At 30.3% G+C, this 72,089-nt stretch overlaps 1 protein-coding gene across 2 annotated transcripts; it reads left to right on the top strand.

Moving 5' to 3' along the window:
- The first annotated feature begins 28,646 nt into the window (after positions 1 to 28,646).
- On the top strand, positions 28,647 to 60,968 carry LOC129960364 (flavin-containing monooxygenase 5-like). Of its 2 annotated transcripts, none has more exons than XM_056073768.1 (3): positions 28,647 to 28,761; positions 53,942 to 54,583; positions 59,171 to 60,968. In XM_056073768.1, exons 2-3 carry the CDS (start codon positions 53,948 to 53,950, stop codon positions 60,332 to 60,334), a joined length of 1,800 nt encoding a protein of 599 aa, XP_055929743.1. In that variant the 5' UTR covers positions 28,647 to 28,761; positions 53,942 to 53,947; the 3' UTR covers positions 60,335 to 60,968. The 2 variants fall into 2 exon arrangements, with proteins under 2 accessions (XP_055929743.1, XP_055929744.1); XM_056073769.1 differs by lacking the exon at positions 28,647 to 28,761 and adding an exon at positions 49,414 to 49,514.
- The last annotated feature ends 11,121 nt before the right edge of the window (positions 60,969 to 72,089 follow it).

The raw sequence follows: 72,089 nt of genomic DNA, 5'->3' as shown, positions 1-72,089 counted from the left end.
CAAAAAATGTATGTGAATTTCAAATTATAATAAAATTAAGAAATTTCAACTTAAAATCGTGACATGGTTAAGCATAACATAACTTTAATGAGTTGGCGGCTGATCGAGTGTGAAAAATATGAAACGAAGAGCGTCTAGTAAAAAAAAATTAAAGAGTTGTAATAAACGTAATACAGAAGAAAAAAAAATGTGACTGTTATTACATATTTTAAGAATCTGAAAATTAGTGTGACAAATGTTTATTTGCTACATTGTTGGCGATTTAATAAAAGAATTATGGTGCATTAAATTCTTCAGAATTTTTGAGTTCACTCTGAGAACTTCAATGACAGATCTCAAATTTCGGTTACGCTTTTGAAAACAATCGTTGTAAAGTCATGCCAGATTATATTATAAACAAGAATTTAACTATTTGTAATCAACCAGAAAAGGACCCAACATTTATTTAAATTAATGATTCAGTATTTTATGACTTAACTTTAACTTTTAGCGACTTTTTTAAAAATTTCCTAATGGCTTGATTTGAATCAAATTCAGAATCTCTGAGCAATCATAGATATATATGTGTGGAAATGATTTTCAGGAATTTTTTTCTCTTTAAGATTAAATTTGACATGAAAAACTTTGTCTCGAAATTTCGTAAAGGCATTCAAAATTTGAAGAATTTATTTAGAAGAACTTATTGACATTTACAATGGAGCATATTGACATTTTCCATGAAAACTTGATTAATATGATTTGCAATTCAATCTTTGGGATTTTGAAGGGAAAAAAATCAGTTCATAATAAAAAAGATTTTAGATTCTGGGATAACCATTTGAGATTTAAAAGGAGCAGAGTGTTTGGTTGTATTATGTGGACTGTATTTTTGGATGAAAAACTAAATCTTCTGCAACGTTAAGCCGCCTTTTTATTCGTCGTTCCGTGCGCTCGCTTGTGTCGGGAACTGACTCTTTTTTACAAACATTTTACAGATGGAAATTCAGTGCGCTTTTGCTATTCATGACGTAACATTCCACTTGGCGTTGAAATATACAATATTTCAAAATATACTTAAATATATAATTGGCTAAATAAACATTTTTCAAATATACAAATATGAATTATTAACAAATGAAAACAATATTCTAAAGAAAAATAATATAAAACTATAGAACATTACATTGCACTTTAATTTGCATAGTTATCCATTATTGGTAAGATACTTATGTTTAAAACTGAACTTGTGAAAACCCTCGGGGCAGTTTTCAATTAAACTATTCTGACCTTAACATCATTCCTATATATTCATACTTCTACGACTCTTGCCATTGTTCATTTGCAGGGAGGAAAGTCATTCTCTTTCAATAACACTAAACATCCCACAGTAACCTTATCTTTTTGAAATTTCCACTTGTTTCTTTGTTGTAAATGATTAAGATAGTTATTTTTCCAACTTTTCCAATGGTTTGTATACAACTAGTTATATATTGCCACCGAATTAACCTATTATCTGAAATATCTAAAGTTTCGGGCTTAGGTGTTGTACTGATAGGGAGACCAATTATAAAATGTCCAGGAGTTAAAACTTCATATTCATTAATATTATCTGACAATGGACCTAGTGGGCGTGAATTAAGTATACCTTCAATCTGAATAACTATTGTTTCGAATTCTTCCAACGTTATTTTACTATAAGCTGAAGTTCTACGCAGATGTTGTTTATATGATTTCACCCCTATCTTCCACAAACCCCGGAAGTTAAGAGAGCATAGAAGGATAAATTTCCATTTATTGCTTCTGAGGCAAAACAATTCGCTAAAGTCGCATTTGTGTTACAAATTAATTTTCTGAAATGATTTAATTCTAAAACTGAGCCTTTAAAATTAGATGCATTTATCAGACATTAGTGTTTAAAATGCTTTCTCTGAGAGCACATATCCTCTTCAGAGCTGCAATAAAAGCTTCAGTTGTTAAACCTGCAACCGTTTCTAAATGAATAGCTTTAGAAGCTAAACAAATTTAAACCGCGACATAAACTTTTGAAAACATTCCCTTTCTTTGATTTTTAAATTTTATCTGAAAAGGTCCACAAAAATCGCCCTCAGAGTTAAAAAATGGTACGCTTGAAGTCATTCTCTCTGATGGCAGATTTCCTATTATTTGATTTATCCTTGTAGGTCTTTGTCTAAAGTATTCAATACAATCGTGTAATGTTTTCCGTTCAATACCTTTACCATTAATGGGTCAATGCTGCATTATAATTTGATGTACTAAGTCCTGAACACCAATATGCATAAATTTCTTATGCACATGTTCAAAAAAATAATTTATTAAATTTATGTTTACTCGGCAAAATTATTTGATGCTTCGCTTCAAATGGTAAATCAGCATTCTTTACCCTTCTACGAACTCTGAGTAATGAATTCTCATCTAAAAATGGATCTAAAGCCCTTAACTTACTTGTTTTTGAAACATCTTTACCCTTTTTCAAAGCACCGATTTCCGCTCTGAACTAGCTTAATTGTGCCACTTGAAATAAAAATTCAATAATTTTTTTTTAACTCCTTGGAAGTTAAATACAAACTCACCTTATTAAAAGGTTCCATAGTTTTGTTGTTATTAATAAACTTAAAAATAGAGCTAAAAATTCTTATTAGTTTTATGAAATTATTTGTAAGATGAAAGAGTTCATCATAAAAGGTCGAAATACAATCATTAACTCACTTTGCGTCACACCATATTTTAGTTCATCAGTATAAGCAGGATCATTTAGTAGTTGATTGCCCTTGGATTCATCAGTTTGCAAATCTGGACTAGATAACCACATGTCATTCTTTAAAAGTTCATCTATATTGCAACCTCTGGAAATTAAATCTGCAGGATTGTTCTTGGATTTCACATTTTTACAGCTACAGTCTTTTAAAAGTGTCTCAATCTCCACTACCGTGTTACTGACAAATGTTTTGAGCTTATGAGGTTCAGTCCTTATCCACGTTAAAGCGATCGTTGAGTCCGTTCACAACCAAATCTTAGAGTTTCTTAAAGAATTTGCACAATGTTTTAAACTAATCTCAATAATAATAAAGCTGCACAACAGTTTCAGTTGAGTATTGTAAGTGTTTCCAGAGGAGCTACTCTGAACTTACTCATAACAGCCAAGGCTGGAATTGTCCCGATTTGTTGAAACATTTTAAGTAGACAACAGCATCACAGGCACTTTCTGATGCATCGGGAAAATCCTTTTTCTCAATACGTACTGTTTTAGGAAGCAGAATACACCTTGAAAATTAGAAGTTATTTACTTCTGACAATTTTAGATAGAAGCTCTTCCGTTCTTTTATTGCATCTGATGGTAGCTGTTCAAACCAATCTAATTTTATTTTCCAGATTCCTTGAATAAATATCATAATCTTCGTAACAATGAGTCAAATGATACCTAAATGATCATAGAGTCTCTCAATTTCTGAAAGCACATCTCTTTTTGAGAAACTGATTTTGTCACTATTTTGTCACCAATAGTAGTTCTGGACTATTTGATATACATTTGTAGAGTTGAGAGATTTGAGCTTGGAGTTTTTTTAGCACTCTAATGTAATCTCTTCAGAAAGATCATCATCCATTAAGTATCACTGCTAATTGCATTTGCTGCTTCATTAAAGTCTGCTCTCTCTTCATCTGCTAAAGCCTTTAAGACACTGGTAGCTAAAAATGGCGGAAAAACCGTCGCATAGGTTACGACAGATTGTGTGTAAGTTTTGACTGGAGCATATGCACTCGTCTTCCAGACTATGTATTGTAAATTCCTTTGATTAGGATAAAAATGTATCTGCCTGTACATTGTTTTAATATCTGAACTAAATGAGTATTCATGTTTTCTAAATCTACTGACTAAGGAAAAAAGATCTTGTTGCATAATTTCCCCATTTAATAAGATGGAATTTAGAGAAAAACCGCTAGTTGTTTTTGTACTTCCATCGAAAACTACCCTTAATGATGTAGATGCCTTCTATGGTTTGCATATGGATGGTGAGGAATGTAATAGTTCATCTTGTCCATAGCTTCATTTTTAATCTCTTCCATATGATCTACAAAATTGCCTTAGTATTATTTTTGTATAATTTTTCCCAAATACTATTCAGTCATTTGACTGCATTCACTTTGTAATATCCAAACAATGACTCAGCATTTTCCTTTATGGGTTACTGAACTATAAATCTTCCTGATTGATATCTTTTTTTTTAAGTTCTAAGAAAATGTTCTTGACAGTAAATTTCCTTTTCACTTTTAGTAATTTCTTTAAAATCATTTGGAAGGGATTCTAATTCAAAAAATTTCTTTACTGTTGCATCTAAGATTTATTAACTTATAATACAACAATTGGTTTGTTGTTGTAACTGAGGCAGAGTGCCTGTAACTAAATAGCCAAATTTTATATTTTGCAATATCACATTTCTATCTCGTTGTTTTGGTTTTAAAATTTCTATAAATATTTCGTTTCCTACCAGTATACCGATTTGACTGGCACGTGGAAATTAGAATCTGCTAATTCAATTGAAGATGGAATATTTAAATCTGATATATTTAATAGCATCGGTTAATTTTGATAGAATTGAGAACTGCACATTGCGTGAAAAAGTATAAACTCGACTGGAAATTTCGATATTAGTTGCATACTTTGCCGATTGTGTAATTCCCTTTATGCCTGTAATTCCTTGGTTAACAGACTTCTATTTAATTCCTAAGTTCTTTGCTATATCTTCTAGCATGATGCATACTGTTGAGGCGTTTTCTAATAAACCTCTTAATTTAAGGCTGGTTACACAAACAGCGTTTTTTTTCCGCTGCTGTTATTTTACTGTTATCTCTCACAGAAATCGAAGGTTTACACACACGGTGGTAAGATTTCCTTCGCCGTAATTTCATCAACAAACAAATTTATTTTAACAGCGTTATTTAAACTATTTACTGCTTAAGTGTAATTCGAAATGAATAGAGTACAGATTCTATCTTTATTTTTATTTTGTCGTCGAATGAAGAGGAAAATTAAAAAATCGACTTATTTAGATTTATTGAATTAATAAAAAAAAGAAGAGTTAAGAGCGTTTTACCCGTTATTTGAAGGTATGAGGCAAAAGAAATTGGCATTGAAATTCTTCAATTACTTCAGAGTGGTTGAAAACTTTCCTTGGTGGATTACATGGGCGGCTAAATGATATCAGCACAAAAATACCAAATTGAGGAATTCCATTCAGCCTGTAGAAATTCTGATAATAACTTTTGAAATCTATTGGAGTATTAAATTGCATTGTGTAAAATAAATGTTTTACTTACATTTATTGTCAATTTTACATTTATTTATTGAAGGTAACTTTGTTAATTGATGCATTTCCATAAAAACATACAGATATATACAAAACCTAAGATATATTTTATACACATAAATATACAATTAAAAATTAATATACAATTAATATTAATATATATCATATAATTAATAATGCCATTCAGTTGAGCTAATGGGCATTGTCGGTAGTAAATACCGTTTTATTTTGTTCTTGCCAGGCACAGAAAGTCCAGAAGTCCCATACTTTTTTGTTGGTGATTCAGCCTGTGGGCTGCATAAAAATTTGCTAAGGCAATATGCTGGAACGCATTTGACAGTCAAAAAGTGAATCTTCAGCTATCGATTTGTCAAGCAAAAAGGTACATAGACTGCGCTTTTGGTATCCTCATCAATAAATGGAGAATATTCCATCGACCTTTTACCACAATTTAGGTATGGATTTATTAAAGCCTGTATTATTCTTCATAATTATGTTACGGATAGAAATGGATACATGATTGAGGATACAAATGTCAATCATAGGATTGGAAGTAATTCAAAGAGAAAATATTACAAAAGGAGGCTTCAAAGCAAACAACATGAGAAATATTCTATGTAGATATTTTGTTTCAAATGCAGACATAGTTTCATGTAGGGTTTGACGGTTTTCAAACCCGGTTTAAAAAAACCGGTTTTAAGAATTCATATTATTATGTAAAAATTAATTTTGAGCTTATTTGATTTGCTATTCATTCTATGCAACGGGCAGCAAACAACGTTTTTTCAACGTTGCAAGTTGCGTTGGTCAGTGCTTGTGCACTGCACAGTTGCGCCTCGAATTCGTCAATATTTATGTTTTTCATGAACATCCCTTTTCACTTTTTTTTCTAGGTGAAACAAAAGTTTGATAAAGTTCATCTCTTGCTTCTCGTCGGATGTTTTGTCTATCGGTATGAAGTCGGTGCTAATAGAAACGTCAGCAATTTGACTGGCTCGTTTCGAACGTGTGAAAGGAATAAATAATTACCCGTTTTCTGCTTCTTAATCACAGTATTTAATGATATCATATAAAATTTTCTTCGTACCACTCCTGAAAGCTTTTTTACACCACTTGAACTAGCCATATCAATACGAAATATTCAGTTAAAATAAAATGCTGTCAGAAATGACATAACACTCGCATACACGTGAAAAAAATAGAACTAAAAAAGTATCTAATGCGAGAAATCCAAGGTCAAATGTGCTCATCGTACCGCGTCTCACACCTTAATGAAATGGAATTGTCGAAATGTGGTCTCAGAATCCGATCCGTCTCGAGTCACGACAGGTTTGCTTAAGATTGTGAAAGTGAAAACAGGAAACAAAAATATAAAGTTGTTACATTTGGTAAAAATAACTTAAGTATTTAGTATGTTTAATTTTTATGTTTATATTTTCTATTTTACATTTTAAAATTTAAATTTTATTATATAAATTTCTTCTATCAAAAATTAGTGAAGAGAAGTGTTAGAGTTAGAGAATAAGAAGTGGGGTTTTTTTTCAAAATTCCTTGAAAATGTGCAGATTAGATTATTTTAAATTGCATTAATATTAATAGTTAAAATAATAAAATTGTAAAATAAACGTCAAAAATATTTATTCAATAACTTTAATTTCATTTTTAGATAAAAATGAGTAAGTCGGAAGTTCGGAATGGTTTCAAAAAGTTCGGGATAGACAAGGCAATCTGAAATCATTGTAATAAAATGTTGAGCTGCAAAGGATCATCTACGAGCAATCTACATAATCATTTGAAAGCAGTTCATAAAATAATTGTCGGAAATAATATAATTGTTTAGTTTCTTCAAGACCCTGAAGAAAAACTTACAAATCCAAAGACACTGACAGCTGAATTTTCATTATTTGAACAAACGAATAAAAGAACAAAAAACTTAGATTTGTAATTTGATGCCAAACTCAGTAACTAGTGAACGAGTATTTTCAATTTCAGGCAATATTATGTCCAAAATAAGAACGAGACTTAGCCATCGTTCAGTGGATATTTTATGTTTTTTAAAATCCTATTTTCTTAGGAGAAATTAAAATTAGTGAAAATAATATAAATATTATTTGAAATTTTTGTTTGAGTTTTCGTTATTTTGTGTAAGTAATATGTATATGTAATCTTTAATTTTGTTTTTTATATTTTGACTTTGATATTGATTACGTTTTTTGTTATTTTATATGAATTAAAAAAAAACAGAATAGGGAAAAATATTTTATTTTTTCCTAAAACCGGTTTTTTTTGGAAATATCGAATTCGAAAACCGGTTTTTCAAAAAGTCGTTTTTTATATAAACCCTAGTTTCCTGTCATACATCAACAATATAAAAATATTCTGGTCACCATGATATTAGTGACATATAGCTTGTAAAACATGCCGCATTCTTATTTGGAACAAGTATTGCAAGGAAAAAAAAATGTTTTTCTTCGTTTTCGTTTATTTTTATTTACCTGTAAATTATTTTTGATTTATTAGAAATAAGTAAAAAGGATCATAAAACTTTTTTGAAAAACATAATAGTGTTACTAATTTTCCAATAACATTTATATTTTTACAAAAAAAACAAAAAAAAACAGTTTGTTAATAGTAGCCAGCTCAGAGATAAAAAAGAATTGATAATTAAATCCAGAAACAATAGTGCAATGTAAATAGAATTCTCTGAAACTAGAGAGTGTTACTACTGTCATTTCTAGACTTAAAATTAGATTTTTTACGACTCCATCTTTTTTTCTAGTAAGTATCGTTTTTCTCTTTTTCTTCCAATAAATCAAAATCGTTACAAATTTCTCTATAAATTTCATAACAACCGCTGCGTTTCTATCTTTAAAAACTCATAAAACAGGCCTCTCTTGGATTAAACAATTAAAATTTCATTATCAATATTTAACCCATTTATGTTCATAATGGATGAAAACCTATTGATGTAAATAGAAAAATTATGTTTCACTCAGGAAGGTAAAACTCACTGTGAAAAGCAACTCTATTCGTTAAAAAAAAACGCCGTGTGTGTAAGCTTGCATTTTATTATATTCGCGAGTACTTGCAAGGCCACGTAAAAATACTGTTGCGCCAGTGGCAGCCGACGTTTGCACAGCTTCCGTTAACGGCAAATTGACCGCGCGTTTATTTTTCCGCCTAATGCGCAAGCTCTAATTTACTTCAATGCACTTCTGTTGTTATGGCGGCGACGGTAAATTTACCGCGTCGGAAAAACCCGCTGTGTGTGTAACCAGCCTAACTCTATATCCATCACCAGTCTTAACGTATACCACATATGTATTCAATAAAACACATTTATTCCCAAATGTCAAAACAGAAACTTTTGCCTGACCTTCAAACCCGCTTATATTCGAATTCTCCTTCTCCCCTAAACACGGTTCTTCACATTAAGATATTTAGCTAAAGTGTGAAGTTCATAAGCAGCGAAATATGTAAACCCTTGCAACTGGAAATTGTACATCTCTCTTTAGACATACAGGCATCAGAATGGAGTCTGCGACAAATTTTGCGTGGTTTGTTACTACTTACAAAATTCTTTCTATATTCTAAAGACACATTTTGAAACGCAATACATTTATAAAGGGAATAAGAATTTTTACAAAGAATACAAGGTTTATTATTTCCTTTTTTATTATTAACTTCGAGTGTTTTTGCTTTAGTTGACACGGCTGTATTTTTATGTACTATTTTAGCTTTAGGGATGCTATCAACATTGTCTAATACCGCACTTTTCTTTTCTAAAAAATTCATAACAGTATTGGATGTTTGTATTTCTGCTGTTTTTAGCGAAAGTTTGAACTGTTTTCTTGATTCTTTATCAATTTTTTGAAGAATAATATTTATTGAAATTATATCTGATAAATCACTTTGTTCATATTTCAGAACCTTAAATGCTCTAATAATTTTAGTAATACAACCCATTAAAACTCGCAGTTCTTTTACTGATTCGCTATGAATTTTGTCATAATTTATTATTTCAAGGGTATGAGAATCTATCAATTGACGTTAGTTTTCATAACGATCTTCTAATGCTTTAAAGAGAGAATCTAAACTATCAGTAGGCGATACTAAAAGCTTCGCTTCTCCTTTTAGAGATGCTCGAAGGTAGTACAATTTTTATGAATTATTCATTTGTTCTTTATTACTTATTAAACTAATAAATTAATTTTGAAATTCACAAATTCTTCTATTAAGCCTGAAAATTCTGGCAATGGAATTTGAGGCAAGTGGATGTTAGATTTACCACTGTCATTCAATTAATGCTTATATTTTCAGTATTTTTCAAAGAATACATTAAAAGTTTTAGACTTACCACGGTTTTTTCGATGCAGTCATTTATTTCTTCGATGTCTAGCTAGAAAATGCGATTTCACAATATTCCTCCGTTATTTTATCCAGTTTGACCTGAAGTTGCTCAATTTTTTTTTATTTTTTTTTTTTAGCTTTTCTTCTGTTTTGGTGACATTGGTATCCTTTGACACTCTAACTTATCCTTAACATTGTATCCTTAACAGGTAAATGCCTCGATCCTGGTTAAAATGTGCTCTAGTGATCTTTCAGTTTTCCCTCCTCTCAGTCTGCTTTCTGCTGTCTTCTTTATTTTCTTCGACGGCAAGCGAAAGAGCTCTCCATGAGAAGCTATCGCCGCTCTGTTTGCTTCTTGTTTTTTATGGGCAGCCAAAACCACCACATGTTTGCCATGCGTGTCGACCCATGAGAGACGGGTGGTACATTTCGGTCTTCGGTGTATCAATCAGCTGGTATCCCAGCCATTTGGCTGGTCTCAAGGGGATCAAGCGGAGGAGTCACCTCTGGGGCTCTGAGTTAAGGGTAGCAGACTTTCCTGATAGTGGCTGTTACCTTATAGGTCCTGGCTATCATCAAGGCAAGCGCTGAGGCTGGCGAAAATCGAGAGTAGGTGGCTGCCTTCTCTTGTTTGGCTCCGTGGTGGGCGGTGCCGTCGGAACCCGAATGTCCTTTCCTTTTTGTATGGCTCTTTCTAATTGCCCCGTAAACGCTATTGATACAAAGTTTATAATTTTCTCTACCATTGATACAATTCATGAAATTTCATCCTTTCTAGTTCACAAACTCATTTTGTCTCATATTGGAGAAGTAAAGAATGTAGAAGAAGTGAAAAATGGTGACTTACTTATAGAAATATCTAATCCTACCTAAGTAGTAACTTTAAGCAAATTAATTGCATTAGGAAGTATTAATGTCAACGTTTCTATACATAGAAATCTGAATTTTTCAGGCAGAGTAATATCCAAACGTGGTCTCAAAAAATACACAGAATTTAAATTTATAAATTAATTGTCTGGCACATCAAACATATTGGTAAATTAATCCTTATACAGCTTTTTGTATTAACTTTTTTCGCTACAGAATTACCAAAGTCCTTCGAAACTTCATTCCATTTAAATGTGTCAAGGACACCATACCGTTTATCCCATCACAATGCATAAAAGTACCACCTATCCCAGCGAAAATTCCTTCCGATGCTCCTTCTTCTTTAAAAGATATGTCATCACCTCCAACATAAAAACAATGAAATAAAGTAAAAAACAACAAAATACCTGAACGAGTAAAGGAAACCAAAGAAACTAAAAAAGCCTGTCTCGCTGCTTTAAAAAATATAGTAAACTTTTACCAAATCAGTTAAAAATCAAAGACGATTTTTTGAAAAAACTGAGAGAAACAACAGAGGATGCACAAAATGTTGATTCAATTATCAATATACATCCATCGTATGATGAAATTCTATCTTCACGTAGTGAAACAGACACTTCATTACGTTCTCCTAAAAACACTAAAGCTTTGTGTCTCCTTTTTTTTTTTTTTTTTTTTTTTGCATGGCCAATATTGTCTCTTGGAACTGCCGAGGAATTAAAAATAAGATTTCAGACCTTAAGGACATAATCAATGTACACAATCCTTCCATTATTGCTCTCCAGGAAACCTATTTAAAGCCTAATAACACCATTCCATTAAAGCATTAGGATCTCATACAAAAAATAGTACAGGCAATAGAGCTTCAGGAGGAGTAGCTTTGCTAATCTCAGGCACATTTCCTTCCTCCCCACTAGCGTTAATTACTCTTTTGCAAGCAGTAGCTGTTCAAATCCAAACTCATTCTTTATTTACAGTCTTCAGTCTATATCTTCCGTAAGTAGTCTTATTGATCAAAATAGCCTGAATAATCTTATTTCCTAGCTTTATGAACCATTAATCATTGTTGGTGATATGAATAGACACAGCCCACTTGGACTAATACTAATACAAATACACGGGGCAAACAAATTGAAAAAAATATTAAATTATTACAGTCTTTGTCTGCTTAACAATGATGGATACACATATTTTCATGAGCCGACTAGAACTTTTAACTCTGTAGACTTTGCAATATGTACTCTAACCCTTCTCCCTCATCTTACTCTCCATGATGCAAATAACCTTCACAATAGCAATCATTTTCTATTAATTATTTTTGATAATAAACAAATACTTTTAACTCATCGTATGCTGAAATATAATTTTAAAGCAACCAATTGGTCGGAATTTCATTTAAGGGCTAATATAACTAAAGAAATCATCACTAACAATAGCACAGATACTGCTATCAAAAATGTCACTGAAGTTTTAATTGCTGCAACCAATAACCCAATTCCTAAAAGCTCCAATACTTTTAAAAGACAAAGGAAAGTGTGGTGGAATGAAGATTGTGACGAGGCTCATAAGAGATCAAGAAAAGCCTGGGGGCAATTTCTAAGAAACCCTACAACTGCGAACTTAAGTAAGCGAAGGCCAACTCGAAAAGAATACGACGAAGTAAACAGGAATCAAGGGAAATACATATCAGCAATATTAGTTCCAACATATCTAGTGAAAAGTTATGAGAAAGAGTGAAAAAAAAATCTATAGTATAATACAAATCTAACAATATATGTATTCTATATAATAATGGTATTTCTGTTTCATCCCCAAATATATATTTACTAATATATCTATATATATTTACACAATAATATATATTTACACAATCTACTATTTCTCTACAACAGAATTTGGCGTGAGCACTCTTTCCCATCATCCTGGCAGCAGGCTATTATAATACCTATTCTTAAACCTGGAAAAGAACCATCAAACCAATGCAGCTACCATTCGATTGCATTCACTAACTGTCTGTACAAAATCCTTGAGAAGATGATTAACAAGCGTTTAATATATTATTTAGTAACTAACAAATGTTTTAGCCCTTTTAAAAGCGGGCGTTCTACAATTGATAATTTGCTCGCCTTGGAGGCAGAAATTCGAAATTCATTTATTCACAAACAATATACCGTATTTATTTTTTTCTATATAGAGAAAGCTTACGATCATGCTTGGAGATTCGGCATTCTTCGTGATCTCTATGATTGTAGTCTCCGTGTTAATCTACCCATTTTCATTCAGAATTATTTAAAACTCCCCCTCTATGTCAAAGGCTTCCTTTACGTTGATGACCTTTACATATCTTGTACAGAGGATGATACTGCTTTTATGGAACGGCAATTACAATTAGCAATAAATAAAATTCAACAATGGTCTACTCTTAACGGGTTCACCTTTTCCTCAACCAAAATCAAATGTGTGCACTTTTGTCATTAACGCAGTTTCTATCCAGATCCTGAGATTGTACTTGACGGTCAACTCATCAGTTTTGTCAATGAAATTAAATTTTTAGGACTAATTTTTGACAAAAAAAAAAAAAAAAAAAAAAACATTTACGGAAGAAACATTCTAAAAGTTCTTTCAAATATATCTTGGGGGGGGGGGCTTCCAGAACATCGTTACTTCGAGCTTACTGAGCAGCTGTGCCCTCCAAGATGGATTACGGATGCGTAATATATGGTTCTGCTCGGCAGAGTGTGTTAAAAAAAATGAGACCCTATTCATAACTCAGCTCTCAGCAGTGGTGCCTTTCGTACTTCTCCTTTCGAAAGCCTGCACGTTGAATGTTGTGAGCCTTCTCTCGATCAAAGATGCAAAATTCTAACTCTCCAATTCTGTTTTAAACTTTTATCCCTTTCATCACATCCGTTTTTTAATTACAAGCCAAGTCAATTCATACTTCGCCTAGATACCATATATCACTACATACTTTATGTATGTCATGTAACAAAATTTTATCTGTTCGACACATTATGAATATTCGAAAAAGAAAACCATGCAGGATTTTTAACAATTTGAAAATTAAATATTTTAACAATGTTCAACCTAACGTTTATTGGGAGCTGTTCTGAATAGGGGAATATTTTCTTTTATCGTCGCAACCAGTTATAAAATTTTGTTTGATTTAATTTCGCTGTTTTTAACGTCTTTATTGTAAATTTCCTAAATATTTATAGTGACTTTTCCATAATAATGTAAGAACTCCTGATTAATGACAAATTACCTGATTTGATTAAATTAAATGCCTCATTATTGTTACAGAATGGTCAAAGCTAGCTTTTGCACCATGAAAGTCCAATCAATAAATCTTATTTTGCTGGTAATAATGAACATATTTTTACTTCAAAAAGTTTTGATAAAACAAAAAAATTTACAAAATTACCATTTCCTTTTTATTTCCCCATGTGCAAAGTAAAAAAAAAAAAAAAGTATTATAACCGTCAAAAATTTGACTTCGTGATTTTAATGCATTTACATATTTTAGATATTCTTGAATAAAAACCCTTTTTGAAATTTTGTCTATGAATATGATAACTTAAAAATCACTATGAGATATTCTGCATAATAAATATGGATATAAAATTCTGTATACGTTCTTTACATCAACACTGTAGATTTTTGTCAAATTTTGAGCCGTATTTATTTGAATTTGTATATATGTTACATAATATTAAATATAAGATTTTCCGAATAAAATTTCTCTGAATAACTTATATTCGAGCACGACAAAATCTCTTAAAGTATAATATCTTCGCAAAAATCTCCAAAAGATTTCATGACTGATCTAGTATGTTTAAATATTATATTCCTTTATTTCTACACACATAATATTCTTTCTATAAGCCCAGAAGAAAAATTAGCAATTTTTCCAGCACTATATATAGACTGTATATATACACTTACTTATATACAGGAAGTAATGAAATTTTCAATACGAAACAACAATCACTACAAATTTTTTTTTTTAGTTAGCTATATAGTAATTATCCATGTTAGCATAAAATTGAAAACGATAACATCTTAATTTAGAATTGTTTGTGGTGCCATCTATAAGTAAATAACAACATTAGAAGATTTAGATTTCCCCTCCCCCTTCCTTTTTGCTTTCTATTACACTAAAAAGTTCATCCGGAGATGGATTCTAAGCCAATTTCGAAATAGGGAAAAGGGCATATCATTTTCATGAATGTAAATATGTCAGTTTCGAAAAGATTTAATAAATTTCGTCATTTCATTCATTAATCAAACAGTATAATATAATTTTAATCGGAGATGTATACTTATATTTATTTTCCCTTAACTTTCAATTAGAGATTTGTAAAATTATATGTGTGTTGTTGGGCAATCACTTTAAGTATTTTTATTAAAAATGAAATAAACAGTCCCATTTTGGAAGTTCTTAAAATATAAATGTATTTAAGGTATTTAATCAAAAACTGTTAATCGAAGGGGAAAAAAGATTGCCTTATCATACACCTATATACTATTTAGCTTTCAGGGCTGTTAAAAGAGTATTAAGTGAGGATAAGCATATATTGATGGAAAAGTATGTACATGAATAAATTGTGGATTCGAAAAGCTCATTTACATATTATTTATATATTAGCATAAAATGTTGAAGCTTTCAAATTTTTGAATGAATTTTTATTATGAATATTTCACAATATTATAAAGTATAATTCATTTTTGTTTCTTTTGAAAATTATAGAAATTCGTGCTCCCCATAAGCGGATTAGAATAGATATGTGCTTTTTAATAATATATATATTTGCCTCGTAGCTTATTAGACATTACTTCTCATTCACTATTTTTATAACAATCACATTCAATCTTTATTATCTTATACATTTTAATCTTAATCTTACAATTTTAGGGAAACAAGGTGATGGGTATTGATCTTATAACATCAAAGGTTTATTTTGAGTTTGAAAAATTATTTTACCCTCAATTTTTTTCTTTTTTTCTATTGCAATGTATCAAATTGTTCAGAAAACTTTACACTTTAAGATGACATATAAAATTTTTTGAAATAATTACTCATTTAAGGGTTAAAATTAATTTATGAATTGGTACCATGTTCCTCATCTTGTCGGGTAATTGAACACTTCTTCCCTAAATTAAGAATAGAGTTTTTCTTAAAAATCTACCAAGAATGTTTTTATGTAATTTAAAATTATTTAGGTTATTAAGCTATTTTCATAATCGGAAAAAACTAAAATTTTTGTTGAAGTTGTGAGTGACAAGGACATTTGGCAACAGTTCATGGAGAGTATCTCAAATATTTATTAGATAATTATTTAATATCATACGATTTTTTTGAAAATTATTATTATTATTTGCTTGCTATTAGGTATTTAGATAGGCGTACAAGATTACAGGGCATGAATAGGTTTTCACTGATGATATTTCTGTTTTTCTCCATTTTCTTTTTTGTTTCATTATCATAAATTCTTATTGATTTATAATTGACGACAATATTGTAGTTGAAACTGCATTAACGACTTCATTTACCTGTTCGAAAAAATCGTCTTTACAAATACTTTTCCTTGTAGTACTGCACTGCAACAAGAATTTTCTTTCAGACTTTTTTTTACCTCTAGCCATACCGACACTAAGTTATTTTGGGGTTAGTTTAATTATATTTACTCTACATTTTGAAGCAAAGCGAAGGTTATTTCGGAACGAATCCTAATCTTGAACTATCGCGTTCATTGTGGGTCTACGGTGAGGAATAACAGCAGAAGTTGTGTTTTGGATGGAGATTGCAAAGTTTGTTATCAGCCGCTGAGCAGTAGGTGGATTTGAGTTCTGCTAGGCAGAAAGGATATTTTTACACTGCTTCGGCAATAAGGAATGGTGGTGGAGGATTGTGGTTTTCTGTCAAATAAGTAGACCCGATTCATCTAAAGAAAAGGACAAAAAGACCCAGGAGGTTATGTAAAGTATAATTATACTACGTAAGTGGAAACTGAATTTAAAGGTTGTTTTCGACTTTTGGTGTGAGTTTCCTACTTAATGCAGGGTTGAAAGTTGTGGATGGTGAGGCAGGTAAATACTGAGTATGGACAGATACGAAGATTTTTATTAAATTTAGTTTGGTGGTTTGATTGAATTTGTCAGAGAATGTGTTGTCATAATTTGAAGTGTCGATTGTATTGAACAACAAAGAGGAAAAGTGTAACATCTGATTAAGTTATTAGTTAATTGTTGGGAACATTTTATATGAGGATAAAAATAAATATTGAATATTTGTGGGCCGGATCCTCCCACAGGGAAGGATTCAAAGTCACCTGTGGATGGGTAAAGTATATTTTTGCCACGTAAGTGGGAAGTGAATTAACAGACTGGCTTCAATTTTGGTGAGAGTTTCCTGCGTGAAGCAGTATTGAAAGTTTTGGGTGATGTTGGGTAGTAGCAGCCTCATGTTTTGACAGGAATGTAGAATTTGACAAAACTTAGTTTGGTTGGTAGAATGAAGTAGTTGGGGTTTAATTAGTGAATATTTAGTTTGGTGAGTTGATTGTGTTAAATAATGAAGGAGAAAATGTAGCATCAGGTTAAAATGAATTAATTATTGGGAACTTCCGGTGAGTGAACAAGTAAGTTAGGTATGCCTTGGATCTCGGTTTCCCTGGAGGCCAGGTATAGGAAAGGTATTGGTGGTCGGGCTTCGTCTGATATTTGTGGCTGTGGGTTAACATCCGCAAAAGAGAAAGCGGCTATAGAAAAGAATAATTTCGAGCACACAATTGTTTCGGCATAGTGTGCCTATGGAGAAGGGAGAGGAGTTCGACTGCTCTAAAGAGACTGTTATAGTTCGGGAAATTGACTGCCAGTGTAGATGACAGTGAATGAACATAACAGTAAATCACACAAAAAAAAGTTTGTACGGCTTTGTTCTATGGCAAGGGATAGCTGGCTGTAACCAAATATCTCCTATACTTAGTTTTCCTACATTACCTCATAAGACTATCTGGATAATTATTATGTATGTTTGTCTTCAAGATAGAGAAACCAAACTAATTCAAAGCAGATATGCGGGTAAGTTACAAATAGTCGGGTGAAAGCTGGCATAGATAGAAAATTATCAGAACAGATACAGAAGAGGCTTTCATACTCGTCATATTTTTAACCTAAAACAATTTAAATAATATAAAACACAATTTGCATATGATAAGTGAGAATTTTGAAATTAAGAAATCTGCAATTATAACAGAAATTTGAAAAGTACATGAAATAATAAACTAAAATGCAGAATAACAAATATAAGATATAATAACAATAAAAATATACGATAAACAAAAAAAAAGGAAAATATAAGTGGATATAAAATAGAAAATACAATAAGAGTACAGTATAAGATAATAGTATAAATAAAAGATAATATAAAATGCTATTAATAATAAGAAAAAGTAGCATATATGCAATTAATATATGACATTTTACAAAACATAACACTGCTCAAAATCTCAATATATAAGTATTGTATTCTCTAACTATTATTACGCAAAAGAGTTTCCAATATACTTTGTGCAATGTTCTTGATCCCAGTTTTTCCAGTGTTCTGCTAAATCAATTCTAAAATTTCCATAGTTCTATAATTATTTGGAAATTTTTTGTATTGTATTTTTATGTACCTAGGTCATCCATAAATATAAATATAATGTACCGTTGTCACAATTTGGTGATTTTGCAAAGAAACGACTTTGATACGTTGGGAAACAACCATGAGTAGTCATAATTTGATTTATATAAAAGTCTCTTTGGAATCTTTTCGAATTCATTGAAGGCAACAAGTTAAAAAGAAACCTTAAATTATTAGATAACTTTTATTTAGTTTGTCATTTTCGCACAACTGATTTTCTCATTTTAAGTTTAATACATGACTTAGGAATTTTTAAAAGAAAATCTATTGTTTCTCTTTCAGTTGCCTTTTAGGTTAGAGAAGCTGCATACTCGTTACCCATTATACCAATATGGGCCTTTACATAATGACGTTTTATTTTAACATTCATTTGATCTTAACAATAATTAGATAATCGTTTGTTGTTCAAGCGCCATGAGTACTGAGAGGGAGTCGGTATAAGGATGAATTTCCACAAAATAATCATCCATTTTCCCGATCCCTCTTAAAATATTGGCAATATCTGTTTTTTTAAGGCTGTTAGATGAATCCAGCTCACTCCCTAACAGCTTTGAAAAGTAGATTTTGAGTCGCTCTCGTTTATGATTATTGAATCATGATGCTCGATCATATTTCTTATTAAATTATCTCTATAATCAATGCCTCTCTGTACCTAAACACTTGATTTTGCTTTAAAATCACCTCAAATTATAATTTTGTCTAAAGAATACTTTAATAAGAGTGTTTTCAGATTATCCAAATCTTCCTGTAGATTTCCGGAGCAATATATAGAGATTACAAGACATAAATCGTCTTCAATTTGAAGAAGAGACATGATTTTTTTCACAATTTCAGTTAATAAAATTTTGATATTATATGAAATAGCAAATCTAGCAAACGATTCATATCCACTATCATTAAGAAGACTGGAAACCGATAGCTTTCGAATTGAAGAAGTATGGTTTGTTAATTGACTCTATATAATACGTAAATTTTTTAATGTCTTATGAAACAGTTTGAAAGACGAGTATGTTGAAGTTTTAAATGCGCAATTTTGGGAATGTATTTGTTTTTATTATTGACTATAATCAATCCAGTTTCTCTGAGGTCCAATCTCATTTTACAGATTTTTACCTCTCGATGAATGACTTGCAACGTATTTTGTCTTGAATTTGTTATGTCTTCCACAATGCATTTTGAATTGTTTTTGTATTGTGTTATTTCGTGGTTTCTGTTACCACCTTTTAGGAGTATACTTTCTTATTTTTCGCAATTCTTTGCAAAATAGCTAAATTTAGGTCATTCAAGCATTGCATATTTGTAATATATTCCTTAAAATTATAGCGACTCCAAAATATATCAATCTTATGCTTTTTTAAGATTCTTTTGAAAGCCACTGGCTGCATTGAAATTATTCAATTTTTTCCTGATTGACTTTTGAAAGAGGCTCTAACAACCAGAGAACTCTCCTCCAGTTCTTCATTAGTGACTTTAAGTCTTCCAAGCTTTCTTCTTGAATGAGATTCTTATCTACATTATATTTAATTATACTGAAATTTTTCAACTTTGATTTATCAGTATCATATTTTGTTTCTAATTTATCTTTTTTTTTTTTACGCTACAATTAGTTTGTCGATATCCTCTGTTGTTGACGAGCTAATTAAAATTCGGCCATTTGTTTCTACTCTATTACTATTAATTCTTATCTTGGCAGGGCAAATGTAATTTTATACAGTCTTCCTAATGATTTCCGAAGACTGTGGATCTTTGGGATGTATTAAAACGCTATATTCTTTGTTTAATTTTGCCTCTAATTTTTTTCTTATAATCATTTAGTCTCTAAACTTTTTTTTAACTGTGTAACTTCAGCATAAGATAGATGTTTATTTTCATTTACTCTCTCCGATTATTTACCCATTAGATGAGAAATAGGAACTTGTTATTATACTCTATACATATCTTTATTAGAGCAGACATGTGTGTCCCTATTTCTTTCTCTTTTGGTTCGAGATTCTAGATGAGACAATTGCAATTTGTATTAATTTTTCAGCTTTCAAAGCTTTATCTAAGAAATTGCCAACTCCCGGAGGAGACTCAACAGAGCCAACATCTGCAGACCCGTTTGGCGTATCAGGGATCAAATCATTATCCCGAATGCTGAACATTTCACAAGTCCGCTGCACACGCAGCCAAAATGGCCGTCAAACGTTTTCTGGAAAACTTAAAAGTTACGTAAAATCTTCAAAGTTACGTTTTAAAATTCTGCTCACTACTTAAAAAAAAATTTCTTTGGAGTTGATCGTCAGTCTCCTCAAGCATTTAAATTTTGAAAAACAAATTCATTGCACAAAAAATCGCTTCTAAATCAGGAGCTTGGTGTAAATATCAACGCATCGCCCAAAATCGTAAACGGTATTCCCATGCATGTTTCTGTACCGTATGTATCACTGGCCTATATTTTCTTCGTAACAAAATATCGAAAATTTATTAAACTTATTTGGTACATTAACAAGTTAAAAAATGTTAATTTATAGTATAATTATAGTATTATTAATTTTGTTACCTAGTTTTTTCTTCGTAAAAATATGAAAATTACGAGCTGATATTTTAGATGTAAAATGGGTTTTAAATATTGTTGAAGAGAAAAGCATTATACTTCGATTTCTTATTAGGTTAGGAGATTTGATTATGTGCTATGATTCCATTTTGACTATAGAGACTGGTTCCGTAGACTCCTCGTTTTTTTCCCTAAGAAAAATCAGGATATAAAACTTTTTCTGTGTATAAATAAATAAAAGGATCATAAACAGAAATTGTGCTGAAAACAAATTTGATCTTTATATGAATTTGCTTTTGTAAAATTAATTATAAAAGCAAAATGCTGAGCAATATATAGGTATTACTTTGATATACTATGATGACCAAACGGAATTAATATATTTCCTTAGATTGAGTAAGAAAAATTTGGCTTAATCTATTAAAACTCATTAGATATTAAAGAAAAATACAAATATTATTCAATTGCTTATCATAGATTTTTAAAAAAATATCCAGCAACTTGATAAATAATTACTATCCAGGATTTAAATCTAGACCTGCAATCTTGTAAATCCTTTCACAAACTTTTGTTTAATTCTTTTCGTTAACTCAAGAATTATGAAGCATTTTCTCATCGCTACCTCGAGTTGAGTCAAGCATCAGGGTGAATTGCGACATTGTAATTTAATTAATAAAACGACTGAATCTTTGTAGATGAGTGAATGACTGGATTTAACTGTCTAAAAACTTAATAGTTAAAAACTTAACTATTTAATAGTTAAAAACTTCAGATATCCTCTACTATTGGCGGAATTTTGCAGCATACTGTATGAGACAATCTTCAGAGATTCTGTCTGTTCATTTATTAGATGGGAAGCCAAATTGTTTACAGAAACATTTCTGTTTTTCATGTTTTGTCCCCCTATCAGAAATGGTAGAATGGCGAAACATTTGTTCTTCGTCTGAGGGTTATGCTTCTGAATGGAGGACAACAATCTGAATATCTGCAAGCCATTATTACACGCAAGCTGTTGCACCATTTAACGTATCCCTTCTCAAACTGAGAATCATTTGGTGATTTAAAATAAGATCATGCTGCCAATTTAATTTTAATTTCCTCACAGGGAAAAAAACTTCTCCTATTTCATTTCTATCCTTCCCGGTCAAATGGTATCTTTCCATATGTATGTGAATAACTAATTTTTATAGTTAGTCTGAACTTCTGAATCAGTTTATATATTTATTTGTTTATTTTTTCATGAACAAAATTTAATCATTTACAATTGCTGGACTAAATATATCTTATCAGTTTTTCACTGCATTTTTGAATTATCTGATTATATCTGACTTATATATTTACGTAAGGTCTCAAAACAGTATTTCTTGAAATCATGTTGCTTATTTGTAAAATATTTAACTTCGATATTCGAGGATTTTTGACCTCTCTCCTTCAGAATCATGTGTGAAGGTATAGTGCACAATTTATCTGCGGAAACTCGAGCTATTGAGAAACGTTGCTGCATATGGTCCTCAAGCGCCCATTTTATAGATGCAAAGCAAGACAAATTCAAAAAGTAGAATCAAACAGTAAAAATTTTCTGGGATTTCAAAACAAAACATTTTTTGTGTTACTTACAATCGCTTTACTTATTCCTCCCATTAATAATCCTTTCAGTGATACTCCAAACTGATAATATAAATAGGTAGAAGTATTTTTGCATTAGGAAAATCTCTTTAAAAGAATTTCTAAAAAAGTGCGCTATAATAATCTGTAACAGAACTTCATCTTGCAATCTTTCGTTAACCTTTTGTGCTAGAATTAGGGATGCTCAACTTTTATACTTATTAATTTTGTCCGTGAAAGAAAAGTGAGAAACTAATTTCACTACTTTATTTATTCTCAGACTGGACCAATTTGATTCCTTTAGCTTTCTTTTTTTTCACTAAAATATTTATCATAGCAAAACAACATAAACTTTGTACTTGGCCTTATTTTTATCAACTGGGAAAGAGCTACTGAAAATGATGCCTCGAGGGAAGGTCAAGAATATGGACATGAACATTCTTGTTTTGAATTAAAAAAATAATTGAAGGCATTAACGAATGTTCCAGAAGATATATCAACCTTCAACAAACAGGTTTTCTCTTCAAATTTTTTTTCAGCAATTCTCCTTTTTACTCAAAACGAAAATTACAGTAAGGATCAGTAATCCTTCCGAAAGCCTGGCATGAGCAGCAGAGTTAAAAACATGACCTTCAACTTTACTTCGTGAGAACCAATTTATGCTCCAGGTATTGAATCAATTAAACGTCTTCTAATAATGTTAGACTGAATCAAGACAATGGGAAACGTGACAATTCTATTTTTTTCAAAGGGCGGTGTTTCATTTAATTTCTGTATCTTTCAAATTATGATATCTCGTCTACTAAAATACTCATGTTACTTCATAGCATGCATATTTTTCGTATGAACAAGGATATATGTTGGGATCAACCATTCACGATGCATTTCCCTTTTTTGTGTGTGAGCAAGATGAAGGAAGAATTCAATGCTTTACATAATGTAATAAAACGTATTCTATGATGTAACTGTCAGTTTTCTAGTTTTTAAATATCCTTTTCAATTTAATTTATAGATGTTACATTAAACATATAAATTATTCATTTGCATGTTTTCACAAAGATCTTAAATTTTATATAATTAATATAGGTGCGAGTAATTTCTGTCATCATGTTTCCCTAGGTATTAAAATAGTTGATTATTCCTGTTTTTCTGGTGCTGAAACATCTTCGAATTGATGATAAGAATAATCTATTTTTCATATAGATTATTTTTTGCAACAATTCTCATTATAAAATGCTGTGAAAATTTTATTTATATTTTTGACAAATATTATATTATTCAAAAAAGTTTAAAGAAAAACGATCGCTTAATTATAAAATAGCTTGAAAATTTTATCTTCTCCAGCATGTCTCAAGGATGAGATAAATACAATATAGCATTATTCGATTAAAAATTCACTTGAATAAGTTTGTCACAGTTACATAAAAAAGAAACCCATCTATACCGTTGAGCTCAAAATTCTCATTTTGTGCATGAGTGAAAAATATGAAGCAAAACTTCCATAGATATATTGAATGTTTTGGAATTAAATAATGAAAATATATAGGAATGATAATTTTGCCTATTAATTACTGATTCTTTTTTATTTTTATTGGTTTTTACAAGCAATAATTTTTTATTCATAAAGTATAAATTTAAAAGAGACAAGAAAAGTTTGTTTAAAAGGAAAATGTGACCGAATTATTATTTAACACAGAATATTGGAAATTATGGTACCATTAAAGTCATATGTTGTTTTAAGAGAAAATAGCAAGAATAATTATATGAAATAAAAAATGGTATTAAAGAATCTAAGTTTCTGCTAATTTTTTTTTGAATCTGTAGATAATATCTGGAGTAAATAATAAAAAGAATTCTCGTAATTTCAGTTCACTCCTTGAAATTCCAGCTTCATTTTTTGAGAAATTTCATGTATTAAAATATAAATACTTTGCATCATAATAACTCTTTTAATTCTAAAGGACCGAAAATAAATATTTTTTGAGGATATTCCGTATTATTTAAGCATAATCTATACACATACCTTGGAAAAGTGATCTCTCTGTTTTCGAAAAATATACTGAGTTTCACTGTTTCTTATTATGTAGTGAATATAAATTCTTAAACTTACAAAGTATTTCCTCATTTGTTTCACTGAATATTAGATTTGCTTTTCATCTTAAACTTCTGCCATTTTTTTTTCTTAGCAGATAATTTAATGCAGTTCTACGCTGACGAATAGAATTCTTTTTTCACCATTTGTTGGAATTTCTTATATTACTATTTGAATGAATTATCATTACTGCATTATTTTGAATGATTTTTTTATTATCCTATTCATTATCATTACGTTAGTAATCGAAATTTATTTAAAGCGTTTGATTTATTCAGCAGTTATTACTTTTTTATGGTTATAATATTTATATTAAAAGGTAAGTTTTTTTTCTCAAAGGCATCTCTAAGTATATATATATAAAATAATAAAGGTTTTATGTTTAAATATGTATATGTAGAAAAGATGCCTTAATTGATATAAAGCGTTCAAGAATAAGCTTTAAAATAATAAATTTTAAATCAAAATAGTTCAAATTTTAAAATATTATCTAAAAAAACTGTACAAAAATTTCCCCATTTTAAGAATTTTTTACTAGACAGAACATATTAAATAAACGTGCATTTCAAAATTTTCATATCAGCTTTTACCTTTGTGCACGGCAATGTGATACATGAGTATGTGTATCACTGTGAGCAATGTGATACATATGCTCATGGATATATTGAGTTATATTTTTGACTTTTAAAGTTTAATTTGACTTAATTTAATAATAATAAAAATTACTTATTACTTTTTTAACTTATAGTAAGAAATTTTAAAAAATTAAATCAACAATTATATGTTAATAAAATACTTATTAATGCATTATGGATGTATGCATGTTATTTTCTAAAACTATGACTCTTATCATCAATTATTTAGAGCTAGTCAATTGAATTTCTTGCTATCATTATTCGCAGAAACTCAATGCAGAATCTAAGAAAAGAATGTCACTTATTAAAATTTTATGACTGGGATGATGCAAAGTTGGAATCCTTTGATATTATTTTTTTGCTTGTAACAAAACGAAATGTGAAATGCATTTAAACCTGAGTCATTTGATATTTAGATTTTTCTACAGTGAAACAAACCATTGATATGTGTAACAATTATGGAAGAACAATTCAAACAATAGATATTTTAAAATCTATTACAAGGCTTATAGAAGAGATATTAACAGCAGACAAAAGTGACAATCTAATGTATTAAATCTGATTATAAAAAAGTGAGGAACTCTATTTACTGAGATTTTAGGCTACAGATATAAATGTAACTGATTATTTCATCTTGAAAATGTTTGAATGTGAATCAATACATCTCTTTATATTCTGAGGATGTTTGAAAGCTTCTATTTTAAAACTATGTTCCTGACATGAAGTTCCATTGTCTCGCACTCAGTTCATCGGTCTACGCGTTGAAATAAAATATGATTCCAGATGCAATTGTAACTAGAGCCTTTTCAACATACTAACACGAGCAATAAAGGAAAAGTGCTGGAGAAATTCTAAAAGGTATCATTCACATAAACCCTTTGGGCAATTTTGAAAACATCAAAATATTTTAGTCTTTTTTCAAAAATTGTAAAAATATCTTTAAAATATGTAATTACTTAAGTGTTTAAAAATGAAGAAAAAATAAAACATACACTATGCATAAAGTGAGAAAAAAGTGGAAACATCTAAAAAGGAAAAAAAGTCAATAAAATAGCTAGAACATTTAAAAGAAACTCATTTACAAGGATACCGAAATTTTGTAATCGAAATTTTAATTATATAAAACTTTATATTTGATATTGTTGTTTTAAATTATCGTGTTTATTTATAGCAGCTTCAAAATATTCTTGCTAGGCATGTTTGATAATCGATTGGCTTTAAAAGAGTACTTCTTTCCAGTGTGCTTAACGAACGTAAAAAGGGCTTTAAAATCTAACGAGTTTTAGTTATATTTTTATTATAATTATATTATTTGTTATTATATGTATATTATTTTAATTATTATTTTGATATAATTTAATATTCTATTAAATAATACTAATTAATATTATAATTATTATTAAATAGTAATTAATATTTTTTGATCTAGTTGTATTATTTGTTATATTTTCTTATATTATTATCTTGCAGTTTGAAAGATGAAATGTGGCTGTTTAAAGTCTATAAGTGTAAATAATTGATGGAAGTTTTGTCTCCTCTCTGATGATAAGTCTTCTGTTATATATATAATCATTTTTTTTGTCTGAACATTTTATAATTTATCTTTATTTTATCTAATATACATTCCAAATGATAAAAAATAGCAACAAAAAATCCTCTTCATAAAATTTTACTTTGAAGCAGAGATAGGATATTTCCATTTCCTCTTTGATTGCAACCTGTGAGGAAAACTTCAATGAATTCAACATAAAACTAAAGGTAGTGATTAGACTTTACTTTTAACTTTATATCCTTTTAATTCCTCTTTATTTTCTTTATTGATTTTATAATTTATTATATTATATTTAACTTTATATATTAAATAGTATAGCTTTAACTTTAAATACTTTTGGGGTTGGTGTAAGAAAAGAAATTCATTTAACTTATAAAAAATTAATTTTCGCTAATTTGATTTAGTCAGTAATTAATTAGTATATCGTTATGGTATGAAATAAGAAATTAAAGCATTTAAGTTTGAATTTCATCAAAAAAAATTCGACAAGAATTTATGTCAACTTTTTTCTCATAAAACAATATTATCTCAAAATAATAACTATTATTAATTGACAATTAATTCCATTGTTAGAATCGTATTACGTATTTAAGTGTTCATAAAAATTTCTTTTAGCTTCTGCATTTATTACGAGACTGCAATTCTAAAAATAGGTGGTAAAATAGCTTACTATGGAGATGGAGAAACTGATTATTTGTTACTAAGTATATTTCTTATAGCCTTAGAAGCCATTAAATAGGAAAATTCGTAAGTATCATTTAACATATATTTGAGCATTGTAGTTTAACTCACTTTCTAATGTGATCACTGCTATTGAAAATACAAAGATAAAATGATAGTAAACGCTATCTTCTGTTATTAGTTTTTCTTATTTGTAACTCAAATGTGAACTTATAGAAAAAAGGAAATTCGATAGAAATATATTCAAAGAATTATTTTCAAAATTAGGGCTAAAACTTCAACTTTCCTGTCTATCTGTATGGTATTTTCTTTTATTTTTTAAAACTTGTAATGTTATCAATTGTTGATTCTACAGCCATAAAGTTATTTTTTTCATAAAACTTCTTAAATTTCAATAATATGCTAAAAAGTATCGTTAAGAAGAAATAAAATAAAAGTTTCTTTTAATGCATTCTGTTTTTTTTTGGTCCATTTGTTTGTATTAATCCTAAGGCACTTAAAATATTTAGAATATGCATTTTTTAATCTTTGAAATAATATTAACGATATTTGGAACGCTAGTTTTAAAGAGATGTTTTGTTGGATAGCTATGGATAAGTGAAACAAATATTAGAAAGTACGGAATGTCATCATAGGAATAAACAAATACAAAATTATATATGCTAGTAAAAAAAGGCCTTAATTAAAATTTGAAGCAACAGCTAAAAATATTAATCTTATTTCTTTTCATACGGAATTTCATTATTTTTGAAATGCCTTACATTTTGCTTAAACCTTTACTTTTGACCTTTCATTTTAGTACTCCTATTTACAGATGGATGTCTTGTGAAATCGCTGTCAACGGCAAGCAATGAAAACAAATATTTTCCAGAAGTTCAAAACATTTCAAGAAACCAGAAGATAACTCAAAAGATACGTTTCTAAATATATTTTGAAAATTTCAAATGACTAACGAAAAAATAATAAACATCTTAAATGATTTTGATGAAATTAGAGCACATGAAATACTTTATATACATTGAGATTATAGAATTTGTATTAAGTCTTTGTATGCTAAAACTTATAAAGACTGGAGAAGATTGAAAAAATAAACATTAATAAGCAAGGGACATAATTTTGTCATTTTTCTTTCATCTATATTTTATTCTGTCTATTAAAGGAATGCAAGAGTGTCTTCCATTAAATATTTCAATGATGACATTACAGATTGACTTTTAAGACAATATATGAGAGGATTTTTCTTGCAAGCATTCTCTAGTCAATCATAGGAAAGGATTGTTGGAACGAATGAAAATGCTTCCATTCGCCCATCTGCTCTCGAAGTGGAGAAGCAAGTTTTTGGCCAAGGTGAAAGTGTGGAGGAAACTTTCAACTTTCTCTCAGTAATCGGTTCCTCGTCAAGAGAGGAAGCAGGTCTCTGATTAGCTCTGTCTAAGCAATCAATTTCCTAGTTGTAAGTATGAACGGCAAAACAGATTTGGCCATTTTTTATATTCCTTATCCGCATGATTTATATTAATATTGTAAGAAAGTATTATGAAGCCATTCAAAAGAATATCAAAGTGATTTCTTTGCACAAGTTTGGATACTGTCGAAAGCTTCTCTATGATTGCTATTCGTTTACTTTCATGTCATAACATATTTGTTAGAAATCAGTACTGTAACTAACAGTTAACTAATCAAAAAATTTTGTTGAGGGTTTTGTAATATAAATATATATAATTTAAATGTATGATTTTTTAGAAGTGGAATTTTAATCATGCATTTTGAATTCCTTAACTTTAAAATGGTTTACTTACTAAACAAAATGTATTTTAGTTTAAAAACTTCCACAAATATTCTTTACTTATAAATCACGCTTTAAATTTGTCAGCGTCAATGCAGTATTTCTTCTCAATGCGCCTGAAAAAAAATCGCTTTACCTAGATGATATAAGATTTACTATCAATACAAGTTATCAGCTTTAAAAAAAAAAGAAGAATATTCTGTTTCATAAAATATTCCCCTCTTTAGGAAATCGAAAATCTTGAAAAGAAAACATATTCGAAAAACAACTAGCTTTTAATGAATATATTTTTTATTTATACATAAATTGCTATTAATTTTTGGATTTATATTTCAAAACTGTTTCTTCTTATTCTTATGTTTATCTCAGACCACAACAGATTTTCACTTGAAGTTAGGTTTGGTTGAGCTTTAATGCAAAGTAAATAGCTTCGGTCCAAAATTTTTAATTTCATGACAGTCAATTTTTAAAATTTTATGGAGCTTATAGCAGCTTTCATATGCATGCATGCATATATATATATATATATAATGTACTTTTTTATTATAAATTTAATTTTTTCAATTTTTAAAATATATTTTTATTGAATTCTTAATTTTTTTTATAGAAATGTGTATTTTTCATCAATTTTTTATTTAGTAAAATTCATATTTATTTATTAACTTTTCATCGAATGTTTTTGAAAAAAACTTTCAAACTAATATTTGATTATCATAATGTAGTTTAACAATTTGTAAATGATTTCTTTATTCCCAAAGGTTAACTTTCCAATTTCATATCAAAATTATTTACGTAATATTCTTTTGCGAATCCCATTAACATTTAGATCTTTAAATACGATTTCATGACAAAGGTGATTTTACTCATATATTTGTAACTTTTCAGTTTCAATATATGCATATATAATATATTTTTAATAATAATCAATTGAAAAAATAGGGAATGATTTTAAAAAATATTTGGGTAGTGCAAGATTCTTTATTTGAATAACTCTAATTTTGAAAATTATGTACTAGTCGTCTGAATCTTATGAAAGTTATAAAAAGTAAGAATTAGATATCTTATAAAGAATGATCTTTATAAAATACTTCATTTTTATTGCTTTTTTAATTTATTTGTTGAAGAAATTTTTGAAACAAAAAATAATTATAAATTTAGTGAGTGATTTCATTTGCACTGATATTTTTCTTAGTAAATTGTTTGTTGTTTCATTCACGATTTTGTGCCAAGCTAAAATTTTCTAGTGTAATGAAAGAAGAGGTGAGTTAAACCCGATATTTCGCATTCGCCTCACTGTCATTTTTGTCTTTTTTCAACTAATTTTGAATAATGTATCACCTGACAGATAAAATTATTTAATTACTACATATTAGATTTAAAGAAAAACTTTGATAAGTAAAACCAAACTTCTTGAAGCAGAATTGATTAATCAATTCATTTTATTAATAGATTAATGCAGCTTTTCTTGCAAAAGTTGAAAACCTTGCAGTATAGGGTTAGTACGAAAATAATTAAAGTACAAATAATGGGCAATATTCTTACATGTCAAATTTGTTTTACTGTAGAAAATATATTTTCTGTTTTGAATATGTTTATCTTGCACGTTTATCAGTATTTTTATCAGATCAGTATTTTTTATCATGTATAACTTGAATTGAATTGTTACAAATATTGATATGTGACCTAAATTGATCTTATTTTACCTTTATGAAAATATGTTTGTCTTCTTATTAGAAATTATACTTCTTTTGTAGGAATATTAATAAAATTGAAACTCCATTTCAAAGAATTATGCCGTAATATTTGAATAATAAGCGTCATTATTTAAGTGTATGTTATGTAGTGGTATGTTAATGTAAAGCAGAATTTACTAGGAACTTAAGATAAAGAATTATATGGGAATGTAAAATTTTTTGAGTATATAAATACAAAAACGCATGTATTATTTTTTGTAAACTATGCTGTTTTCATGATGACATGAATTTGTAATCATAATATCATGGTTAAATATCCGAACAGCAGCAAGAAAGAAAACTTTTTAGCCTCATGAAAATTTAAACTGTTTGTTCCTCTGCTACAAAGTAAATACTTAATGAATAGAAATACTCTTTCATTGTTTTTTTTATTTAAACAGTTTTTTAAAAATAGAATATTTGAGGACTAAAAGCGATAAACGATGCATGTGGGAAAAAAATCAAATACCATTTTTCTCATTAAACTATCCAATGAGCAATGCTTTATAAAATTGTGTGCTATAAAAAGCACATATTCCTATAAAAAGTTGAGAAAACCGTGGAAATTATGCCGTTCTTAGAGCTAATATTTACAATTATTTGAGATTTACCAATATTTTGACTGTCAGCATTTACCATTTTCTCATTTCATCTCACATTTTTGAGTTTGAATTAATTCTGAATGCTTACACTAGTAGTAGAGGCTTTTGTGTCATTAAATATTTTTTTAAATAGCTGTTACTGAAATGTTGTACATAAGAGACGAGATGTTCTGCAAGTACAAAAATTGTATTTGCACTTAAATCCATTTTTCTTATCCTCAACTTAAATATGTTATACGAATTGCTTCGTTATATTACATAGAGAAATGTTATTGTTTTTTATACTAAAGCTTTAAAAATGTGAAATTTGTATATCCAAAATGATAAATTTCTATACTCATTAAATCTGACTAATAAATAAAAACACACTTAATACTTCCTAATGGAATATATAGAGATGAAAAATTGTTCTGATATTGCTTGTATAATTCTATAATTTAGCGACTGTTTAGCAACTTAAGTGTAATCAAAAACGCGTGTCATTTCAAAATGGCAATAATTGTAACAATTTATGCAAATCAATTCTTTTCTTTTTTTATATATAATCCCAAATATTTTAATATCTGTTCCGTTTCGTTGTCTTCCATTCTACATTTTCCTCTTCCCTATGACCGTATTTATTTATTATTTCTCCTGCATATATTTTATTTAACTGCCAAAGCGTACATGATTTTTATGTTTGTGTGTGTGTGCGCGCACACGTACCTAACCGAACAGTTTAAATGAAACTCGTACTCGTTTCGAATACATTCTGTTTAGCTAAAAACAATAGATTCTGTCGGACTTCAGTGTCAGCCTCTCTAAATGCTGAATTAGAAAATTAGATTCCTTTAAAACTTGTCTTTCTCTCTCTGTTTTCTTGCTTCTTCCAGATTGCTGCCTATTCTTTGTTTCCCTAGTTTACTTCGAATCGCATTGATTTCGCTGTATCTCAAGCTATAATAGTCATTGACGGATTTTGAAAGTTACTTTGACGGATATTATATATGTTGAAAATTCTTTACTGTAAATATTAGAAATAAATTCAAGATGATTTCCGCCTTTTTCCTGGAAACATCATTTTTAAAAATATTGCGCTCATAGAATCATTTCGTGCTATTAAATTGTCATAAAGTTGGTAGTCAGAGAGTATTGAAATGTTTTCATTCGGATCTTCTTCTCCTATACTTTAGGTTTAGTTTGGTTATTTTAACGTCCCGTTTGAAGCAACACTAGGGCTATTTTGGGACGGGCCTCGTAATTTTGAACCACGGTCAGATGACGAGGACGACACCTGAGCTGGCACCCCTCTTTCCACACCACACCAGCGGGAGGACGTTTGGTCATGACGGATTTAACGTGCAACAGACCCCCTTACACGACGGTTCTTCGGTGAAATCGGGTCACGAATCTGGAACCCTCTGGTTCCGAAGCCGAGACCTTACCACCAGGCCAACGCGGCCCTCCTATACCTTAGGAGCAGCATTGAAGTGAAACTGTTTTGCATAACATATTTGACCGAACAAATATTTCGGACACTAGATAGTTAAAATGAAATTAATTATAAGATTCAAAGCCTGTTTTCAGAGTTATTAACTAAACGAATATTGTAATCACTGTTAATATCCATCGGTATAAAGAACACGCATAAGATAATTCACTAATAGTTGTCGAAGTTTTAAATCATTTTTATTATAAGTTAATTTAAATTTTATTATTAACTCTACTATTATAAGTTTTAAGAAATAAATAATTTTTCACTTTAATCTTTAATTATAGTTTCTTTATTAAAAAGGCACCAGTTCATTTCTAAAAGTTCATCACTAGTATTATTTATATTATATATTTAATTTTAATAAATATAATGACATTCTTTATTTGAATAACGTTTCACAATAAGATGTAGAAAATCAACCTGGCGAAATTTGCCCCTTTGAGATAAATAATCAAAGACAAAGTAGCACTAGATGATGTTCTAGTATTCCATATTTTATAATCTAAAGAAGGGAGAATTTCTATCAAAGATGAAGGAAAGAAATTAGTCTAAATATTCGATCAATCAAACATAAAGTATATAAAAAATAATTTATCGATCTGTTTCCAGAAGAATTGTCAAATAATTTCTTGAAATAAAAATAATTTTCCTTTGAAACCATTGAAGATTTCGATAATTATATAATGCTGTTCTAAAATCTTGGAGTCAAAAAGAATCTAATTGGAAATTAATCTCAAAGACTATGGATTATGTAGATATCAGTTACTATTAATGTTAGTTTCGCAGCTAAAAAAAATCTAAAATTTCTTATTTCTGTTTAAAAATTTAATCCTATGTAAAAAAAAAATGATGATGAAAATATTTACAAATTTATAAAAGGGTATGAAAAATCTCAGAAAGATGCGATTGCTCACAATTCTGTTAAGTTTATAAAATCAACAGTTATTCTTACAAATTTCTGAAAAGCGCTAAATGTTCGTATATCTCAATTATGCTCATAATTATATACAGATGGACTTCTGTTTTAAATTAATTAAAAAATGTTTTTCTTTTGAAAAATAAAACTATTTTGCCCTACCAATATGCCAAGATGAAACTTTGTTTATATATGCAGTCTTATTTGCAGTAATTTTTAAAAAATTATTCACGTGTGAGTTTAATTTTAGTTTTAAGTACTGAGTGTAGTATCAGCAACCTTTATGTATTTTATTTCTCCCTTAACGTTCTCTCGATTCCGTATCCCTCCTTTCCTCAAGAATCTTCCATTAATATATCCGAGCTGTCTCCGTTAATTTGCAAAGAAAAAAAAAAGAATCACTTACGAAAAACGGTGATATGAAAATAAAGTGGACTATTACCCCATCTTGTATTGCAGGATCCGATTTTTCAACAGTCTTGACCAATCGAGGCATTTATGGGTAATTAATGTTGGCCGTTGGTTTGATTATTTTTTACCAGAAGTATTTCTAATGTATGTAGATGAATGGGCAATCTTTCTGCCTATATATATGAAATCAAAGTACAGTGAAGCAAATGAATTATTCAGGAGAAATCAGATCACTTTTTGAAAAGCCAAACGACTCAAAATAGATGCCTTTTCACACTGATTTCTACTCCTAGTACCAGCTTTGTCAGCCAAGTGAATCAGCTGTTAAGCTACCACGCCTTCCCTTTTTCCTAACATACTGTTTTTGTATAATTAGTAAGAAATAAGTGAGATTCTAAAAAAAGGGAGATTTTTATAATAAAAATATTTCAAGTTTAACAACATATAATTGTTGTATGTAAATGAACTGAAGTTTTGAATTCCTAAATGAAATTTGCTGCAAAAAATATTTTAACTGTTAGTTACTAATAGTTAAAAATATTTTAACTGTTATTTACTCAGTGAATAGATCTGAGATCGCAATTAGTTGACTTATGGATATTGATTGATAAATCCATTGTCAAATTCACATATATTTGTAATGAACTTTCTTATAAACTAAAAATGATGCGAAGCATTATAATATCTACTTTTAAAATAAGAATATTTGTATAAAATTAATTTATTGTATTAACTGAGTGAACAATGCTTCTTTAATGGTAATTTTAATCTGAATTTTTATAAACCCATTTATTATTTCCATTCCATTTAAAAGTGAAATATAATGTTTCTAAATTAAAATATAAAAGAAAGAAAATATTTTTTTAATGTTTCAGCTTAAAAGTATAAAATTTTATAGGAACTCAATATTTGTAGAAGTAAAAATTTTCTCCAAAGAAGTAACAATGATTCAGTAACTTTTCTTTATTGACACCTCCATTCTGTCAACACAAAGCGATTCCTATGTTTTATTTTTAAAAATGCAATTTACAATAATAGTCGATATAAAGTTTAATCATATATATATTAGGTTTCCATAAAAAATAAAGAACGCAAAACTGAAAACATACGAAACCCTGGACATGCCTACATCCTTATCATAATGAAATGTTATTCATTTTATTATTGCTCCATTCCCTCCTTGACCGAAACAAACCTTGTTTCCGTCAAGGTACATTGATCCAAGCTTTGACCTCGAACTGCAAGAAGAAAACAGCGTTTCAGTTCTAAGCGTTCAGTTTTTTTCAGCGAAAGGAGACTTGTTTTTCTTCTCATGGCCTATCTAATTCGAGAAAATTTCTTTTAAAAAGTTAGTTCAACATCAGATATGTGCAAGGTAAACTTTTCTACCTCTTGTTCATCTTCAACGCTTCGTTTCTTGCGGCAACAAGTTAAAATGGCAAAAATAGTTTTGCCCTCAGACAAGAATTTGTTTTGTAAAAAGAAACATTGAAAAGTGCCATTGGTTTATAACTTCTATATTTGCTTCTAGAATATTTTAGTTTCAATGCGAACCTCATATTCATATCTATTCCGATTCTCCGAATTGATCATCAGTCTGGATTAGTAATTTTTTTAAATTTTGATCCGTAAAAATAAAACAAGAAATTGCTTTCAGATTAAAAACTTTAATGACAATCGCATTTCTATTTTTGCACGACGAAGTTGAATTATCATCTAACTAGTATATTCAATAAATAGACATACATTTTCCTAAAGTAATCTTTATTTATTAGTTTAGGTAAATAGCAGATACATATTGTTGCTCATAGGATAGTTTGCTCAGAGCATAATTTTCTTTTTTTATGATTTTCTAGTACTTAATTTCACTTTCCAATAATACATGCAAATTTTTATTATTTTATAAACACCATTTCTTTTTAGAAAAAGAGTATTGTTTTAGACAGCATATCTTAGTTCCTCATAATTATTCGAACGGCTGATGACGATGATTATATTTAATTGAGGGTTAATTGAATTTATTTCCATTTGGTACATATTAAATACTTTAATAAATTTATAGGTTTGCAAAATATAGTGTTAAATGATTTCTGCTGATTTTTTTATTTACATCATTGAATATCAAAAGGATAACACATTAAAGGAAAATATAGCAAAAAAAAAAAATATTAATTGTTGTAATCGGGTACCTTCTATTTTCGTAAGAAATATGAGACGACAGAATCTGTAAAATAAAGAGGATAAGACAGAAATCCGTAAACAAATACAAGGGTACTTCTCTATGATTGTAAGATTGTCGCGAAAAAGAAGGATATATCATCGAGGGAGACTGTGGAAAATTTCAAATTGTAACCTTTTAAACTTAGAGTTGATTAATTATATACAAAGGAGAAAAAGCTCATACAAAACTAATAAATATATCCTTTACTTGAAATTTCTTTAAATTTTTCGAAACTAATTCGCAAATTTTATGCTTCTCCTTAAAGGCAATCAGAAATATATAATTTTTTAGCACTATCTTACAGATATATCCAAGCTGCATAGATTATACCAACATTTCTTTCAATTTTCAAAAGATCTCATACAAAATTCTGGATATAATTCTACATTTCGCAGTATTTTTAAGAAAAAGAAACCGGTGAAACTTATATATATATATTTACATAGTTCCCCTAAAAGCGGACAGGCTTGTATTTCCTTAACTGCTGAGATTAGACCATTAGACCAACTGCATAGCTAGCCTAAAATAATATACTAAAATATACACAACACTTTAGTTTCTGTAGATGTTGATACAAAAAAGTTAAATTTTTACATGGTCCCCACAGCGAAAAATTGCCATTGAATAAAATGTTTTAATACACTCATCTGTAAACACACAAATTTTCATTTTTTTAGCCAAATTAACGGGGATATTAAAAAAATATTGGGGTTTCGGGGTTAACATGCTTTCGCGAAAGGTTATTAAAAGGGCGAAATTATAATGCATTTGCGTAATGATGTATTTATTAATTTTCTTTAAATTTTGAAAATGATGGGATATAATACATTAACTGTTAAAAAAAACTTGTTTTGAAACCAACGGCTTCGATATCTGCACGAAGTTACATTCGACTAATAATACTTACGTAAACGCGATCCAATTCATAACTTGTAACATGACAAGATTCTTGAATTCGTTGGCTCAGATCTGCTGCTTCTACAGGAGACATGTACACAGAAGAACGTAAGAAACTACATTAATCAAAGCCAAGCAAGTGTTAAGTCAAGTGATACTGGTAAATATTCAACAGATCCCTGTAAGCCAATCCATCTATCAAGGAATTCAACATTCAACCATCATCTTACATAATGAGGAGAAGTACCATCTAGTCGCGACTACATCTGGAAATGTATTGTCAAAGGTCAAAGAGTTCAGACATAATAACATTCAAACTTAACTGAATATATTGGCGACCATTCAGTATATTATTGTACAAAATAGAATAAACCAAAGACTTTCTAAAAATGAAATGATACACATTTGTGGATAATTGCTTTGTAGAAACTTCTTTTATGTTCGGAAATTGGTCATTTTGACGATAGATTATCAAAGCAACGTTCGTTTGTCTAAAATACATTTCCCAGGAATGAAAATTTTAATTTCTACTAAAGTGGGACGCAACTGTAAAACTTTAGATGCAGATCATAATTGATTGCAGCTATCCATAGAGTCGAAGCATGTTGTATAGATACCAGTAATTACGCTGAAGTATTCTTTGTACTATCGGTTTAAGAATTATGAGTGCAGAACTGACTGTTCGTGTACTAACAGGATGGCAATTTAAAAAATAAATAAACCAAAATTTCAGTTTCTGTATCAATTTTATATGGCCCCTGGGGGCCATATAAAATTAGTTTTTAAAGTGCTTTGTTAACAACTTTCACAGAAGGCAAAATGGTTTCCTACAGTTGACTAACTTATTTAATGAAACTTTGTATTTGGAAATATATGTCTAATTGTAATCCAGATAAAAGTATAACAATCAGCAGATAAAAGTATAACAAAAATCCAGATAAAAGTATAATAACAAAAATAAAACAAAGTGAAAATCGAAAGTTAAAGTGAGGGGAGAAGATAAGTGTCTAAACGTGCGAATAAAAAGTAGAAAAAATTTATAACACAGGCAATACGAATACAAAAAACGCTGTAATTCAAGAAATGCGATGGAAATAAATCACAAATATATAATTCCAATACCAATGTAAATCAAATATGGCTACATCCTAGAGAAATTAAAAGAAAATGTGTATCACAAAAGAAAGGAAAAGGAACAGTACAATGGACATGATTCTTTCTGTACTGGGGGAAATGCAGGATGCTTACGATGTATCAAGTTGCTAGGCTTGGGGCCTTTATATGAGTGTTGCCAGGTGCGGGTTATACATTTTGGAATTTAGAAAAAATTATATTCGAAATAAAAATGAAAAGAAGTTAAAATAAATAAAAGATGATGGGAAAAAGCTTTACAGAAAAAGCATAATTATTTGCAACTCTAAATTCTGGCTAGAAGATGTATTTTTGAAGTTTACTGATAGACTTTGTTGGCTTGAGTGACTACACCACAATTTGCAATTGCCAAGCATTGACTTAATGCGCAATATTTTACTTACATATTAAAGCAATTAATTAAAGGTCCAAAGACAGAAGTGGAATATTTTTGATAGTAAAGTTATTTTTTATGGGCATGTTTTGACTTTTGATTGAATCTGCTTTGTAACACGCATTAATTTTTATAAGTTTGTTTATAATAGCGTTTCTGTAAATTCTGTAGCAGATACTATAAAGCTAAAAGCGTATATTTATTAACACTAATTTGAATTCGTTCTTTTGGTCATAAAAATCAATTTTTTATTGTTTTGAGCCTCTGTAATTCGATCTAGAAATATTTTAGGGTCTTAGAAGTTAATAGTTTTGGTTAACTTTAGTTCGCTTGGAATTAATATTTGAAACGTGAGTTTTTCTAAAGAAATGATGAAATAAAGAATATATATATATGGTACAGAACAGAACAAAACTGCTCAAAACCCTTTCTTATTTTCAAAAAGATTTTGGCATTTGTTGTAAAAACTGTTTTCCTCATAATTCAAAAATTAGTAAGATTAGAAGATTAAAACAAAAAGTTTTCTGAAAATAAATTAATTAAAGTAATAAAAACAAAGGAAATAAATTTACAAATTTAATCCCAAAACTATTTTATTCAATAATTATATATATATATATATATATATATATATATATATATATATATAATTGCTTTTTTTGTGTGAAATGCTGCAAGCAATTGATTTTTCCTGCGACGAAATACCTCAGAAGACCTGATTTAAGCTGCTGACCTGTCAATTCTTTAGTTTCACTTTTAAAATGGAATAAAAAACCCCTTTAATTCCTCTATTCACTTTTCGAACACTTTTCTTAGATAGTGCATCAGAAAATCATCCAAAAGCTGCTCGTAATTCAAGAGCTGATTATCCCACATTAGATTCATAACTTCCTGTCATCCTAGAAAAATGGCCTCTGAAAAAGAATATAATTTTTGCTTATGCAGAAGATTGCATTTATAAAATAATTAGTACAAACTCCCTTCAATTACTCCATTTGGAATGCAACTTCAAATTACCCAGCTGAAATTAGCTCGAATGCAGATAAAAGTTTTCAATATTTTTTAGATGTTTCTATTAATTATTTCACACATTAAGCCACTTCATTTTAAGTTCATTAAGTTATAGTTTTTAATTGTTTAGCTGCATTCTCAACAAAACAAGCAGATCAGATATTACAAAAAATATATTCTTTTTATTTATATTTTATCAAGTTTATTATAGAATAAACAAATCTCCAGTTGTATATGGATGGTCAGTGGTAAGTATGTTTAACTCGCCTAATTTTATAAATTATAAGGTAACCATCTAATTTATGAGATTAGCGAATTCTACCGAATATAATTATTTATGAATTCCAGTACAAAAAATATTTTTATAAAATAACCCTCAGCGAAGGCAAAGTACATGCTAAGCTCAAATTTGTTATAAACAATCTATTCATTTTTGGAATAACTTCAAAATTTAAAATAAAAATGAATAACACATAATATTTATTAATGAAAACTTTTCTCTTAAAACAGATTTGCTGGTCATCGATTCACTGCAAAAACCATAAAAGCAAAGGAAACAAAATCCAGCGCTTATATTCATTACTCAAGCGTAATAAAGATTTTTCACATTGCGTAATTTTTTCTAACTGATGCTTTAAATGTGAATGTAACAAATATCAAGCTTAGAATAAATCGCAGTATTACACTCCTGGAGTTAAAAAAGAAATACCAATTAATAGTTTAAACAATAATTCCTTTTGAAAAAAAAATCTTACATGAACTTCACATGAGCATTATGTCCAACAAACGAAATTCCGTAGTGAAACAGACTTAGGTCACTTTTTGAATCATATTTATCTATACTTATAATAAAGCTCAATGTGTGTGTGTGTTGACGCTCTACAGGCCAGACCATTCAACCTACAGCTACCAAATTTGGCACGTGTATACCTTGGAGGTCGGGAATGTGCACCTGGGGGTTATTTTTTCGAATTTTTAATTAGAATTTTATTTATTTAAAAATTAAGCGAAATTTTGGCGTGTTTCTGCTATAACTTCCGAAAATATTACCGCATAAAAAATATTTTTACATGAAGTTAAAGATCAAAAATTTAACTTTTAAATGATACCAATGTTTTAACCTTAAAGTTAAATTTCTATTTTTAATGAATTTTTAAATAAATATTTTAACTATATTTTTCAACAATTTTTTTCGTACAAAATAAAAATAAAATTTAAGCTGCACGAGCACGTTTCGCATTCATGGGAAAAAAATTAGCTTTTTTCAAAGTGTTGCCATCACATTGATTAAAGCTTCAATTAAAAATAAATTAATCTTTTTGGAAATGAAATCTGCAAAAATATAATTTTCGGCACGTGTCTGTAGGAAATGAAACAAATATAAAATATTATTTTTTCTAAAAAATAAATTCAAGAAAAATTATTTTATGATCTTTTACACTCTCTATATTATTAATCCAATAAATCAGTTTTATTTTAAGGCAAGTTTTGTTTAATATGAACAGGATATCCATTCAAATCAGGGCCACACAGCTAATTTGTAAACCTTTAGTAAGCCACAGATCTGCTAAAATGGTCTAAATGGAAAATGATTATAATTTATGTAACTTGATTCAATAAATGCTCTAATAAATAACGAATTTTTTATTTTACATAAAGCTTCTGCTGTAGAAATCACGAATAACAAAATGTTCTTGAAACACTAATATTTTAAATAAAAAAAGTTAATTTCCAATCAACTAAATCAATCACTTAAACTGACTGATTTATGAAAATTTGAATATCACTATTTAATAAAAAAAGGATAATTTTAGATTTTCCATCGATCGTTTCAAAGAAAATACGCCAATCAGCGCGCAGGTTTCTCAAGATTAATTGGTCTAAGATTATGAAAATGTTGAGTTTTTCTAAATTTTTAACATTCAAAACTTCATAAATAAGTTTTAGTTGATCGTGGAAAATAGAAACATTCATTCATTTATTTAAAATTTGGTGTGTCCAGAATATTTCTCAGAATCTGATACCTTACTGCATTAAATTTAGACTTCATGATTTTTGAAATATATTTATAGGCCGGAACAAAATATTTTTATTGATTTCATTTCAATCCTTTTCAAAGCAAAACCAAAAACTGAATTTTATGCTGAATCTGAGAAATTTTTGTTGAATTATTGTTTGAGACATTACATAAATTATTAAAAATATTTTATGGTTCACATAAGACTTAAATACCGAGCGATTCTGTTTGCAATACTCATATTCAATAATAATAATAATAATAAATAAATAACAATAAAGATGATAAATAAAATAAAACGCTTGGTTTTATTAAAAAATATCTTTATATTATTTCCAATTTCATCATTTCCACTTTAAATTAAAGTTGAAGTTTTACCGGAAATGACAACAAATTAACAAAATATATATAGTAAATTGAACGAAACGATCTAAACAACAGTATAAGTTTGGTATGACTATCAAAATTTGAAGATTAAAAATGTTTTGTTTGAGAATCTATTAAGAGACCAGTTACTTAAAATATTTAATTGAAAATTGTAGCGAGCGGTAATACTGGCGAACCGGCTGGTCGCCAAAGGCGGCTGGTAAGTAATAAATAAACCTATTTATATGTAATGAAAGATCTTGTTGAAGGTAAAAATTCTGTTTCTATATGAAACCAACTCTCTCTGTATTTTTAATTATCATGCGATTGTTTCGGAACCGAAATGATATTGCAATTAATTCGCTAGAAATGGAAAGGAGCAAAACAGTTGCATACTGAATTTGCGCTCAAAGACAACTCACGGGGAAACTGAATAACGGTTAATTTATTTTATTGTAATTAATATCTATTTAAAATTACATGAGGGTATAAAATAGCTTTAGAGAAGTTAAAAAGAGATGTTAATCTGATAATATAAACCATGGCCAGGTGGCTAGGAAGACACCTGAGCAGGCAACTTCCTCTCCACACCTACATGGAGATGTTTGAAATCCGGCGGGAATTTATAGCCATGTCGAATCGTTGATTGAAATGCACCTTCAATCTATGATACAAAGGTTCTGAAATGAGAGGATTTAATATTTTTTATTGAACAATTTGTTCGGTGGAAAAAACATGAAATTATAAACTAAAGAGAATTTGGTAATAATAGCTTGGTCGTTATTTAAATGTAAATGATAAATAGAATTCAAAAACAATTCCTCTCGGCAAGCTGGATGGCAAAGGGCCTTTTAAATTAAGTTGCTATTTTCAAATACCTTTCAATATTTAGACAAAAACCAACGGCAGTGGTCTTCTCGAAACATTCTCGCATACCCTCCAATTAATTCCCCCCCCCTCTCCTCGCGTAAAATTGTGGACCTTGGATAATGCTGCGAATCATGAGAAAGGTGAATTGTATGGCATTCACCAACGCCATGCAAAATAATTACCAATTACAGATCTGCTGATAGTTACAAAATACAGATCTTTGGCCTCATCTGGTCCATCTACCATTTTTACTGAACCTATTTTGAGAAAATGTGTTTCGAATGCATTTTTGCGGACCGATTCACATCTAAATTTCACTCGGAACTACACTTGTAATCACAAGAGAAAATAAAGAAATTTGTTGTATTTATTTATTATCGCGTTTGAATTCATGAGAAAGTATGGATCCAAAGATGGTAAACTGCTTGACAGATTTGATTCAAAATTTGATAAGAATCAATATTTTTGATGCTAAACCTGTGTACCAAATTTTATTTGCATAGCTTTTTGCGTTTTGTAATTATTGAATCCACTTGTACACAAACAGCCGGACAGATTTCCTCTGAACAGATTTGGCTCTACACTTGATAGAAATCTACAAAATTGGTGAAAAGACCGCATAGGCATTTGAATTTGTCTACCTCAAAGCGGTTTTGAATTTCGTTTATCACAAACAGACTGATAGACATACATAGCCATAATACCAAAAAGAAAGATTTTGAAGGTCCGAAACGAAATGTTTTATCAAATGGATATTAATAGATTAAAGGAAAAAAGGAAAGGATTACGTACTATTTTCATGAAACATTTAACTAAAATAAAAAATTCCTTAAGCAAAGAAATTTGTAATGAATATACGAAAGAAACAAAACTTAACGAGCTTGTGAGCTTAAAAGCTCAGCTCACGGAAAAATTGAAGGATTTAATTAGCTTGGATGAGAGTATTCAATTAATTATAGATTTAAGCGAAATGGAAGGAGAAATTGAGTTATGCGAAGATTACAAAGACAAAGCAATCGAACTAACATCTAAACTAGAAAGACAAATTGAAAATTTGAGGGATATTCCACAAGTAAGGACAAACAGTCCAGTTACAAATAATGCGGAAAATGGTATCCCCTTAAGAAATCAAAGTGTTAATTTACCGAAATTAAATATACAAACTTTTGAGAGCGATTGCAGTCAATTTATAGATTTTTGGAATTCCTTTGAAGTCGCAATTCATAAAAATGATCCATTAACAAAAATTGAGAAATTTACTTATCTAAAAACGTATCTTCGTGGAATTGCCTTACATGCTGTATCGGGATTTTCATTAACTGAGCAAAATTAAGATGCGTCGATACAGTTATTAAAAGAAAGATTTGGCCGAACAGATATAATCATATCTTCTCACATGCATAAACTTTTATTGATTGATCCAGTAAAAACTTGCTCAAATGTAACAGGCTTAAGAAAAATGTATGATGCAATAGAAACCCAAATTAGATCGTTGCAATCATTAAATGTAGCTACAGGTACCTATAGTAACCTATTGTGCCCTGTAATATTACAAAAGCTACCCGAAGAATTAAATTTAAACTATCCGTAGGGCAGGTGAATTATTTGATATCACTGATTTAGTAGAATTCTTAAGAATAGAAGTAGAGTGCAGGGAAGCTTCTTTATTATTAGCAAACCCTAAAATTTCTAATGTAAAGGAGTATTCATTTAGATCAAGGTTACAAAAATAGATATTCTTTGCATACGAATGCCTTAACGACACACGCTAATTCATTTCACCATAAATCTGAATCGAATCGTAAATTTAATCCAAAAAGAAACTATTATCCTTCTTCTGATGACAGAATGAGTAATCAAAAATGTATCTTTTGTACTGAAAAACACATGAGCCATGATTGCTCCGTTAATGTTAATGAAAAGAAAAAATCGTTAATGGCTAAGGGAAAATGCTTTGTATGTTTTCAGAATCACATAAGAAAATTCTGCAATAGTAACTATCAATGTAAGCTCTGTGGTTCTTTTTCGCATAATTCCTTAATTTGCGAAAGACCGCAACTCGATACCGTAACTAAGAATATTTCCCCTCCAGTCGAAGAAGGGACTTGTGTCCGCAAAGAAAATAATACCGCTTCTACCATGGTATCTTTCAGCACCGAACAAAATAAAAGAAAAAATAGGGTCCCTGGATCGGTTTTATTACAAACATTTTCAGTTGTGGTGACCGGACGAAGGGGGAGTAGGACGCACCTGCGTTGCATGTTGGATTGCGGGGCCAATAAATCCTTCATCTTGAGAGGGGTGGTAGAGGAATTGGGATTGAAAACAGTGGGCAGGGAAGTTCTAGCTATTCACACTTTCGGAAGTAAAACCGCTGAGCGTCGCGCTTACGATATAGTGGAGATTACGTTAAGGAATGTACAACACCCGACTCGGTGTGTTAAAATACAAGCGGTTGTTAATGACTCGATTACGTCGGCGAAAATTCATACTCCATCGCAGTTTGTTAGAAACATAGCGTTAGAAACGGGAATTGAGTTAGCAGATGTTAGTACTTCTGAGAGGATTGATGTTTTGATTGGTTCGGATTATATTTCAGAGATTTTAGGCGAAAGGAATATAAGGATTAGTAAAAGATTGATTGCAGCTGATAGTATTTTCGGATATTTGCTACTGGGAAAGGAGATGGGAATTGATTGTAAGGAGATATCTGCTAACCATTTGATCGTCGAGGGTGAGGAATCGAGCTTTGATAGGGTAAAAGATTTGTGGTTATTAGAAACGATTGGGATAAATATGGATAAAGAAGTGTCTCTTTCAGATAAAGAAACATTTAAATCGTTTCAACAAAATACGACGTATAAAGACAAAAGATACGAAACTCGTTTGTTATGGAAGGAGGATAATAAGGCATTACGCAGTAATTATGAAATTGCGAAACGTCGTTTATTCGGTTTAAGCAAAACATTAAATAAAAACAAAGAATTATTTGTTAAATACGATGGCATCATTAAAGAACACTTAAGAGAAGGTATTATAGAACGAGTAGATTTGAATTTAGACCAAAATATAAACAACGGTTATTTTCTTCCACATCATGCTGTAGTGCGAGAACGGCAGGATAGTACAAAGGTTAGGATTGTCTTTGACGCATCATCAAAGGGAAAAGGCGCGTTATCATTAAACGATTGTTTAGAGAGCGGACCGAACTTAAATCCTGATTTACTTGAAATCTTGTTACGGTTTAGGTTAAACAAAATTGCATTTAGTGCAGATATTCAGCGCGCTTTTTTAGAAGTAGGGATAGCCGAGGAAGATAGGCAGTTTTTAAAATTCTTATGGATAAAAGAGGATTGTCCTAATCCCGGTTTCAGCCCTCACAATATTGAAACATTCCAATATAAAAAGAGTCACTTTTGGAGTGAAATGCAGCCCATTCTTACTTGCCGCAGTTATTAAACTGCATTTAGAAAAAATCGAAAGTGAATATGAAGAAGCATGTAAAATGTTGAGCTATTTGTACGTAGATGACCTAGCAACTGGCACGTCAAGCGTTTCCGAAGCTATAAAATTGAACAAAGAAATAATTTACATTCTAAGTCAGGCCAGCACGAATCTTCGAAGATGGGCTACGAACTCCCCAATTCTAAATGAAGCTTGGAAACAAGCTAATGTTGACCGTCGTGAAACATCCGAAGAATTAGGTGTGCCATTAAAAATTCTTGGACTCATTTGGGACAATATCAACGATAAATTTACCATAGACATTCATCAAATTTCTAAGATGAAGGACAGTAATCTTTCGAAGCGTTTGATTCTGAGCATCTGTGGGATGCTGTTTGATCCATTGGGGATGATAACCCCTTTTACTGTCAGAATGAAATTGTTACTGCAGAACACCTGGGAACGGGAGCTGAAATGGGATGAACCACTACCACCGGACATTCAAGAGACATTTCTGTCATGGCTGGATGAGGTAAAAACTATCCCTCAGATTTCTTTGCCTCGTCCTCACTTCCTTGATGCAGAGACTCCAATGGGTGAAATTCACATTTTCTCCGATGCAAGCCCAAAAGTTTATGGTTGTGTGGCCTACTTCAAGAAAGTGATCAACGGGAAGGTGAACTCCAGTTTCATAGTGGCAAAATGCCGCCTAGCTCCATTGAAAAAATTGAGTCTGCCCAGACTCGAACTCATGGGAGCCCTTGTTTCTGCCAGATTAGCAGAATACTTAAAACGAGCATTTCCTTGGATTACATCTGACCACATCTTCTTCTGGTCGGATTCGCAAATCAGCCTTCATTGGATAAAAGGAGACCCTCTACGATGGAAGGAGTTTGTGAGAAATCGCGTACGGGAGATCCAGGAGAAAACCAATCGAGACCAGTGGAATTACTGCAGAGGAAAGACGAACCCCGCAGACAAGTTAACCCGAGGACTGTCTATCCGAGTGTTAGCGCAAGATGAGGTTTGGTGGCATGGTCCAGACTGGTTGTTTAACCCAGATCTATGCCTTGACAACACAGTGAACAGCGAATTCAATGAAGTTGAAGTAGCAAACGAACTAAAGAAAGACTATGTTCCAGCGAGCAACCTAGTAATGACTGTAACTGGAACAAATTGTGATGATTTTCTCGACAAACTTCTCAAAATCACAAATGACTATGTAAAACTTATTTGTATTATTTCATATATTTTTAGATTTTCAGCTAATTTCAGGTACCCTCAGTCAAGGACTGCAGGGCCCATTACGGCTGGTGAAAGGATTCAGGCAGAAAACCAATTAATCCGAATGGTTCAACGTGGTAAGTTTAAGGAGGAAATTGGGGATTTGAAAAGAGGTAAGAATGTTTCAAAGAAAAGTAAACTGTCAACCTTAAATGTATTTTTGGACGAAAATGATATTCTAAGAGTGGGAGGCAGGTTAAAAAATTCCAAATTAAATGTTTATTCAAAATATCCTATTGTGTTACCATCGAATCATATTTTAACTTACAATATTTTAGTGCATTATCATAAGAAATATTTACATTTGGGAGCACAGGCTTTGTTGTATCAAGTACGTCAGAAATTTTGGCCAATCAATGGTAAACATACTTGTAAAAGGGTGATATTTAATTGCATTACTTGTGTGAAAAACAAACCTGTTTTAACATCCCAATTAATGGGTGATTTACCAACTGATCGCGTAACTCCTAATCATGTATTCAACATTACTGGTATTGACTTTGCTGGCCCATTCTTCTTAAAATTCAAAAATCAGAGAAAAGGTATATTGAACAAAGTTTATGTTGTAATTTATGTGTGCTTATGTACTAAAGCTTTGCATCTTGATTTCGTTACTGATCAAACATCTGACTGTTTTATTGCAAGTTTAAAGCGGTTCTTTGGAATGAGAGGTAAATGTGCAAAAATTCTTACAGACAATTCCAAAACATTTGTCGGTGCAAACAAAGAACTTAAAAAGCTGTATAATCTTGTCAACTCTCCTGATCAATGTTTAAGTGAATTTTTAATTTCAGAATCTATTGAATGGAAGTTCATTCCACCTAAATCACCGAATTTTGGTGGTATTTGGGAAGGTATAAAATCCTTTAAATTCCATTTAAAACGCGTACTAGGAAATCAGAAACTAACTCTGGAAGAATTTCTAACAATTTTGGCTGAAATTGAAGGCGTCCTAAATTCTAGACCCCTTACTCCGCTATCTCCAGAATTCGACGATTTTGAAACTTTGTCACCTGGTCATTTTTTGATCGGCAGACCAATTAATGGAATTGCCGAACCATTGTTAATTAACTCAAATGAAAATCGATTATCAAAATGGCAAAAAATTACAAAATTTTCTCAAAGTATATGGAAAATATGGAAACGTGATTATCTTTGCAGTTTACAACAACGTTACAAATGGAAATTCAATAAGAATGATGTAAAACTCGGAACACTTGTTCTGATAAAAAATGAAAATTTACCTGGAACAAAGTGGTTGTTAGGAAGAATTACTGAAGTTTTCCCAGGTAATGACAACCAAATTAGATTGTCAATATTAAATTACCAAATGGCAATATAATAAAACGAAAGGTTCGTGATGTAGCTATTTTACCCTCTGGAAATGAAGTGTATTAATGTTATTGTTATTTGTTTTAGTTTATAATGTATATATAATGGAATTTAATTATCAGAATTGTATTTGTATTTATACTGATTGTATAATTTGTATTTTTGTGAATTTATTGTTTTATTGTAACTATTGTATGCAGTTTTATGAAGGTCTTCACCCGGGGGGTGGATGTTAGAGTTTTGACTGCCTCCGGTGGAGAAAAGGGGAAATTCTGTTCCTCTAACCAGATGTACTCGAGACGCCGACCCGGCGACATGTACATACTCTCTCTCCCGTCTTTTGTGTTGTGATGTGTTTGTGTGTTAGCTTAGAAATGTTCGTGTCCATATATGTGTGAAAATAAACCTATGAAAGTTCAACTCCTGCTTCGTCATTTATGGAATTGTCATGCACTGACTGAACACTATCAAACAATTCAGTATTTATTGCAAAATAAACCAGCTGGAGTGGCCTCCTCCCTTCCTCGCTTATTCCCTATAAAGGTGTATCCCACAGAATGTCTTGCATAGCATTGGCGTAGAATAGTTACGAAATATCAACCTTTGGCGTGCATTTCACATTTTTATTGAATCTATCGTATCATTCTTGACGAATGTTTTGGCGATTAATCCTTGGCACGAGGTGAATAGAATCCGAAAATCGAATTTGCGTTTTAGATACGTTTCCTCTAAATGATCGTACAAAAATTTGATACAAAACTGCATTTGTAGTCGCAAAATCTCATACCAAATTTGGCATATTTAAGTCATTGCGTTTTTGAATGATCGCATTGACATATTTCTAAAATTACAGACAGTCAACTCCTTGTTAATTTGGCTGGTAGGTGTCTACATTATATATATTAATTCCGTGTATCAAATTTTATTTAATTAGTTCTCATCGCTTTGTAGTTACTGTGATAACTTATTTTCGAACAGCCGGATAGACAGACCACCTCTCAACAGATTTTGCTCAAAATGTGATAAAAATCTAAACATTTGGTATAAAGACCGCATATAAATTTTAACTGTTTAGCTTAAAGCATTTCTGAATTATCTTTTTCACAAGTAGGCAGACAGATAGAGATTTTCCAAAACTGTATTTTTCAACTCGGAGAGGTCTTAAATATGGAGATTCGACAAAATCTCGAGTTCGAATTTTTTTGACAATTACAACATATCTTCTCTATACTACATATACGAGAAAGTAATAATATCAAACTACAAATATTATAAAATTAATATATGAATTTAGACTTGTTACAAAGTTTATATTATTAAAAAGATTTGAAGTTTTTAACAAGTGCTAAAATTTCTGTTAGTTGTCAAGAACTGAAAGTTTATCTCTGCATTTTAAACATATTCAAAGAAATAAAATATCGTTTATTCTATTCTTTTAACTATTCTTCTTTCACTTCGATACAAACAATAACGTTTTATGGTAGATGGTACGAATTTATCGTTTGATTTTTCATTTATATAAGTGGAGAAAAAATCCTCTTCTTTTCTTAACTAATTAAAATCTTATTTGTTGCGCATATGAATATTTCAATTATAAAGATTAATTGGTGTCAAAGGAAATTTATCATCAGTTTTTGTTTTGGCATTTGTGCATTTACTGCATGCTATTGACGTGCATAGATTAACATTATATTTTTGTCTATCTTTTTTTGCGATTCATTGCTATAAGTCGGTTAATAAAAGTACCCATAGTTGGGTTAAAGCCACAATGGTTGTCTTTTATTATTACAATATTTTTTTAATACAGTTATACTCTCAGTAATGCGGTAAGCATCAAACTAAAGGACCATCAAATTAACAAAAACTCCGGAAGAAGAGGCTCATTTCTAAAAATATATTCAAAAGAATTATAAAGCAAACAGCTCGTGGAAATTTTTAAGCTGGTCGTTTTTACATGAGGTTGCCATTACATCTTTCTCTTTCTTTATTTTTATTTAATTAGTTTTAATCAAGATTTAATCTTTACTCCACTTGCATTTAAGCAATTTCAAACTATGGAAATAAAAGAAAAGTAGAAAGTTTATTTCATTTTTTTTCAAAACTGGCAATATAAATTGCTTATATTAGAAACAGTCAAAATTAGGGCTTGAACATCACTTTTAAGTCCCTAACTAATTTATTTTTCTATCTTCAATATTTTGGAAGTTGTAGCGAAGTGACAACCCCCTCCATTTCTATTACCCCTTGAGCTAGATGGCCCATCTACGAACTCATCTGAAATTTTTACATTCTTTACTTCACATTCCAAGCCGGTTAAAATCCAAATAAAATTATTCTAGTTACCTTGTTCAAATGATAAAATGAGCAAATATATATGAACAAGGGTTAGTTTTGTGTGTCTAGGGACCATGATCGATGGAGAACTGCAGAATCCCCCCCCTCCGAAATCGTATCATGAGAACCATTGCAATGTTTAGCCTTCCTATATTGAATCTACCTAATTAAATATCTTATGAGCGAACTAAGGACGAAAAAGACCCTGCACATCACTGCAAAAGATTTGTATAATGCAGTCGACTACCTGTTTTTCTGTATGCAATGGAATGTCGTGTTGGAACAGCATATCCTGTCAAGGTTTCCTAACTCTCCAATTCGTTTTAGAAAAGCGTGCATTTCATGAATGCCTGATAGGTTGTAATGAGCGAACATTTTAAAATTCTTTTGTATCCATGCAATAGAAGCATTATAGTTTTCGTTTATTAAGGCAACTATTGGTAGTGATGGCTCAACAGCATGATGAAAGTTAAACATTCCGCACAATTAAATATTTCTAAAAACAATCCAAGCATCCAATTCACAGATTTTAATACAATTTAGTTTGAAATACCAGTTATTCCCATCTTGTGTATTAAAATCATGTATTTAAAATGAAAGTAATTAAATTTCATGCAACTCTTTCTGCAACCATAGTAAACTTAGTATTGCATCACTTATTTTTACGTTCTCATAAACAAAGAGAAAGCATTGTAATCACCAAAAAATTTGAACCCCAGACTTCGACAAATATTGATTTTTTAGACCACCCTAGATTCCAAAAACATATTTTTATATTTAGCTCTGTCTGTCAGTCTATCCGTTAGTGAGCACGATCACTCTAAATCCCTTTGAATGAAATTGTATATATAGTCTTTACACCGCATTTGCAGTTTTCTATCAAAATTTATATAAAATCCCTTCACAGGGTGTCTGTTTGTTCCATTGTCTTATTGAAAAAGAACGCAATATCTACAAAACATAGAAAACTAGATACATAATATTTGGTACACAGGTTTAGCATCTATAGTGTTGAACTGTATCAAATTTGGAACCAAATCTGACAAGAGGTTGGCTGTCTATTGATCTGCACTTTTGCATGCATGTAAACACAAAAAATACAATGACTTCGGTAAATGAAATTTAGTTCGCAGTTATAGCATCAAAAGAGAGTTTTAGTTCACACTTAAAGCATCTTTTATCAAATTTTAAGCCAAATTTATCAAAGGGATGACTGTCTATCGCTCAGTACTTTAGCATACATGTAAACACTATAATTGAAAGATAGTGGCTAAAAGAAATGAAATTTGGTATGGGATTTTGAATCTACAATTGCAATTCGATATCAAATTTTGGTTTTAATCGGTTGTAAAAATGAATATAAAATACAAATTTGTCTATTAGCCGCTTGCCAGAGATGAATCGCTAAAGATAGATTCAATAAAAATGTTGAATTAAGGTCAGAGATTAGTATTCCTTTACCATTGTTCACCAATGCATGTCACATATTCGCGGATTTTCCCAAAATATTATGTGGGTGCCGAAGTAAGGATAATATCTTTATAAGAGAAGATGCGATAAAGTTTCGGGACGACCATTTCCACTCATTTTACTATGGTACTCATAAAATTGTATTTATGTTCAAATCTGACAGCAGTCATTTTTCTGAACCTGCACTTCGTCGTGTTTCATAGAATGTTTTATTCATTTAAAGTTGGCATAATTTTTTTTTTATTTTAGAATATATTTATGATAAATTAAAAAAAAAAAGAATTCAAAGAAAATTCGGACCTCTATCCGAAACATTGTAGTATGATAATGTTTTAAGCTTTAAGCTTAAGCTCTTTATTTTATTTATTTTTATTTTACTTTACTATAAATATCGATAACTTGAACACGAAGAATACACTTTATTTCGCTAAAACGTGCATGTGTATAAGAAACAATACTGAATGACTGAATGATGAAAGACTAAAATGATGAAAAAAGAAATGACTAAAATAATGAAATGATGAAAAGTACTATTCTAAAATACACTTTAAGATGTTTTTAAAAATTCATTAAATTTAGGGAAAAGCCTGCATTGAAATAAAATTTATATCCTTGAAAAATTATATTTAAAGTGATGCAAAAATGAATTTTGTGCTATAATGTGCTCCGAAGTTATTGAAAAATACTTTAACATTTCCATTAGCACTTAATTTAAAATCTAATTAAAATTTTCAAAATATATCTTTTAGTTAATATATACTTTTCAAGAAGTAACTACCTGCCAGATATTTTTATTCTACATCCAACTGTAATTTTGAACTATTCTTGCATCCCGCATGTTGCAGTTTAAAGATAGTATGTCAGCTTATAAGCATGCCATTAAAATGACTGTTTCACAGCTTGAAAATGAACTTAAACAAAAAGTGTTTACATTTTTCAGATAAGAATGGAAAAATTCAAGAAGAGAATACTTGTTATTGGTGGAGGATTCAGTGGTCTTGGATCTATAAAGAGCCTGAAAGAAGAAGGTTATGACCCAATCTGTTATGAAAAAACTTCCCACCCTGGAGGCACCTGGTATTATAGAGAAGAAACTCCCTATGGTTTGCCCTCTATTATGCCTACTACTGTCATCAACCACAGTAAAGAAATGGGTGCTCTTACCAATTTTCCACCTGACAAAAGATATCCCAATTACATGAGACATCATGAACTTTATCAGCTGTTTACTGATGTTGGAGAGCATTTTGACTGCTTTAAGCATATCATTTATAATAGGGAAGTAATCAAAGTAAAACGCTCGGCTGATTATGATGAAACTGGTAGATGGGACGTTGCTGTCAAAAATACTGAAACAGGGGAGATGACGGAGGAAGTTTTTGATGTGGTATGGCTAGCAGTTGGTCATATTACTTATCCTTATATTGCTCAGTATCCTGGAATTGAAAATTTCAAGGGAAGTGTTATGCATACGCATAGTTTAAAAAGGGCAGATAAGTTTAAAGATAAAAAAGTATTGGTCATTGGCATTGGATGCTCTGGAGTAGATGCTGCAGTAGAAGCCAGCAACGTCGCTTCTCAGGTAACATAACTTTATTATTAATCCATTTCATTACAAATAATTCTTTTGAAGATGAAAATTTTCTGTTTTCTTAAAGTGTTTAAAAAACGAATACTTGATTTTTAAAATGAATTGTGCAGATATGTATAACATTTTATTTTTTAGCAAATATTTTAAAATTTATTGATTTAGGAAATTCAAAATAAAAATTTTTGAGTCATCAAAAATGTCATATAATTTCTTAATAAACGGGAGGATCAAAAGGAAAATAGTTCGTTATAAATTCTACGTTCGAGATGAAATTTTTGAAAAATGTTCTAAAATAGTTATACTTCTGAATATTTGCATAAAAAGATCGAAAAAACATGTATGAAATCAAAATATATCTATTAAGTGGCAAAATTTTTTTCAAAATTCGAAAAAGGGCTTTTATTTTCGTTAAAAAGAGGTATAAAGCAAAATCTTTTAGTTTAGAGGTTTATCAAATGATTTGCTTAAAATTTTGCAGGTAGATTAAGAAATATATTTTTTAGTTCCTGAAATATAAAGCAAGTCCCATTTCTGTCCATTTTTTAAATACTGGGAATCGACTGATAAATAATACGAAATTTTCTATTTTTTCAATCTGTGGAGCCCTAAAACCACCGTAAAATATTTCGAAATGAACAGATTATTTATTCTCCAGCTCAGGAACTTCAGAACATATTGAGAAATTATTATACCAAATTTGTGCGAAAAATATGCATTAGATTTTAATTTATGAGGAGTTTTCATACGAAAATTCTATCAGTGATTAGAATTTGAGCAAATGGCATCAAAATGTATGTAAATGCAAATATAAAAATCAGTTTAACTCCCCAAAAAATAGAAACAAAATTCTAACAGTTTTATAAAGAAATTTGTCCAAACTTTAAGAATATTAAATAAAAAAAATTTAATAATTTCGAAAAAAATCGACTTTTTAACGTAGTCTCCTACTTAGTACCTTAAGAATAATATAACGCGATGGAATCAAATGGATCTGAAACCTGCTATTTGCCTTGACAGTCAACGTGATAAATGTGTATCCAACTGAGTGGAGTTTTTTCCTCCCGTAATATAAAAATTCTCCCAATTTTTTGACTATTTTTAATGGGAAATAATAGGAAATGTATTAATTTTTAATGGAAAATAATAGCTAAAATTTTCTCTTTAAATGACTTGGTGTAATATTATTTCGGCCATACCATAAAATTCGGCAGATGTTTAGAGATAACATGAATTCTTTGCCATACGACATAAATTAGTTGTAAACTTAAACCAAGTCCAATTATGTATTGTCGCTGAAGGCGAAATGTTACTAATATCAAGTATTTGAACTCCTGTGATTCGATTTTAGATGGTACGAGATTTGACCTTTTTATTTGTAACATTTAAAAATAATTAAAATTTCAAAATAAAAGAAGTTAGTTTTTATCACAGATTTATTATCATTTTAAAATTTTGCATTTTCAAAGATGACGACTGATATATTTCATGTAATCTTAATCATGCAGTATGCAGTATGCAAAATGCAGTATCTTATTGACTCGTCACCCTCTCGTTTATTTCGCCAAATGCAGTTATTCTTCCGGCTTAAATTGTCATTGGATATTTCGATTGTTTAAAATATGGTGAGTTTAAGATGGTTTTTAAGTTACCATATTCCTTAATGCCCACCCCACCGCAACTGTTCCGAAACGGTGATAACTTTTGCCAACAAATCTCCCAATTTCTCACCAACATGGTAGAGGGGGAGCAAGCGGTTACCAACAAGGGAGCAATTTCTCCCCTTGCCACCCCCTCTGCTAATGCCAATTCTATATTTCATGATTAAATTTCCTTCTTTAAAATAATCTTAATACGAATTTGCTTACATTAATATTGGTTTCTCGTCGTCCAGGAGCTATTTTCCATTTAAAAGTTTGACTTTGAGCTCATCTAACAAATTTCATCCCACAAAAATGATCATTGAGAAGGTTTTAAAATATCAGCAACATAGAAAATATTTAGTAGTAGCTAAACATATTTTTCATAAGTGTATTTTTTTACCTCAAAATATGCCTAATAAAGTTTTAAAGTTGTATAGTTAATATGATTTTTAATGATTTTACGCGTGTGTGTGTCTGTATGAACAAAGTAAAATGTCCGTAGTTTAATGCCTCTGCAAAAAGTTGTGTCATAATTATACTTTTTGTGCATTATTCACCATACAATGTACTAATTTGAACAAAAAAACAAAGTATATTCTTAATTGTTTGAGCTACTGTATATATGCTTTGAACAAATACTTAGAACAAGTATCATCTCTGACGAGCCAATACCAAAATTAAATCTGGAGTTGAATAGGGTTCTGAAATATCGAAAACTAATTGTGGGTATTTCATCCTGGGTATTGGAGTTGCACATGCGCTTATCTTTTTGATGTTTAGTTCACTATTGAGGTAATTTCTCATTTGAGTCTTCCATCGACGGTAGTAAGATTCAATCTACTTGAATATTTTTTTATAAAAGAGATCACATCGTTCTTTTATTGGCTAAAATGTCACAAATGTTCGCCTCTTTTCTGAAGGCAGTGGTCTGTGAACAATGAGATCTTTGGCGATTAGACCATCTTTCTATTTTTATTCGCAAATATTCTCAGAAATGACGACCTGCCGACAGAGGTATTCGCTATCTTGAAACTTACAGTCACCATTTTTGGCTTACAACTTCCTTCAGTAAATTGATGATGAGTTGGTGTTTCATCGCATTTCAAGAAAAAGGCTTCTTGCTTTTATCTGTCACAATGACTGTAGAAATTCTGCTGAAATTTGTGAAGACCATTCAAAATTAATAAAGAGCATTGGTATGTACGTATTTGATGAATGTCAGCAGTTTTGTTTCTTGTGGTTTCTAGTAAGAAATTACTTATCTGTAAAGTAAACAATGACAGGAGAAATTTCAAAATAAGTAGGGGAAAAGACAAAAGGTTTCTGGATTCTACCGAATGAGAGCATGGGGAATAAATGAATAAAAGAATTCCTTGCGGAAACATAAAATGTCATTTAAAGTGGTATTAAATTTTCCAATAAATTATCCTTTTCATCTTACTATAAATTTTGTTTATATCATACATTAAGTATATTTCGTTCAGTATATTTAAGTATATTTCGTTCAGTATATTTAAGTATTTTTCGTTCAGTACATTAAGTATTTTTCGTTCAGTACATTAAGTATTTTTCGTTCAGTACATTAAGTATATTTCGTGTGTTCGGCAACTATTTCATGTTGTTTATGTTAATATCAACATTATTTGCTTTTATTTTATCGTTTAAAAATGTTTATTACATATAACAATTTTATTTTATGTCCAAAGGATTTATTCCATAAAAAATTATTTATGTTTATATAAACTGCACACATTATTTACCTGTATTGAAGAATTGTAAAATTCAAATATAGCTTTTAAAAATTAAAGAAGGAATTATGAAAAAGAATACGCACTTGAGCACAACTCACTGTTTACACGGGATTATTATCTGAGCTCAACTCCTGACTGTTTTTAATGTCGTTATTACAACGAACATTTCCAGATTCCTTTTCCTTTTTTCATTTTATAATCGTCTTTCCTAACAACTTTTAGTCAGAAATGGATCTATTTTACTTTTCTATATCTGACGAGGAAGAATTTTTTTTTTTTTCATCTTCTGAAAACCACAATAATTCAGAAAAATAAAAGTCAAGTTATATTCTAAACTTACATCATTAGTTGAAAATCTGCGTTTGGAAAGTTTTCATGAAGTTACCTGTAGGTGACACAAGGAAATTAGAGACGACCGTTTTGAATCAGCATCCATTTGTGAAGATGCCAAGTTCTGCAGCACTCCCTGATTTTCAAACATGTTTAAGATTGAACAACGATAGTTTTTTTGAAAATATTCTTCCACTTTCTAAATGGTGAAAGAGATAAAATGGGTTTAAAATCTTCGATAAAAGTGGAGACGACCACTCTTACAACTACACAACACAATTATCCAATAATTTAGAGACAAAGAATTCCCTGTAATAGTTGCCCTTTACGATCTCGTGTCTTATTTTTAAAATGGCTTCTTTTTGTATTTTATTATTTTTATTTCTTGTTTTGTTATATGCCTGACATACCTTTAGTGTTAGAATAAAAATTTTAAAACATTTTCAGGTTGCATTTTCTAATACATCTGACGTTTTATGGATATTCATTTACATCAAAATGGCTCTTGTTACAAGTTCAAAGTTTAACAAGTATCTTATGCATCATAGCTTGAGAGATAATAAAAAGAAATAGTTCATACTTGATAAATCGTGTAATCCGTGCTTGTCTATTACAATTTTTGTTATGATTTATATCGGGACTAATAGCAACGTAGTCTATGGTGCGGCATATTTGAGTTGGTATTCCGATCACATTTCTAAGTGAATATGAGAGTTATCTTTTTCCCTTTTCTTACTCTCAGTAATGACAATAAAATTTTTATCACCTTGATTTAACCTGATTTTTCAATATTTTAAATACTACATTTAATCTTATTAGATTAACATTTAGAAATTCATTTTGAATTTTATATTTAGGTTTATCTGAGCTCTAGAAACGGAGGATGGATACTTCCTAGAGTAGGACCTTACGGATTACCTTTTGATTATTGCATGCTTCGAAGATACAGTAATGTCATGCAGTCTGTGATGGGGTATAAATTTGCAAGTTGGTGGCTCGAGACCTTCCAAATCAACAAAAAATTCAACCACAGTTTATACAAGTTAAAACCCCCTCACCCAGCTCTAGGCAAAGATCCAGTAACGAATGACTTGCTACCAGCTAAGGTAATCAGTGGTTCGATTGAAATAAAAAGAAATGTCAAAATCATCAAAGAAAAAGGTGTTATCTTCGAAAATGAGGATCATGTCACGGAAGTTGATGTTATTATTATTGCTACAGGTTATACATGGCAATTTCCTTTCTTAGAGGAAAATGTTGTTAGAAAAGAAGAAGGGCGTATCAACTTGTACAAATGTGTGTTCCCCTCCCAACTGAAGCATCCTACTTTAGCAATTATTGGTTTCCTTCTACCACTGGGGCCAGGTTTTCCTCTAGGCGAAATGCAATGCAGATGGGCTGCTCAAGTTCTCAGCGGACACTGCAAACTTCCAAGCGAGGAAGACATGCTAAAAGAAATTAAAACGCGTCATAAACAAAATGCTGAAAGATTTTCGCCATCTGAAAAAATGTCGGTTAGAGTTGATTATATCCCATACATGGATGATATAGCGAATGAAATTGGCTGTAAACCAAATCTGTGGAAGCTGTTCTTTACTGATTTTAAACTTTATAAAGCTCTTGCTTTCGGTCCTTCTTTGCCATATCAATATAGACTCGAAGGACCTCACAAATGGGATGGAGCCAGAGAAGCGATTCTCACAGCTTATGATAGAGTACGTTATCCCTTATCTGGAGAAAAAGACAGAAAAACAAAGCAAGCCTTATCTTTTGGTCATTATTTGAAATATTTTATAATATTTTTTGTCATGGCTTTTTGGCTAACGCAAAGTGAAACTTGTGCGAAATATTATCTGCTAGCACTTACGCTTCCCTATTTCATGACCTGGAAAGGATTTTACAAAAAGTATTTTTTCAGTCTGCTCATGTTACCTTTTTTTGTATCTTGGGAAGGCTTTGTTTCTTGTTACATGATCACAATATTTGTCCCAATATTTTTGGCAATTATAACATCAATATAATAAAAAGACTATCAAGCACTCCTTTTCGCTAAAGAACTCATGAACCAGAAATTATATAATAAATTACAAAAATGTACTGTTATAGTATGCATTAAAATTCCGAAGGATACAAGAATTTTGTGCAGATGAATTATGAATGAAAATGTGATGTGCCTTCACATTTTTAAAGAGGAAACGATATTTGTGTCGCATTCTGATCAAGTTTACCACAAGAACTATAACTTCGAGAGCAATGTCAATTCGATCGATGAAATACCTATTTTAGAATTTGTTTTTGTAAAAATAACTTTGATTGCTGCCATATTTTTCACCTGTTATGCTTTTACAAGTACAAAATGTTTTTTTTTTTTTTTTAAAAAAAAGCTCGTTTTTAAATAAACACAGAATTTCATGATTATAATTGAACAGGAAATGAGTTAGACGTATGACAATCAAAAATCTTTTTTTCTTCCTTCACACAAATCTTTAAAATCCTAATCAGCCATCCAAATTTTGCGAGGACATGAAATCATTGCCAACCTTTGAAGGATAAAACATGATGTAGATAAACAATAACCACAGTGTAAACTATATAATTTCCATATTAAAATATGAAATAACTATTATCATTTTGAAAAACAACTTCCCTGAAGTAGTTAGACGCAGGAATCAATCTCTGGCATACAATCAACTTAAATTGTAAAAAAAAAAAAAAAAAAATGAAAAATTCTTGAAGTTGTTTTAATATCTTTGGTTGACTTATTTCATTATTGTCTTTCAATGAATAATAATCAGAAATTTAACAACAATCTCTCTCGTAATTGACGTTTCAAAACATAAACAAGGTATTTTTCCGTTCATTACAATTAATCGTATCATTGTCGTGCCAATGTATTCATTGTCGTGCCAATGAAATGGATAAAAATAACTTTTATTCAAGACTTTTACATTCATTATTCAATGTTTTAACCACTTAATAATGAATTAATGAATATTAGAAAATCTTTAGAATGTTTCATTTACTAATCATATCTGAAAATTTTGAAAAAATGTCTAAAAATTGAAAAAGTAATGAAATTCCACACATAGTTCATTAATTTCTTCTATTGGAAAATGTCTTCATGCATGTATATTTTTTTCGTTTTATAATTTATCAAATTTTTTTATGCATAGTAAATACCAGTCTTTTTTACTAATTTTATATTTCATCCAGAAAGAAATTTAATAATTTTAAAGTCGTCACTATTTTTAAATCAAAACTACACTCGAATTTCATATGCAAAGAGTAAAACTTCGGATTTCTTGCTAGTGACAAACTAATCAGTAAATAGAAATTTTCTAGGATTAAAAGTTTCATCTTAATGAGGTATAATAAAAATAAAATGAGGTAAATGAATGAGGTAAATGAAATGTTAACACATTGAATGCATTTCTTAAAACAAATGGACGGATTTTTCAAAGATTTTTTATTTCTTTTTCTGTCAAGTCTTTTCCGAGAGTTCACCCTTTATTTGCCATTAAACTAAAGGAGGAATGTCATTTAACAGGAAGCCATTTCAAGTCAGTGATCTCTTTGTGTAAGAAATATTCTTGGAAATTTAATCGTCATTGTGCCAAAAAGAAAACAGCTACGCCGAAAGAAATAACCCGGACAATATTTCAATACAATTTCATATTGCCTTATAAACAAACAGCTTATAAGGAAAGGAATGCAATTAGAGATGATTTAAAGTCCCAGTCAGAGTCAAAGACTCTTGTGAAACAAAAGGTTACTATAATAATTGTGCAATTTTGTTTAATATTTTTGTAGAATTATTCTATAATCTGAGAAAGAGCAGCATAGAACTTTTTTGATATTGCATTTTTTTTATGAACTCTAATAGACTATTAGAATAAAATTTCAGTGTAAGCAGAAATTAAATCATCAAATATCAGTTTCTTAAGGCATATCTTCAATTAAACATAACAGGAATAAAAGATTTATATTCAATACGAGAGAAAAAACAGAATATTTCCACCGCTTTCCGAAAAAGTTAAAGGGGGAGAGGATTCAGTCACACTGGGTACTATCATTTAAATTTGTAAAAGTAGTACTTACATAAATGTGTATCCTACTAGGTTAGGATAGGTTAAATCGCACAAAAGCCTTATCTTGTTCAAACTACTGTCATTCTATGGCAGGAGTGGCGAACCTTTATGGATGGATCAACATGCCATTTTGTCTAAAGAAATGTTTAATGAGATATAGACGTGCTGTCAAGTGATTTTGACTTGTCATTGTTTTGAAAATAATAAAAGTAAATACTAACAACTCAAAACACTTTGTTTACTACGAAGAAATACATTTTGCACTGTATAGTAGTACATGTTTTAGTTATACGTGTAATTCAAATTACACGTATAAACACGTAAACTTCTGTTGATGATGATGACAGATGACAAATAACTCATATTAGGACTGTAAAATGTTATTTTTAGCAGAATGCATGCTGAATTTGAATCATCTGCAAAACGGTTTCCAAGCGAACCTTTGATGTTATTCATCTCTAAAAATAAGGACTCGCAGCCGTAAATATGGTTAAAATAACAAGAGCTAGCTTCTTCAAACAGTTAAATGTATCTGGAATCGAATTCCATGTTTCCAAAATTTTGTTAGTGGCATTTTTACTTATATTGCTTGTTAATCTTTCTGTTTCAATTAATTCCAACTTTTTTCTTGTTTGAATAAATTTTTGAATTCATATTGAACTAGACTGGAAATTAATCAGTTGCATTTCAAATTCTTCAATTTCCAACCAATCGAATTGGGACAAATTCAGTTTATAAAATGAAGTCACATCGGGGTACATAATAAACTTAAGGGTTTCCGATAATTCTTTGAACTGAGAAAATCTCACTGAAAATTCCTTGATTGAAGATTCATTTACGGAAATAAATTCTTCAATTACTTTTTCTTCATCTGATTTCTCATGTACATTTAAATGTTTGATATATTTTTTTCAAGTTTGGAAAGTGCTTGTAGCTTCTTGTAATAATATCGTTTCTGAAAACCTGCAGTTTAACACCAAAAGAGCGAATGAGATCCCTCATGACGATAATTGTTTTATTTGTGCCTTGAAGCTTTACGTTCAATTCATTGAAATGATGACATAAATCTGTAAAAAGCATCAATTTTGAAAGCCACATAACATCCACCAGTTGTGGGAATTGTTCAGTTTCCCCCTCATTTTGTAGAAGCAGGCTGATTTCTTGCAAGCAGTCAACAAATCTTTGAAGTACGTTCCCGCAGCTGAACCAGAGAACATTATTATACATTTGTAAACCATTATCCATAGAGTTGACGTCATCCAACAAAGCATCAAACTTTCGCTTATTTAAAGCCTGAGACGATATGAGATTGACTATTTTTGTGACCTTTATATTGTCAAGAGATGTTAAACCACTCTTAGCACACAAAGCTTGTTAGTGAATACCGCAATGGAATTCAAGAATCGAATGTATTACGTCTGTTTGAAATAAACTAATGAAACAATTTTTTAGCCCACCATATTTGGAGTACCATCAGTTGTTATTGAAACAATTCTTTTCAAATCAATTTCTTTCACAGCAAGCCAATTTTTAAAAGCCGTACAAATATCTGTGCCTTTTGTAGTTGTTAGCAACGATGTGATCGCAATTCATTTTTCCTTGTTGTTTTCTACACAATATCGAGCAAAAACAGCTAAACGTGCAGATTTAGTGACGTAGGTATTTTCGTCAAAACATAGCGATATAAAAGGAGCGGCAATACTTCATAATGAACTTGGTTATTTTTAACTAAAATGTAAACCGTTTTGATATGTGGCGTGCCCAAAATATTGTGCCGCGTGCCATTAGTTTGCCATCCCTGTTCTATGGTAAAGATAAATAGTTCACACTAAAACAAGAAAAAAATTGTAAAGAAGTGGAAAAATTTAAAAAAATTAAGCCTTAAATATGAATGATAAAATAGATTTTACACATCAAAACTTAATTTTAGCATATGTCTAAGGATAATAAAAGTTTAACACTTATATAAAAGATACAAATAGTTTCTAACTATTCAAAAAATATTGCGATGAAGTTCTTCCATAAAGTATTCCTAATTCACTGTCAAATATGAAGAATTAAACGTTGCAGATGGTAGGGTTTTAAAACAGAGGATTCATTTAAAGTCTGCACATTGGGACCATAATTAAAGTATTGATGTTACAGCTGTTAAAGCTCAATTACAAAGAATGTACTGATGCAAACATAACATTATTTCTTTTATAACACTTGTTTCATTCACATGACGACACAGAGAAACGCATAAAAGATTTTAACTATTCAAATACTTTTAAGCAATGACCAATTTCGAATAGTTTTGTAAATCAACAATGGGGGAATATAACTCTGATAAACACAGAAATAGGTTATTAATAACTAAAAGTACTACTGACAGTGTTCACAGTTTCCAACAGTTTTACAAAATGTAGTGTTAAAAAATACGGTTCTACATTTGAAGCTATTAGCAATATAGGTTCTCACACTAATAGTATATTGTTTATATAGCAATGTTTAAAAAATGGGAAGACTCATATACGTTCTTATATAGCGATCAAATACCTTAATACAACTCGAACTGGACAGCTTAAATGATAATGATTTTTCTTTAAAATGAAGTATAAAAAGGAAAATTTTTTAAGAAACTTCAAAAACAAATTAAATTATAAAAATAGATGCCTAAGCAAATTTTTTTTTCTAATGACCAAATTTTTACTCTAACCGATTTTTAATACATTTTTATCACTATTTTAGCCAGTTGTGCTTTTATTTCCTTTTAAAAGAAAACTAAGAAGCTGTCCAAAAGATTCATATTTTTGAACGAAAAGCTTAGAGTAAAATATAGTCTGATCAATACAACAAAACTTATTAGAAACAAAAGGACAACACTTCTCAGAAAACACCTCTCCTTTATAAAAAGAAAGCACGAGTTTTAAAAAATTGCTTTTAGAAACTAAGAGGAATTCCTGTGAACAGTACTGAAAAACTTACAGTGATAAATTTAGGTATTTATGTAAACTTACTTCTATTAAACTGAAATGTGCAATGGCCCACAAATTGTCCTAAATAGTAACTCGAAATCAAGTAAAATGTATAAAACGGAGCAACTGATGAACTTATGTTCTTCATTATGAAATATACGAATTTTGTATTTACTAACTGAAAAAAAGACAAGTTCCTGGCCTATACAAATTGGACTATATATTCTGGATCATTATTATTTAAGAGCTGACAAACACTTTTTTAGTCTTATTTTGAATCTCTGACTGAATAACACAGGAGTTTTGTTTCTTTTAAAAGCAGGGGAAAGGATTCTTGTGTTTGCTTTTCATACTGGTGGCCTGTTTTTTGAAGACCAATGAGGAAGTTATTGGAGAGGTTCGATAATAATGACGGACCTTTTTTGTATTTTAAAGATTTTATTGTTTCTCCGCTTTCGGGAGTTGGATTGAGCCTTGCCTTTCGGCGTCGCTGCTTCGTCGATGATGTTACAAAGACTGACGGTTTTTTACACATACCGCTAGAGGGCGTTACAAGTGAGAGGCGGGACAACATGCTTACGTAACATACTCCCGCCTTGAAATTACACAATTTCAATATTCAGAAATCACAATAAATTCGACAGAATTATTATAAAAATGAATAAATGTAAAAACAAATAAAAAAAATGCTGAAATAATTCTTATATATAAATTTATACAAAATAATGCTGAAATAATTCTTATATATACAAATGAGTTAAAGTCTCTATATATTATTTACAATCATATACACATATAAATCCAATTAAATTTTTGGGAGTAAACATATTTGACTAATACCTCTTTTAATAACACCATTCGAAACTCTTATTACAACAGCTCTGACTAAACCATTTGAATCTTTTATTCTTTTATTAATTCTTGAATTCTACCCAGTCTCCATTTATATGGAGGCAAGTCTGGATCTTTGATTACAACCATATCATTAAGATTTACATTATTCGTAGTTAACTGCCATTTGTTTCTAAGATGTAAATTATTCAAATAATTACGTTTCTAATTTTTCCAAACTTGTTGTACTAATTTAGTTAATTTTGCCATTTTGACAAATAATTAATTTCCTCTGAAAATTCAGAAGGTTGCACCTTGCTTACCATGAAGTTGGATGCTGCTTGAATTTCCATTATTATTATCTTACCTTTTTTACATTTTAGAAGAACACTTCAAATGATTAATAAATCTGAAAAGATAACTTACAATTTTAGTATAGTTGTTACTTAAATTTAAAATATTCAAATAAAATTATTAGAAATATTAGTTAGTCAATTCAATTCACAAAGATTTTTAACTTCTTTCATAAAGTCATTATTGATTGCACATACTCGCGATTTGTTGCACAAAGATTTGTTTTCACTTCACTGGATTTATTTTTTGAGCACACATAGATGACTGCACCGTAGTTCTTAACTGAGGCATCACAGAAGCAATGTATGTCTATGGTGGCGGGATTCTTGATGATAACACATCTTTGAATTTTTAACTGTTGTTAAGTCTGGAAATTCAAAATTTAAGTTTTGATTTATTCCCTAATAATTCAGGATGGTTTGAAACCCATTTGTGAAGTTGCATGCCTCCTTTACTTAAAAGTTCTATTAACTGCTGTTGTAAAGCTTTGGTTTCTGGAAAGTTATTTGAACCAGTTAAAATGTCGTCAATATAAACATCAGTAAGAAGTGCTGCAGATGCTTGAGGAAATTCACTTTTTTCTTTCTCAGCTAATGCCTTGAGTGTTCTGGTGGCTAAAAATGGAGCACATTTTGTTCCATATGTCACAGTCCGTAGTTTGTATGTTTCCACAGGAGCAAATTCATTAGATTTCCACAGAATTTTTTGCAGGTCTCTATCTGCTTCTGCGATCAAAGTTTGGCGATACATTTTCTTTATATCTGCACTAAATGCAAATTGATATGTTCGGAATTTTGGAATGATGCAAAATAGTTCCTGTTGAACTGTTCCGCCGTTCAATAAAAGGGAATTAAGTGAAACTCCATTTCTAGAATTTGCAGATGCATCAAAAACGACACGCAAGGGTGTTGATGTGCTTTCTGGGCGAAATACGGCATGATGAGGAATATAATATTCACTATTGGCAATTTCAGGAGAATCTAAAATTCGTTCCATATGATTCAACTGGAAATATTCATCCATAAAAGCCTTGTATTGCATTGCCATTGTTTTATTTTTATCTAATCTTTTCCAAAGTAAATTTAAACGTCTTTCCTCCATTTCTCTTGAATCGTCTAGTGTAGAACGTTTTTCTTCAACTATTGGTAATTTAACAACATACCTTCCGGTACTATCCCTCTTATGAGTGGAAAGAAAATGTTCCTCACAGTAAGTTTGTTCATATGTTTTTGATTCGACTGAATCATCTGTATTATCACCAGGAAAAGATTCTAACTTAAAGAAATTTTTAACAGAATTCTCCAGATTATCATTTTTAAAAATTAATCCAGAAAAGAAATGAGAATTTCTGCCGTTGATTGTTCCAGTTACTAAATATCCGAAAACACTATTTTGTAACAAGAGTGAATTATCATAGGATCTAAATTTTTCTGCCTTCAATAAATCAAAGAACAACTCGCATCCGACTAATGCATTAATTTCACTAGAAATATGAAAAGTCTCATCCGCAAGTTTTATCTCACTTGGGAAGTTAACTTTTGAGATATCAATTTCATTAGAAGGAGTTAAATGCGTTATTTTAGGCATAATTAAAAATGATACAGTTCTGGAAAAATCATTGCTTTCATTAAAAATGGTAGTGGTTAATTTATTTTTAACGAAGAATTCTCCTCCGTTAATACCAGAGATGGATGCATTAACCTTTTCCCGCTTCAAATCTAAAGAATTGGCCAAATCTGCAGTTATTATGTTTACCGAACTCCCTGAATCCAACAGGGCCTTTATTTTTATTTTTTGACCAAATGCGTCTTCAATAAATAACTGCGCGGTGCATAGAAGGTTTGAAGATAGTTTCGAGTTACTTGCAAGCGCTGACTCAGCCTCAGGGGTCAGTTTTTGGGGGAACCTCGACGAGCCAGACGGTTCATTGTTTACATAAAGTTGCTCCCCCGTGTCTGGGGGCGTTACCTCTGCTAGGCACGTACTTAAGAGTTTAGGATCCAGATGTATCAAAGAATTATGGCCTGATTTTTGACAGCTTCGGCAGAGGAATGTGGATTTGCAGGGTGGCTTATGCAATTTCAAACAGTTCTTGCAAATGTTATATTTTTCTAAAAGCTCGATTCTTTTAGTAACACTCAATTTTAAAAATTCAGAGCATCTTTGTAAAGGATGTTCAAATTTACATACAATACATGGCTTTACATTACTTAGTTTATTCGCATTAAGAAGAAAATTTTTCGGCTTATTTATTGCGCCTTGAAATTCCTTGTGGAATTTGTTACTTGTAGGGTATTTCCCTAATTGATCGAGCACCATCGCTCTTGATTCTAAAAATTGCAAGAGCTCCTTCAATGAAGGTATTTGTTTTGATTGTATGGACATTTCATATGCCTTTCTACTCTCTTTGTCAAGTCTTTCTAATATTATATTTACTAATATCGCATTTGTTAAGTCATTACATTCTAAATTCAAACTTTTTAAACCTCCCAGACTTTTATTTATTGTGTCTGTGATATTTCGTAAGCCTTTTGCAGACTCAAAATTTAATTTTTGTAGTTTTAGCATATTTCGAATGTGAATATCAACAACTGCTCGCTTATTTTCAAAGCGTTCTTCGAGAGCAGCAAACAGTGACTCAAATGTATCGTCAATTGTTTCTATAAATTTAGCTTCACCACGGAGGGCAGCTTTTAAATAAAATAACTTTTGATCATTCGTTAATTCGATATTATCGTTTATTAGACACATAAATTGATTTTTGAAATTACTGAATTCTTCCTTTTTTCCGTAAAATAACGGTAAGGGAATTTCCGGAAGTTTCGTTTTTAATTGAATATGATTGATATAAGCGTTCAAATTTGAATTTTGATCATTTATATTATGAATTACATTTTCGTTAACATTATAATTAGAGAGTAAGCATTTCAAACTTACCTCTAATTCGTTTTTTTCTTCTTCGATATCCAATATTTCTTGATCGCACTTCTGGCTAAGTGTTTCATCTTCGTCGATTTCTAAATAATCCTTGAATAAAATTTCTAATTCATTTTTTATTTCTTCCACAATTGCCAGCTTTTGTTGACAGCTGAATATGAATGTATTTTCTTCTTCAACCGTTGAACTACTTTCAACAAACTTTTTAACACTTGTTAGTTTCGCCTTTATCCTTCCACGGATTCTATTTAACTCTTTGGCTTTTTGAGTTTTATTCTTTTCCATATTTTGGCTAATTCGTCTCCGGATCGCTAGGACCAGAATGGAGAGGTTCGATAATAATGACGGACCTTTTTTGTATTTTAAAGATTTTATTGTTTCTCCGCTTTCGGGAGTTGGATTGAGCCTTGCCTTTCGGCGTCGCTGCTTCGTCGATGATGTTACAAAGACTGACGGTTTTTTACACATACCGCTAGAGGGCGTTACAAGTGAGAGGCGGGACAACATGCTTACGTAACAGTTATTACTTTTTCGAACAAATTGAACGGTTATAACAACAAACGACATGGTCAGGTGTTGAGAATGGCGATATTCTGAATCCTAATTCGGATCGGCATGGATATTCAGTGTTACGAATGACAAGAATTGCGAAAAATCAATTTAATAAAAATACCGATAAAATTAAATATTTGTCTCTAAATATAAAGATTACTTTTGACAATAATGATCGGTCGTTAATTTTTAAGATAGATAAAATCTTAACACTGTGAGAGATTTAGAAACTTTTTTAAGATTATTGAAATCTTAACACTCTAAGATTTTTAGAAACCTTTTATACTATTATTTAAAGGACAGGAGGCACAGGGTGTCCATAATTAAAGTAGCCAATTTTAAAGTTATCTATTGACGAAACTATTGCTCAGAAAGTTTTAAAATTTTGTGTGAGACATAATGAACGGATGGAAATTTGTTTGAACAAATAAAAAATCAGTTCAAGAGTCAACAGAGGACGTTTATAAGGGGTTCACATTCACGACTGGTACTTAATTTAGATTTCATCGTCATTTTATTCATAGGTCAGAATAACTCATACTCAATAAATAACACAATCTCTAAAGTGAACTGCAAACTTTAAGGAAAAATCTTTTTGATTACATCTTCGGCAGCAACTTCCATTGAACATACTCAAGTGCACTGCCCTCAAATGAAACTTTAAAAAGGTCACTTTGACAGTAACCTGAAGAAAAAAAGATATTCAAACGGTAAAATGTCTTTCTATGTAGGCGCTGAAATACCCTTAAGAAATCTACTTTCGAATGCACAAGATCTCTTAACGCGGTGTAATTCGATAATTGCACTCGATCGAAAACTTGTTCTATAACTAATATTCGGATTAAACTGAATGAATTGAGTGATTAAACTAAAGGAGTAAGGATTATAATAAAAGGAGAAGAAAACACAATAACACATTTTTTTTCTTTTTTGTTACCAGTGTATTCGCCATTGTTAATCAGAAAAACATTACGTTTATCAGATCCAGTTTTATTAGTTAAATTGCTTTACTAAAAGGATAATTCCACAGTAGTTGCTCTATGGAAATATTGGACTATGCTGGAGATGCGAAAAGATTCATTGACTTTCAAAAACTTCAATTAATGGTAACCAAATTTGAAGAAACAGGATCGTTTAATGTTCGTTTTAAAAGAGAAAGAAAACATGTTTCCTTAGAAGCAATAGAGAAGATTGAGCTTCATGTGGAAGAATACAATACTTCCAACATACAGGATAGTACCTGTATGTACCTCCATCATGTAGAAGAGGAATTGGACATGCCCCGTTCAACGGCTCAGAAGATTAAATAGCATATACTCTGGTATTATCCGCACAAGCCTTAACTTGTGCAGAGGGTTTTTCCACGTGTTTTCGAGACACATGAAACTTTTGCTCCCGTTGAGGCTTACTCAGAATGGCCATTGAATATCCTCTGACAGATGAAATGCACTTTTCATTGAACGTTTGGGTGAATTTTCACAATTGCTGAATTTTGGAACCAGAAAATCCTTGTTTAATTTTACAGGTGGGCTTACAGTTATCAAAAGCAAGGATGTGATGTGTGTTTTCTGCGTCATTTAGGCTCATCCCTATTTTTTCGAAGAATTGGATGATAGAGGTCCAATAACATGCTCGATCACTAGGAAGTGATTTGAAAACACGCCAGTGCATTTCATGCATAACTTTTATGCAAGATGGAGCTTCTCCACACTTTAGCCATTGTGTTAAGGACGTCCTAAAAAGTCATTTCATAGAAGAAAGTATCATCAGCCGCTACTTTCGTAATCTGCGGATTCTTTGATTTTCACATCATGTAATTTTTGGCTTTGGTGAAGGGGGGATTTGAAACATCTGAGAAATCGTAATAATCCAAAAAATTTACCTAATTTCACGATTATGTTCGTGGCATTTCTCAGAACACATAGGAGTCATCTGTGAAATATGCTGTTATATGATTTCACATGATAACTGTAAAAGAGGCCATCATGTTGAATATATTTTGTTGTAATAAAATTTATAAACTATTGTAAATGTATGTTAAATTTACAATTCATTGA

The sequence above is a fragment of the Argiope bruennichi genome, chromosome X2 (genome assembly GCF_947563725.1).
Source record: "Argiope bruennichi chromosome X2, qqArgBrue1.1, whole genome shotgun sequence".
Lineage (NCBI taxonomy): Eukaryota > Metazoa > Arthropoda > Arachnida > Araneae > Araneidae > Argiope > Argiope bruennichi.
Note: the sequence above shows the minus strand (reverse complement) of the source record. Positions and strands in the feature narration are given on the sequence as shown.

Coding starts and splice junctions, on each gene's coding strand:
- LOC129960364 (XM_056073768.1), top strand. CDS start 53,948: ATGGAAAAATTCAAGAAGAGAATACTTGTTATTGGTGGAGGATTCAGT. Junction 54,584..59,170: donor CCAGCAACGTCGCTTCTCAG/GTAACATAACTT, acceptor TTTTATATTTAG/GTTTATCTGAGCTCTAGAAA.